Genomic DNA, 56360 nt, shown 5'->3' with positions numbered 1-56360 from the left:
TGACATTTGGAGGTGTTAAGCTTCAAGGGGAGGAAGTCACTCCATCTACCCAGGGTTATGGAGCTCCGCGAAGGGTAAGATTGCAGATTTCACCCCTAGCTGCACGTTTGAAAAGAAAGCACTTTACATACTCAGCAAAGTGTATTGAACTCCTTTGCAGTAACCGGAAAAGGTCTGCTAGGCCTTGGGCCTACTTCCAGACAACAGGCACCAATGTTACTGATATCTGTGACATTTGGTGGTGTTAAGCTTCAAGGGGAGGAAGTCACACCTTCTACACAGGGTTATGGAGCTCAGTGCAGGGTAAGTTTTCAGGTTTCACCCCTGGCTGAAGGTGTTAAAGAAAAACACTTCACATGCCCAATAAAGTGTTTTTCACCCCTTGACAGTATTGGGGTAGTCCTGCAAGGCCTTGGGCCTACTTCCAGCATCCAGGCACCAGTTTTACGGATACCTGTGACATTTGGTGGTTTTCAACTTCACGGGGATGAAGTCGCACCTTCTACCCAGGGTTATGGATCTCAGCGCAGGGTAAGATTTTAAGTTTCACCCCTAGCTGGATGTTTTAAAGCAAAACACTTCACAAGCCCAATATTGTGTATTTCACCACTTCACAGTATCAGAAAAAGGCCTGCAAGGCCTTGTGCCTGTTTCCAGCCTCCAGGCACCTGTTTTTGTGATACTTGAGACATTTGGAGTGTGTTCAGCTTCAAGGGGATGAAGTCCCACCTTCTACCCAGGGTTATGGAGCTCCGCGCAGGGTAAGATTTCAGGTTTAACCCCAAACTGGAGGTGTGAAAATAGAACACCAACCATACACGACAAAGTGTATTTCACTCCTTTACAGTATCATGACAAGGCCTGCATGGCCTTGTGCCTGTTTCCATCCTCCAGGCACCTGTTTTTGTGATACTTGAGACATTTGGAGGTGTTCAGCTTCAAGGGGATGAAGTTGTACCTTCTACCCAGGTTTATGGAGCTCTGCGCAGGGTAAGATTTCAGGTTGCACCCCAGGATGGAGATGTGAAAATAAAACACTTACCATACCCAACAAAGTGTATTTCACTCCTTTACAGTATCAGGACAAGGCCTGCATGACCTTGTGCCTGTTTCCAGCATCCAGGCACCTGTTGTTGTGATACTTGTGACATTTGGAGGTGTTCAGCTTCAAGGGGATGAAGTTGTACCTTCTACCCACCGTTATGGAGCTCCGCGCAGGGTGAGATTGCAGGTATCAACCCTGCCTAGATGTGTGAAACCCAACAAATAACATACACAACAGAGTGTATTTAACCCCTGTACAGTTACAGGGAAAGGTCTGCGAGGCCTTGGGCCTACCTCCAGCCTCCAGGCAGCAGTTTTCATGAATCTTGTGACACGTGGAGGTGTTAAGCTTCAAGGGGGATGAAGTTGTACCTTCTACCCAGGGTTATGGAGCTCCCCGCAGGGTAAGATTTCAGGAATCACCCCTGCCTGGATGTGTGAATAACCAACACATCTCAGACACCACAGAGTGTATTTAACCCTTTTACAGTTACAGGGAAAGGTCTGCAAGGCCTTGGGCCCACCTCCAGCCTCCAAGCAGCAATTTTAATGAATCTTGTGACATTTGGAGGTGTTAAGCTTCAAGGGGATGACGTTGTACCTTCTACCCAGGGTTATGGAGCTCCGCGCAGGGCAAGATTTCAGATTTCACCCCTAGATGGAGGTATGAAAACAAAGCACTTTACATAGTCAGCAAAGTGTATTTAACTCCTTTAGAGTAACAGGAAAAGGCCTGCAAGGCCCTGGGCCTACCTCCAGCATCCAGGCACCAGTTTTACAGATACTTGTGAAATTTGGAGGTGTTAAGCTTCAAGGGGATAAAGTTGTACCTTCTACCCAGGGTTATGGAGCTCCGGGCAGGGTAAGATTGCAGGTATCACCCCTGCCTAGATGTGTGAAAACCCAACAAATCACATACACAACAGAGTGTATTTACCCCTGTACAGTTACAGGGAAAGGTCTGCAAGGCCTTGGGCCTACCTCCAGCCTCCAGGCAGCAGTTTTAAAGAATCTTGTGACATTTGGAGGTGTAAAGCTTCAAGGGGATGAAGTTGTCCCTTCTACCCAGGGATTTGGAGCTCCACGCAGGGTAAGATTTCAGGTATCACCCCTGCCTGGATGTGTGAATAACCAACACATCTCAGACACCACAACGTGTATTTAACCCCTTTACAGTTACAGGGAAAGGTCTGCAAGGCCTTTGGCCTACCTCCAGCCTCCAGGCAGTAGTTTTCATGAATCTTGCGACATTTGGAGGTGTTAATCTTCAAGGGGGTGAAGTTGTACCTTCTGCCCAGGGTTATGGAGCTCCGCGCAGGGTAAGATTGCAGGTATCACCCCTGCCTAGATGTGTGAAAACCCAACTAGTCACATACACAACAGAGTGTATTTAACCCCTGTACAGTTACAGGGAAAGGTCTGCAAGGCCTTGGGCCTACCCCCAGCCTCCAGGCAGCAGTTTTAGTGAGTCCTGTGACATTTGGAGGTGTTAAGCTTCAAGGGGATGAAGTTGTACCTTCTACCCAGGGTTATGGAGCTCCGCGCAGGGTAAGATTTCAGATTTCACCCCTAGATGGAGGTTTGAAAACAAACGACTTCATATACTCAGCAAAGTGTAGTTAACTCCTTTGCAGTTACAGGAAAAGGCCTGCAAGGCCTTGGGCCTACTTCCAGCATCCAGGCACCAGTTTTACTGATACTTGTGACATTTTGAGGTGTTAACCTTCAAGGGGATGAAGTTGTACCTTCTACCCAGGGTTACGGAGCTCCCCGCAGGGTAAGATTTCAGGAATCACCCCTGCCTGGATGTGTGAATAACCAACACATCTCAGACACCACAGACTGTATTTAACCCTTTTACAGTTACAGGGAAAGGTCTGCAAGGCCTTGGGCCCACCTCCAGCCTCCAAGCAGCAATTTTAATGAATCTTGTGACATTTGGAGGTGTTAAGCTTCAAGGGGATGAAGTTGTACCTTCCACCCAGAGTTATGAAGCTCCGCACAGGGTAACATTCCAGAATTCACCCCTAGCTGCACGTTTGAAAACAAAGCATTTCACATACTCAGCAAAGTGTTTTTAACTCCTTTGCAGTAACAGGAAAAGGCCCGCAAGGCCTTGGGCCTACTTCCAGCATCCAGGCACCAGTTTTACTGATACTTGTGACATTTGGAGGTGTTAACCTTCAAGGGGATGAAGGTGTACCTTCTACCCAGGGGTATGGAGCTCCACGGAGGGTAAGATGTCAGGTATCACCCCTGCCTGGATGTGTGAATAACCAACACATCTCAGACACCACAAAGTGTATTTAACACCTTTACAGTTACAGGGAAAGGTCTGCAAGGCCTTGGGCCTACCTCCAGCCTCCAGGCAGCAGTTTTCATGAATCTTGCGACATTTGGAGGTGTTAATCTTCAAGGGGGTGAAGTTGTACCTTCTGCCCAGGGTTATGGAGCTCCGCGCAGGGTAAGATTGCAGGTATCACCCCTGCCTAGATGTGCGTAAACCCAACAAATCACATACACACCAGAGTGTGTTTAACCCCGGTACCATTACAGGAAAAGGCCTGCATGGCATTAGGCCTACTTCCAGCATCCAGGCACCAGTTTTACTGATACTTGTGACAATTGGAGGTGTTAAGCTCCAAGGGGATGAAGTTGTACCTTCTACCCAGGGTTATGGAGCTCCGCAGAGGGTAAGATTTCAGATTTTACCCCTAGATGGAGGTATGAAAACAAAGCACTTTACATACTCAGCAAAGTTTATTTAACTCCTTTAGAGTAACAGGAAAAGGCCTGCAAGGCCCTGGGCCTGCTTCCAGCATCCAGGCACCAGTTTTACTGATACTTGTGAAATTTGGAGGTGTTAAGCTTCAAGGGGATGAAGTTGTACATTCTACCCAGGGTTATGGAGCTCCGCGCAGGGTAAGATTTTAGGTGTCACCCCTGGCTGGAGGTGTTAAAGCAAAACACCTCACATGCCCAGTAAAGTGTATTCCACCCATTCACAGTATCAGGAAAGGCCTGCAAGGCCTTGGGCCTACTTCCAGCCTCCAGGCACAAGTTTTACTGATACCTGTGACATTTGGTGGTGTCAAGCTTTAAGGGGAAGAAGTCACATCTTCTACCCAGGGTTATGGAGCTCAGCGCAGGGTAAGTTTTCAGGTTTCACCCCTGGCTGGAGATGTGAAAGCAAAACACTTCACATGCCCAATAAAGTGTATTCCACCCCTTCACAGTATCAGGGTAGTCGTGCAAGGCCCTGGGCCTACTTCCAGCATCCAGGCACCGGTTTTACTGATACTTGTGACAATTGTAGGTGTTAAGCTTCCAGGGGATGAAGTTGTACCTTCTACCCAGGGTTATGGAGCTCCGCGCAGGGTAAGATTGCAGGTATCACCCCTGCCTAGATGTGTGAAAACCCAACAAATCACATACACAACAGAGTGTATTTAACCCCTGTACAGTTACAGGGAAAGGTCTGCAAGGCCTTGGGCCTACCTCCAGCCTCCAGGCAGCAGTTTTAAAGAATCTTGTGACATTTGGAGGTGTAAAGCTTCAAGGGGATGAAGTTGTACCTTCTACCCAGGGTTATGGAGCTCCGCGCAGGGTCAGATTTCAGGTATCCCCCCTGCCTGGATGTGTGAAAAACCATCACATCTCAGACACCACAAAGTGTATTTAACCCCTTTACAGTTACAGGGAAAGGCCTGCAAGGCCTTGGTCCTACCTCCAGCCTCCAAGCAGCAGTTATACTGATACTTGTGACATTGGGAGGTGTTAAGCTTCAAGGGGATGAAGTTGTACCTTCTACCCAGGGTTATGAAACTCCGCGCAGGGTAAGATTTCAGATTTTGCCCCTGGCTGGAGGTTTGAAATCAAAGCACTTCACAAACTCAGCAAAGTGTATTTAACTCCTTTGCAGTTCCAGGAAAAGGCCTGCAAGGCCTTGTCACTACTTACAGCCTCCAGGCAACAGTTTTACTGATTATTGTGCCACTTGGAGGTGTTAACCTTCAAGGGGATGAAGTTGTACCTTCTACCCAGGGTTATGGAGCTCCGCGCAGGGTAAGATTTCAGATGTCACCCCTAGCTGGATGTGTGAATAACCAACACATTACAGACACCACAAAGTGTATGTAACCCCTTTACAGTTACAGGGAAAGGTCTGCAAGGCCTTAGGCCTACCTCCAGCCTCCAGGCAGCAGTTTTAATGAATCTTGTGACATTTGGAGGTGTTAAGCTTCAAGGGGATGAAATTGTACCTTCTACCCAGGGTTATGGAGCTCCGCGCAGGGTAAGATTTTAGATGTCACCCCTAGCTGCACGTTTGAAAAGAAAGCACTTTACACACTCAGCAAAGTGTATTTATCTCCTTTGCAGTTCCAGGAAAAGGCCTGCAAGGCCCTGGGCCTACTTCCTGCATCCAGGCACCAGTTTTACTGATACTTGTGACATTTGGAGGTGTTAAGCTTCAAGGGGATGAAGTTGTACCTTCTACCCAGGGTTACGGAGCTCCGCGCAGGGCAAGATTTCAGGTATCACCCCTGCCTGGATGTGAGAATAACCAACACATTACAGACACCACAAAGTGTATTTAACCCCTTTACAGTTGCAGGGAAAGGTCTGCAAGGCCTTGTCACTACTTACAGCCTCCAGGCAACAGTTTTACTAATTATTGTGCCACTTGGAGGTGTTAACCTTCAAGGGGATGAAGGTGTCCCTTCTACCCAGGGTTACGGAGCTCCGCGCAGGGCAAGATTTCAGGTATCACCCCTGCCTGGATGTGAGAATAACCAACACATTACAGACACCACAAAGTGTATTTAACCCCTTTACAGTTGCAGGGAAAGGTCTGCAAGGCCTTGTCACTACTTACAGCCTCCAGGCAACAGTTTTACTAATTATTGTGCCACTTGGAGGTGTTAACCTTCAAGGGGATGAAGGTGTCCCTTCTACCCAGGGTTATGGTGCTCCGCGCAGGGTAAGATTTCAGATGTCACCCCTGGCTGGAGGTGTTAAAGCAAAACATCTCACAAGCCCAGTAAAGTGTATTCCACCCATTTGCAGTATCAGGAAAGGCCTGCAAGGCCTTGGGCCTACTTCCAGCCTCCAGGCACAAGTTTTACTGATACCTGTGACATTTGGTGGTGTCAAGCTTTAAGGGGAAGAAGTCACATCTTCTGCCCGGGGTTATGGAGCTCAGCGCAGGGTAGGTTTTCAGGTTTCACCCCTGGCTGGAGATGTGAAAGCAAAACACTTCACATGCCCAATAAAGTGTATTCCACCCCTTCACAGTATCAGGGTAGTCGTGCAAGGCCTTGGGCCTACTTCCAGCATCCAGGCACCGGTTTTACTGATACTTGTGACAATTGTAGGTGTTAAGCTTCCAGGGGATGAAGTTGTACCTTCTACCCAGGGTTATGGAGCTCCGCGCAGGGTAAGATTGCAGGTATCACCCCTAGCTGGATGTGTGAATAACCAACACATTACAGACACCACAAAGTGTACGTAACCCCTTTACAGTTACAGGGAAAGGTCTGCAAGGCCTTGGGCCTGCCTCCAGGCAGCAGTTTTAATAAATCTTGTGACATTTGGAGGTGTTAAGCTTCAAGGGGATGAAGTTGTACCTTCTACCCAGGGTTATGGAGCTCCGCGCAGGGTAAGATTTCAGATGTCACCCCTAGCTGCACGTTTGAAAAGAAAGCACTTTACATACTCAGCAAAGTGTATTTATCTCCTTTGCAGTTCCAGGAAAAGGCCTGCAAGGCCCTGGGCCTACTCCCTGCATCCAGGCACCAGTTTTACTGATACTTGTGACATTTGGAGGTGTTAAGCTTCAAGGGGATGAAGTTGTACCTTCTACCCAGGGTTACGGAGCTCCGCGCAGGGTAAGATTTCAGGTATCACCCCTGCCTGGATGTGAGAATAACCAACACATTACAGAAACCACAAAGTGTATTTAACCCCTTTACAGTTACAGGGAAAGGTCTGCAAGGCCGTGTCACTACTTACAGCCTCCAGGCAACAGTTTTACTGATTATTGTGCCACTTGGAGGTGTTAACCTTCAAGGGGATGAAGTTGTCCCTTCTACCCAGGGTTATGGAGCTCCGCGCAGGGTAAGATTTCAGATGTCACCCCTGGCTGGAGGTGTTAAAGCAAAACATCTCACAAGCCCGGTAAAGTGTATTCCACCCATTTGCAGTATCAGGAAAGGCCTGCAAGGCCTTGGGCCTACTTCCAGCCTCCAGGCACAAGTTTTACTGATACCTGTGACATTTGGTGGTGTCAAGCTTTAAGGGGAAGAAGTCACATTGTCTGCCCAGGGTTATGGAGCTCAGCGCAGGGTAGGTTTTCAGGTTTCACCCCTGGCTGGAGATGTGAAAGCAAAACACTTCACATGCCCAATAAAGTGTATTCCACCCCTTCACAGTATCAGGGTAGTCGTGCAAGGCCTTGGGCCTACTTCCAGCATCCAGGCACCGGTTTTACTGATACTTGTGACAATTGTAGGTGTTAAGCTTCCAGGGGATGAAGTTGTACCTTCTACCCAGGGTTATGGAGCTCCGCGCAGGGTAAGATTGCAGGTATCACCCCTGCCTAGATGTGTGAAAACCCAACAAATCACATACACAACAGAGTGTATTTAACCCCTGTACAGTTACAGGGAAAGGTCTGCAAGGCCTTGGGCCTACCTCCAGCCTCCAGGCAGCAGTTTTAAAGAATCTTGTGACATTTGGAGGTGTAAAGCTTCAAGGGGATGAAGTTGTCCCTTCTACCCAGGGATATGGAGCTCCACGCAGGGTAAGATTTCAGGTATCACCCCTGCCTGGATGTGTGAATAACCAACACATCTCAGACACCACAACGTGTATTTAACCCCTTTACAGTTACAGGGAAAGGTCTGCAAGGCCTTTGGCCTACCTCCAGCCAGTAGTTTTCATGAATCTTGCGACATTTGGAGGTGTTAATCTTCAAGGGGGTGAAGTTGTACCTTCTGCCCAGGGTTATGGAGCTCCGCGCAGGGTAAGATTGCAGGTATCACCCCTGCCTAGATGTGCGAAAACCCAACAAATCACATACACAACAGAGTGTGTTTAACCCCTGTACAGTTACAGTAAAAGGCCTGCATGGCATTAGGCCTACTTCCAGCATCCAGGCACCAGTTTTACTGATACTTGTGACATTTGGAGGTGTTAAGCTTCAAGGGGATGAAGTTGTACATTCTACCCAGGGTTATGGAGCTCCGCGCACGGTAAGATTTTAGGTGTCACCCCTGGCTGGAGGTGTTAAAGCAAAACACCTCACATGCCCAGTAAAGTGTATTCCACCCATTCACAGTATCAGGAAAGGCCTGCAAGGCCTTGGGCCTACTTCCAGCCTCCAGTCACAAGTTTTACTGATACCTGTGACATTTGGTGGTGTCAAGCTTTAAGGGGAAGAAGTCACATCTTCTACCCAGGGTTATGGAGCTCAGCGCAGGGTACGTTTTCAGGTTTCACCCCTGGCTGGAGATGTGAAAGCAAAACACTTCACATGCCCAATAAAGTGTATTCCACCCCTTCACAGTATCAGGGTAGTCGTGCAAGGCCTTGGGCCTACTTCCAGCATCCAGGCACCGGTTTTACTGATACTTGTGACAATTGTAGGTGTTAAGCTTCCAGGGGATGAAGTTGTACCTTCTACCCATGGTTATGGAGCTCCGCGCAGGGTAAGATTGCAGGTATCACCCCTGCCTAGATGTGTGAAAACCCAACAAATCACATACACAACAGAGTGTATTTAACCCCTGTACAGTTACAGGGAAAGGTCTGCAAGGCCTTGGGCCTACCTCCAGCCTCCAGGCAGCAGTTTTAAAGAATCTTGTGACATTTGGAGGTGTAAAGCTTCAAGGGGATGAAGTTGTCCCTTCTACCCAGGGATATGGAGCTCCACGCAGGGTAAGATTTCAGGTATCATCCCTGCCTGGTTGTGTGAATAACCAACACATTACAGACACCACAACGTGTATTTAACCCCTTTACAGTTACAGGGAAAGGTCTGCAAGGCCTTGTCACTACTTACAGCCTCCAGGCAACAGTTTTACTGATTATTGTGCCACTTGGAGGTGTTAACCTTCAAGGGGATGAAGTTGTCCCTTCTACCCAGGGTTATGGAGCTCCGCGCAGGGTAAGATTTCAGATGTCACCCCTGGCTGGAGGTGTTAAAGCAAAACATCTCACAAGCCCGGTAAAGTGTATTCCACCCATTTGCAGTATCAGGAAAGGCCTGCAAGGCCTTGGGCCTACTTCCAGCCTCCAGGCACAAGTTTTACTGATACCTGTGACATTTGGTGGTGTCAAGCTTTAAGGGGAAGAAGTCACATCGTCTGCCCAGGGTTATGGAGCTCAGCGCAAGGTAGGTTTTCAGGTTTCACCCCTGGCTGGAGATGTGAAAGCAAAACACTTCACATGCCGAATAAAGTGTATTCCACCCCTTCACAGTATCAGGGTAGTTGTGCAAGGCCTTGGGCCTACTTCCAGCATCCAGGCACCGGTTTTACTGATACTTGTGACAATTGTAGGTGTTAAGCTTCCAGGGGATGAAGTTGTACCTTCTACCCAGGGTTATGGAGCTCCGCGCAGGGTAAGATTGCAGGTATCACCCCTGCCTAGATGTGTGAAAACCCAACAAATCACATACACAACAGAGTGTATTTAACCCCTGTACAGTTACAGGGAAAGGTCTGCAAGGCCTTGGGCCTACCTCCAGCCTCCAGGCAGCAGTTTTAAAGAATCTTGTGACATTTGGAGGTGTAAAGCTTCAAGGGGATGAAGTTGTCCCTTCTACCCAGGGATATGGATCTCCACGCAGGGTAAGATTTCAGGTATCACCCCTGCCTGGATGTGTGAATAACCAACACATCTCAGACACCACAACGTGTATTTAACCCCTTTACAGTTACAGGGAAAGGTCTGCAAGGCCTTTGGCCTACCTCCAGCCTCCAGGCAGTAGTTTTCATGAATCTTGCGACATTTGGAGGTGTTAATCTTCAAGGGGGTGAAGTTGTACCTTCTGCCCAGGGTTATGGCGCTCCGCGCAGGGTAAGATTGCAGGTATCACCCCTGCCTAGATGTGCGAAAACCCAACAAATCACATACACAACAGAGTGTGTTTAACCCCTGTACAGTTACAGGAAAAGGCCTGCATGGCATTAGGCCTACTTCCAGCATCCAGGCACCAGTTTTACTGATACTTGTGACATTTGGAGGTGTTAAGCTTCAAGGGGATGAAGTTTTACCTTCTACCCAGGGTTATGGAGCTCCGCAGAGGGTGAGATTTCAGATGTTACCCCTAGATGGAGGTATGAAAACAAAGCACTTTACATACTCAGCAAAGTTTATTTAACTCCTTTAGAGTAACAGGAAAAGGCCTGCAAGGCCCGGGGCCTGCTTCCAGCATCCAGGCACCAGTTTTACTGATACTTGTGACATTTGGAGGTGTTAAGCTTCAAGGGGATGAAGTTGTACCTTCTACCCAGGGTTACGGAGCTCAGCGCAGGGTAAGATTTCAGGTATCACCCCTGCCTGGATGTGAGAATAACCAACACATTACAGAAACCACAAAGTGTATTTAACCCCTTTACAGTTACAGGGAAAGGTCTGCAAGGCCTTGTCACTACTTACAGCCTCCAGGCAACAGTTTTACTGATTATTGTGCCACTTGGAGGTGTTAACCTTCAAGGGGATGAAGTTGTCCCTTCTACCCAGGGTTATGGAGCTCCGCGCAGGGTAAGATTTCAGATGTCACCCCTGGCTGGAGGTGTTAAAGCAAAACATCTCACAAGCCCGGTAAAGTGTATTCCACCCATTTGCAGTATCAGGAAAGGCCTGCAAGGCCTTGGGCCTACTTCCAGCCTCCAGGCACAAGTTTTACTGATACCTGTGACATTTGGTGGTGTCAAGCTTTAAGGGGAAGAAGTCACATTGTCTGCCCAGGGTTATGGAGCTCAGCGCAGGGTAGGTTTTCAGGTTTCACCCCTGGCTGGAGATGTGAAAGCAAAACACTTCACATGCCCAATAAAGTGTGTTCCACCCCTTCACAGTATCAGGGTAGTCGTGCAAGGCCTTGGGCCTACTTCCAGCATCCAGGCACCGGTTTTACTGATACTTGTGACAATTGTAGGTGTTAAGCTTCCAGGGGATGAAGTTGTACCTTCTACCCAGGGTTATGGAGCTCCGCGCAGGGTAAGATTGCAGGTATCACCCCTGCCTAGATGTGTGAAAACCCAACAAATCACATACACAACAGAGTGTATTTAACCCCTGTACAGTTACAGGGAAAGGTCTGCAAGGCCTTGGGCCTACCTCCATACTCCAGGCAGCAGTTTTAAAGAATCTTGTGACATTTGAAGGTGTAAAGCTTCAAGGGGATGAAGTTGTCCCTTCTACCCAGGGATATGGAGCTCCACGCAGGGTAAGATTTCAGGTATCACCCCTGCCTGGATGTGTGAATAACCAACACATCTCAGACACCACAATGTGTATTTAACCCCTTTACAGTTACAGGGAAAGGTCTGCAAGGCCTTTGGCCTACCTCCAGCCTCCAGGCAACAGTTTTAATGAATCTTGTGACATTTGGAGGTGTTAAGCTTCAAGGGGATGAAGTTGTACCTTCTACCCAGGGTTATGGAGCTCCGCTGAGGGTAAGATTTCAGATTTTACCCCTAGATGGAGGTATGAAAACAAAGCACTTTACATACTCAGCAAAGTTTATTTAACTCCTTTAGAGTAACAGGAAAAGGCCTGCAAGGCCCTGGGCCTGCTTCCAGCATCCAGGCACCAGTTTTACTGATACTTGTGTGAAATTTGGAGGTGTTAAGCTTCAAGGGGATGAAGTTGTACATTCTACCCAGGGTTATGGAGCTCCGGGCAGGGTAAGATTTTAGGTGTCACCCCTGGCTGGAGGTGTTAAAGCAAAACACCTCACATGCCCAGTAAAGTGTATTCCACCCATTCACAGTATCAGGAAAGGCCTGCAAGGCCTTGGGCCTACTTCCAGCCTCCAGGCACAAGTTTTACTGATACCTGTGACATTTGGTGGTGTCAAGCTTTAAGGGGAAGAAGTCACATCTTCTAACCAGGGTTATGGAGCTCAGCGCAGGGTAAGTTTTCAGGTTTCACCCCTGGCTGGAGATGTGAAAGCAAAACACTTCACATGCCCAATAAAGTGTATTCCACCCCTTCACAGTATCAGGGTAGTCATGCAAGGCCTTGGGCCTACTTCCAGCACCCAGGCACCGGTTTTACTGATACTTGTGACAATTGTAGGTGTTAAGCTTCCAGGGGATGAAGTTGTACCTTCTACCCAGGGTTATGGAGCTCCGCGCAGGGTAAGATTGCAGGTATCACCCCTGCCTAGATGTGTGAAAACCCAACAAATCACATACACAACAGAGTGTATTTAACCCCTGTACAGTTACAGGGAAAGGTCTGCAAGGCCTTGGACCTACCTCCATCCTCTAGGCAGCAGTTTTAAAGAATCTTGTGACATTTGGAGGTGTTAACCTTCAAGGGGATGAAGTTGTACCTTCTACCCAGGGTTACGGAGCTCCGCGCAGGGTAAGATTTCAGGTATCACCCCTGCCTGGATGTGTGAATAACCATCACATCTCAGACACCACAAAGTGTATTTAACCCCTTTACAGTTACAGGGAAAGGCCTGCAAGGCCTTGGTCCTACCTCCAGCCTCCAAGCAGCAGTTTTACTGATACTTGTGACATTGGGAGGTGTTAAGCTTCAAGGGGATGAATTTGTACCTTCTACCCAGGGTTATGGAACTCCGCGCAGGGTAAGATTTCAGATTTTGCCCCTGGCTGGAGGTTTGAAATCAAAGCACTTCACAAACTCAGCAAAGTGTGTTTAACTACTTTGCAGTTACAGGAAAAGGCCTGCAAGGCCTTGTCACTACTTACAGCCTCCAGGCAACAGTTTTACTGATTATTGTGCCACTTGGAGGTGTTAACCTTCAAGGGGATGAAGTTGTACCTTCTACCCAGGGTTATGGAGCTCCGCGCAGGGTAAGATTTCAGATGTCACCCCTAGCTGGATGTGTGAATAACCAACACATTACAGACACCACAAAGTGTACGTAACCCATTTACAGTTACAGGGAAAGGTCTGCAAGGCCTTGGGCCTACCTCCAGCCTCCAGGCAGCAGTTGTAATGAATCTTGTGACATTTGGAGGTGTTAAGCTTCAAGGGGATGAAGTTGTACCTTCTACCCAGGGTTATGGAGCTCCGCGCAGGGTAAGATTTCAGATGTCACCCCTGGCTGGAGGTGTTAAAGCAACACACCTCACATGCCCAGTAAAGTGTATTCCACCCATTCGCAGTATCAGGAAAGGCCTGCAAGGCCTTGGGCCTACTTCCAGCCTCCAGGCACAAGTTTTACTGATACCTGTGACATTTGGTGGTGTCAAGCTTTAAGGGGAAGAAGTCACACCTTCTGCCCAGGGTTAAGGAGCCCAGCGCAGGGTAAGATTTCAGGTTATCCCCCTGGCTGGAGATGTGAAAGCAAAACACTTCACATGCCCAATAAAGTGTTTTCAACCTCTTCACAGTATCAGGGTAGTCGTGCAAGGCCTTGGGCCTACCTCCAGCCTCCAGGCAGCAGTTTTTATGAATCTTGTGACATTTGGAGGTGTTAAGCTTCAAGGGGAGGAAGTCACTCCATCTACCCAGGGTTATGGAGCTCCGCGAAGGGTAAGATTGCAGATTTCACCCCTAGCTGCACGTTTGAAAAGAAAGCACTTTACATACTCAGCAAAGTGTATTGAACTCCTTTGCAGTAACCGGAAAAGGTCTGCTAGGCCTTGGGCCTACTTCCAGACAACAGGCACCAATGTTACTGATATCTGTGACATTTGGTGGTGTTAAGCTTCAAGGGGAGGAAGTCACACCTTCTACACAGGGTTATGGAGCTCAGTGCAGGGTAAGTTTTCAGGTTTCACCCCTGGCTGAAGGTGTTAAAGAAAAACACTTCACATGCCCAATAAAGTGTTTTTCACCCCTTGACAGTATTGGGGTAGTCCTGCAAGGCCTTGGGCCTACTTCCAGCATCCAGGCACCAGTTTTACGGATACCTGTGACATTTGGTGGTTTTCAACTTCACGGGGATGAAGTCGCACCTTCTACCCAGGGTTATGGATCTCAGCGCAGGGTAAGATTTTAAGTTTCACCCCTAGCTGGATGTTTTAAAGCAAAACACTTCACAAGCCCAATATTGTGTATTTCACCACTTCACAGTATCAGAAAAAGGCCTGCAAGGCCTTGTGCCTGTTTCCAGCCTCCAGGCACCTGTTTTTGTGATACTTGAGACATTTGGAGTGTGTTCAGCTTCAAGGGGATGAAGTCCCACCTTCTACCCAGGGTTATGGAGCTCCGCGCAGGGTAAGATTTCAGGTTTAACCCCAAACTGGAGGTGTGAAAATAGAACACCAACCATACACGACAAAGTGTATTTCACTCCTTTACAGTATCATGACAAGGCCTGCATGGCCTTGTGCCTGTTTCCATCCTCCAGGCACCTGTTTTTGTGATACTTGAGACATTTGGAGGTGTTCAGCTTCAAGGGGATGAAGTTGTACCTTCTACCCAGGTTTATGGAGCTCTGCGCAGGGTAAGATTTCAGGTTGCACCCCAGGATGGAGATGTGAAAATAAAACACTTACCATACCCAACAAAGTGTATTTCACTCCTTTACAGTATCAGGACAAGGCCTGCATGACCTTGTGCCTGTTTCCAGCATCCAGGCACCTGTTGTTGTGATACTTGTGACATTTGGAGGTGTTCAGCTTCAAGGGGATGAAGTTGTACCTTCTACCCACCGTTATGGAGCTCCGCGCAGGGTGAGATTGCAGGTATCAACCCTGCCTAGATGTGTGAAACCCAACAAATAACATACACAACAGAGTGTATTTAACCCCTGTACAGTTACAGGGAAAGGTCTGCGAGGCCTTGGGCCTACCTCCAGCCTCCAGGCAGCAGTTTTCATGAATCTTGTGACACGTGGAGGTGTTAAGCTTCAAGGGGGATGAAGTTGTACCTTCTACCCAGGGTTATGGAGCTCCCCGCAGGGTAAGATTTCAGGAATCACCCCTGCCTGGATGTGTGAATAACCAACACATCTCAGACACCACAGAGTGTATTTAACCCTTTTACAGTTACAGGGAAAGGTCTGCAAGGCCTTGGGCCCACCTCCAGCCTCCAAGCAGCAATTTTAATGAATCTTGTGACATTTGGAGGTGTTAAGCTTCAAGGGGATGACGTTGTACCTTCTACCCAGGGTTATGGAGCTCCGCGCAGGGCAAGATTTCAGATTTCACCCCTAGATGGAGGTATGAAAACAAAGCACTTTACATAGTCAGCAAAGTGTATTTAACTCCTTTAGAGTAACAGGAAAAGGCCTGCAAGGCCCTGGGCCTACCTCCAGCATCCAGGCACCAGTTTTACAGATACTTGTGAAATTTGGAGGTGTTAAGCTTCAAGGGGATAAAGTTGTACCTTCTACCCAGGGTTATGGAGCTCCGGGCAGGGTAAGATTGCAGGTATCACCCCTGCCTAGATGTGTGAAAACCCAACAAATCACATACACAACAGAGTGTATTTACCCCTGTACAGTTACAGGGAAAGGTCTGCAAGGCCTTGGGCCCACCTCCAGCCTCCAGGCAGCAGTTTTAAAGAATCTTGTGACATTTGGAGGTGTAAAGCTTCAAGGGGATGAAGTTGTCCCTTCTACCCAGGGATTTGGAGCTCCACGCAGGGTAAGATTTCAGGTATCACCCCTGCCTGGATGTGTGAATAACCAACACATCTCAGACACCACAACGTGTATTTAACCCCTTTACAGTTACAGGGAAAGGTCTGCAAGGCCTTTGGCCTACCTCCAGCCTCCAGGCAGTAGTTTTCATGAATCTTGCGACATTTGGAGGTGTTAATCTTCAAGGGGGTGAAGTTGTACCTTCTGCCCAGGGTTATGGAGCTCCGCGCAGGGTAAGATTGCAGGTATCACCCCTGCCTAGATGTGCGAAAACCCAACAAATCACATACACAACAGAGTGTGTTTAACCCCTGTACAGTTACAGTAAAAGGCCTGCATGGCATTAGGCCTACTTCCAGCATCCAGGCACCAGTTTTAAAGAATCTTGTGACATTTGGAGGTGTAAAGCTTCAAGGGGATGAAGTTGTCCCTTCTACCCAGGGATTTGGAGCTCCACGCAGGGTAAGATTTCAGGTATCACCCCTGCCTGGATGTGTGAATAACCAACACATCTCAGACACCACAACGTGTATTTAACCCCTTTACAGTTACAGGGAAAGGTCTGCAAGGCCTTTGGCCTACCTCCAGCCTCCAGGCAGTAGTTTTCATGAATCTTGCGACATTTGGAGGTGTTAAGCTTCAAGGGGATAAAGTTGTACCTTCTACCCAGGGTTATGGAGCTCCGGGCAGGGTAAGATTGCAGGTATCACCCCTTCCTAGATGTGTAAAAACCCAACACATCACATACACAACAAAGTGTTTTTAACCCCTTTACAGTTACAGGGAAAAGCATGCAAGGCCTTGGGCCAACTCCCGGCATCCAGGCACCAGTTTTACTGATACTTTTGACATTTGGAGGCGTTAAGCTTCAAGGGGATGAAGTTGTCCGTTCTACCCAGGGTTATAGAGCTCCGCGCAGGGTAAGATTGCAGGTATCACCCCTGCCTAGATGTGTGAAAACCCAACAAATCACATACACAACAGAGTGTATTTACCCCTGTACAGTTACAGGGAAAGGTCTGCAAGGCCTTGGGCCTACCTCCAGCCTCCAGGCAGTAGTTTTAATGAATCTTGTGACATTTGGAGGTGTTTAGCTGCAAGGGGAAGAAGTTGTCCCTTCTACCCAGGGTTATGGAGCTCCGCGCAGGGTAAGATTCCAGATTACACCCCTAGCTGGAGGTTTGAAAACAAAGCACTTCATATACTCAGCAAAGTGTATTTAACTCCTTTGCAGTTCCAGGAAAAGGCCTGCAAGGCCTTGGGCCTACTTCCAGCCTCCAGGCACAAGTTTTACTGATACCTGTGACATTTGGTGGTGTCAAGCTTTAAGGGGAAGAAGTCACATCTTCTAACCAGGGTTATGGAGCTCAGCGCAGGGTAAGTTTTCAGGTTTCACCCCTGGCTGGAGATGTGAAAGCAAAACACTTCACATGCCCAATAAAGTGTATTCCACCCCTTCACAGTATCAGGGTAGTCATGCAAGGCCTTGGGCCTACTTCCAGCACCCAGGCACCGGTTTTACTGATACTTGTGACAATTGTAGGTGTTAAGCTTCCAGGGGATGAAGTTGTACCTTCTACCCAGGGTTATGGAGCTCCGCGCAGGGTAAGATTGCAGGTATCACCCCTGCCTAGATGTGTGAAAACCCAACAAATCACATACACAACAGAGTGTATTTAACCCCTGTACAGTTACAGGGAAAGGTCTGCAAGGCCTTGGACCTACCTCCATCCTCTAGGCAGCAGTTTTAAAGAATCTTGTGACATTTGGAGGTGTTAACCTTCAAGGGGATGAAGTTGTACCTTCTACCCAGGGTTACGGAGCTCCGCGCAGGGTAAGATTTCAGGTATCACCCCTGCCTGGATGTGTGAATAACCATCACATCTCAGACACCACAAAGTGTATTTAACCCCTTTACAGTTACAGGGAAAGGCCTGCAAGGCCTTGGTCCTACCTCCAGCCTCCAAGCAGCAGTTATACTGATACTTGTGACATTGGGAGGTGTTAAGCTTCAAGGGGATGAAGTTGTACCTTCTACCCAGGGTTATGAAACTCCGCGCAGGGTAAGATTTCAGATTTTGCCCCTGGCTGGAGGTTTGAAATCAAAGCACTTCACAAACTCAGCAAAGTGTATTTAACTCCTTTGCAGTTCCAGGAAAAGGCCTGCAAGGCCTTGTCACTACTTACAGCCTCCAGGCAACAGTTTTACTGATTATTGTGCCACTTGGAGGTGTTAACCTTCAAGGGGATGAAGTTGTACCTTCTACCCAGGGTTATGGAGCTCCGCGCAGGGTAAGATTTCAGATGTCACCCCTAGCTGGATGTGTGAATAACCAACACATTACAGACACCACAAAGTGTATGTAACCCCTTTACAGTTACAGGGAAAGGTCTGCAAGGCCTTAGGCCTACCTCCAGCCTCCAGGCAGCAGTTTTAATGAATCTTGTGACATTTGGAGGTGTTAAGCTTCAAGGGGATGAAATTGTACCTTCTACCCAGGGTTATGGAGCTCCGCGCAGGGTAAGATTTTAGATGTCACCCCTAGCTGCACGTTTGAAAAGAAAGCACTTTACACACTCAGCAAAGTGTATTTATCTCCTTTGCAGTTCCAGGAAAAGGCCTGCAAGGCCCTGGGCCTACTTCCTGCATCCAGGCACCAGTTTTAATGATACTTGTGACATTTGGAGGTGTTAAGCTTCAAGGGGATGAAGTTGTTCCTTCTACCCAGGGTTACGGAGCTCCGCGCAGGGCAAGATTTCAGGTATCACCCCTGCCTGGATGTGAGAATAACCAACACATTACAGACACCACAAAGTGTATTTAACCCCTTTACAGTTGCAGGGAAAGGTCTGCAAGGCCTTGTCACTACTTACAGCCTCCAGGCAACAGTTTTACTAATTATTGTGCCACTTGGAGGTGTTAACCTTCAAGGGGATGAAGGTGTCCCTTCTACCCAGGGTTACGGAGCTCCGCGCAGGGCAAGATTTCAGGTATCACCCCTGCCTGGATGTGAGAATAACCAACACATTACAGACACCACAAAGTGTATTTAACCCCTTTACAGTTGCAGGGAAAGGTCTGCAAGGCCTTGTCACTACTTACAGCCTCCAGGCAACAGTTTTACTAATTATTGTGCCACTTGGAGGTGTTAACCTTCAAGGGGATGAAGGTGTCCCTTCTACCCAGGGTTATGGTGCTCCGCGCAGGGTAAGATTTCAGATGTCACCCCTGGCTGGAGGTGTTAAAGCAAAACATCTCACAAGCCCAGTAAAGTGTATTCCACCCATTTGCAGTATCAGGAAAGGCCTGCAAGGCCTTGGGCCTACTTCCAGCCTCCAGGCACAAGTTTTACTGATACCTGTGACATTTGGTGGTGTCAAGCTTTAAGGGGAAGAAGTCACATCTTCTGCCCGGGGTTATGGAGCTCAGCGCAGGGTAGGTTTTCAGGTTTCACCCCTGGCTGGAGATGTGAAAGCAAAACACTTCACATGCCCAATAAAGTGTATTCCACCCCTTCACAGTATCAGGGTAGTCGTGCAAGGCCTTGGGCCTACTTCCAGCATCCAGGCACCGGTTTTACTGATACTTGTGACAATTGTAGGTGTTAAGCTTCCAGGGGATGAAGTTGTACCTTCTACCCAGGGTTATGGAGCTCCGCGCAGGGTAAGATTGCAGGTATCACCCCTAGCTGGATGTGTGAATAACCAACACATTACAGACACCACAAAGTGTACGTAACCCCTTTACAGTTACAGGGAAAGGTCTGCAAGGCCTTGGGCCTGCCTCCAGGCAGCAGTTTTAATAAATCTTGTGACATTTGGAGGTGTTAAGCTTCAAGGGGATGAAGTTGTACCTTCTACCCAGGGTTATGGAGCTCCGCGCAGGGTAAGATTTCAGATGTCACCCCTAGCTGCACGTTTGAAAAGAAAGCACTTTACATACTCAGCAAAGTGTATTTATCTCCTTTGCAGTTCCAGGAAAAGGCCTGCAAGGCCCTGGGCCTACTCCCTGCATCCAGGCACCAGTTTTACTGATACTTGTGACATTTGGAGGTGTTAAGCTTCAAGGGGATGAAGTTGTACCTTCTACCCAGGGTTACAGAGCTCCGCGCAGGGTAAGATTTCAGGTATCACCCCTGCCTGGATGTGAGAATAACCAACACATTACTGAAACCACAAAGTGTATTTAACCCCTTTACAGTTACAGGGAAAGGTCTGCAAGGCCGTGTCACTACTTACAGCCTCCAGGCAACAGTTTTACTGATTATTGTGCCACTTGGAGGTGTTAACCTTCAAGGGGATGAAGTTGTCCCTTCTACCCAGGGTTATGGAGCTCCGCGCAGGGTAAGATTTCAGATGTCACCCCTGGCTGGAGGTGTTAAAGCAAAACATCTCACAAGCCCGGTAAAGTGTATTCCACCCATTTGCAGTATCAGGAAAGGCCTGCAAGGCCTTGGGCCTACTTCCAGCCTCCAGGCACAAGTTTTACTGATACCTGTGACATTTGGTGGTGTCAAGCTTTAAGGGGAAGAAGTCACATTGTCTGCCCAGGGTTATGGAGCTCAGCGCAGGGTAGGTTTTCAGGTTTCACCCCTGGCTGGAGATGTGAAAGCAAAACACTTCACATGCCCAATAAAGTGTGTTCCACCCCTTCACAGTATCAGGGTAGTCGTGCAAGGCCTTGGGCCTACTTCCAGCATCCAGGCACCGGTTTTACTGATACTTGTGACAATTGTAGGTGTTAAGCTTCCAGGGGATGAAGTTGTACCTTCTACCCAGGGTTATGGAGCTCCGCGCAGGGTAAGATTGCAGGTATCACCCCTGCCTAGATATGTGAAAACCCAACAAATCACATACACAACAGAGTGTATTTAACCCCTGTACAGTTACAGGGAAAGGTCTGCAAGGCCTTGGGCCTACCTCCAGCCTCCAGGCAGCAGTTTTAAAGAATCTTGTGACATTTGGAGGTGTAAAGCTTCAAGGGGATGAAGTTGTCCCTTCTACCCAGGGATTTGGAGCTCCACGCAGGGTAAGATTTCAGGTATCACCCCTGCCTGGATGTGTGAATAACCAACACATCTCAGACACCACAACGTGTATTTAACCCCTTTACAGTTACAGGGAAAGGTCTGCAAGGCCTTTGGCCTACCTCCAGCCTCCAGGCAGTAGTTTTCATGAATCTTGCGACATTTGGAGGTGTTAATCTTCAAGGGGGTGAAGTTGTACCCTCTGCCCAGGGTTATGGAGCTCCGCGCAGGGTAAGATTGCAGGTATCACCCCTGCCTAGATGTGCGAAAACCCAACAAATCACATACACAACAGAGTGTGTTTAACCCCTGTACAGTTACAGTAAAAGGCCTGCATGGCATTAGGCCTACTTCCAGCATCCAGGCACCAGTTTTACTGATACTTGTGACATTTGGAGGTGTTAAGCTTCAAGGGGATGAAGTTGTACATTCTACCCAGGGTTATGGAGCTCCGCGCACGGTAAGATTTTAGGTGTCACCCCTGGCTGGAGGTGTTAAAGCAAAACACCTCACATGCCCAGTAAAGTGTATTCCACCCATTCACAGTATCAGGAAAGGCCTGCAAGGCCTTGGGCCTACTTCCAGCCTCCAGTCACAAGTTTTACTGATACCTGTGACATTTGGTGGTGTCAAGCTTTAAGGGGAAGAAGTCACATCTTCTACCCAGGGTTATGGAGCTCAGCGCAGGGTACGTTTTCAGGTTTCACCCCTGGCTGGAGATGTGAAAGCAAAACACTTCACATGCCCAATAAAGTGTATTCCACCCCTTCACAGTATCAGGGTAGTCGTGCAAGGCCTTGGGCCTACTTCCAGCATCCAGGCACCGCTTTTACTGATACTTGTGACAATTGTAGGTGTTAAGCTTCCAGGGGATGAAGTTGTACCTTCTACCCAGGGTTATGGAGCTCCGCGCAGGGTAAGATTGCAGGTATCACCCCTGCCTAGATGTGTGAAAACCCAACAAATCACATACACAACAGAGTGTATTTAACCCCTGTACAATTACAGGGAAAGGTCTGCAAGGCCTTGGGCCTACCTCCAGCCTCCAGGCAGCAGTTTTAAAGAATCTTGTGACATTTGGAGGTGTTAAGCTTCAAGGGGATGAAGTTGTCCCTTCTACGCAGGGATATGGAGCTCCACGCAGGGTAAGATTTCAGGTATCACCCCTGCCTGGATGTGTGAATAACCAACACATTACAGACACCACAACGTGTATTTAACCCCTTTACAGTTACAGGGAAAGGTCTGCAAGGCCTTTGGCCTACCTCCAGCCTCCAGGCAGCAGTTTTAATGAATCTTGTGACATTTGGAGGTGTTAAGCTTCAAGGGGATGAAAATGTACCTTCCACCCAGAGTTATGAAGCTCCGCACAGGGTAAGATTCCGGACTTCACCCCTAGCTGCACGTTTGAAAACAAAGCACTTCACATACTCAGCAAAGTGTTTTTAACTCCTTTGCAGTAACAGGAAAAGGCCCGCAAGGCCTTGGGCCTACTTCCAGCATCCAGGCACCAGTTTTACTGATACTTGTGACATTTGGAGGTTTTAATCTTCAAGGGGATGAAGTCGCACCTTCTACCCAGGGTTATGGAGCTCAGCGCAGGGTAAGATTTAAAGTTTCACCCCTAGCTGGATGTTTTAAAGCAAAACACTTCACAAGCCCAATATAGTGTATTTCACCCCTTCACAGTATCAGGAAAGGCCTGCAAGGCCTTGTGCCTTTTTCCAGCCTCCAGGCACCTGTTTTTGTGATACTTGAGACATTTGGAGTGTGTTCAGCTTCAAGGGGATGAAGTCGCACCTTCTACCCAGGGTTATGGAGCTCCGTGCAGGGTAAGATTTCAGGTTTAACCCCAAGCTGGAGGTGTGAAAATAGAACACTAACCATACACGACAAAGTGTATTTCACTCCTTTACAGTATCAGGACAAGGCCTGCATGACCTTGTGCCTGTTTCCAGCCTCCAGGCACCTGTTTTTGTGATACTTGTGACATTTGGAGGTGTTCAGCTTCAAGGGGATAAAGTCGCACCTTCTACCCAGGGTTATGGAGCTCCGCGCAGGGTAATATTCCAGATTACACCCCTAGCTGGAGGTTCGAAAACAAAACACTTCATATACTCAGCAAAGTGTATTTAACTCCTTTTCAGTTACAGGAAAGGCCTGCAAGGCCTTGGGCCTACTTCCAGCATCCAGGCACCAGTTTGACTGATACTTGTGACATTTGGAGGTTTTAATCTTCAAGGGGATGAAGTTGTACCTTCTACCCAGGGTTAGGCAGCGTCGCGCAGGGTAAGATTTCAGATGTCACCCCTAGCTGGATGTGTGAATAACCAACACATTACAGACACCACAAAGTGTATGTAACCCCTTTATAGTTACAGGGAAAGGTCTGCAAGGCCTTGGGCCTACCTCCAGCCTCCAGGCAGCAGTTTTAATGAATCTTGTGACATTTGGAGGTGTTAATCTTCAAGGGGGTGAAGTTGTACCTTCTGCCCTGGGTTATGGAGCTCCGCGCAGGGTAAGATTTCAGGTATCACCCCTGCCTGGATGTGTGAATAACCAACACATCTCAGACACCACAAAGTGTATTTAACCCCTTTACAGTTACAGGGAAAGGTCTGCAAGGCCTTGGGCCTACCTCCAGCCTCCAGGCAGCAGTTTTCATGAATCTTGCGACATTTGGAGGTGTTAATCTTCAAGGGGGTGAAGTTGTACCTTCTGCCCAGGGTTATGGAGCTCCGCGCAGGGTAAGATTGCAGGTATCACCCCTGCCTAGATGTGCGAAAACCCAACAAATCACATACACAACAGAGTGTGTTTAACCCCTGTACAGTTACAGGAAAAGGCCTGCATGGCATTAGGCCTACTTCCAGCATCCGAGCACCAGTTTTACTGATACTTGTGACATTTGGAGGTGTTAAGCTCCAAGGGGATGAAGTTGTACCTTCTACCCAGGGTTATGGAGCTCCGCAGAGGGTAAGATTTCAGATTTTACCCCTAGATGGAGGTATGAAAACAAAGCACTTTACATACTCAGCAAAGTTTATTTAACTCCTTTAGAGTAACAGGAAAAGGCCTGCAAGGTCCTGGGCCTGCTTCCAGAATCCAGGCACCAGTTTTACTGATACTTGTGAAATTTGGAGGTGTTAAGCTTCAAGGGGATGAAGTTGTACATTCTACCCAGGGTTATGGAGCTCCGCGCAGGGTAAGATTTTAGGTGTCACCCCTGGCTGGAGGTGTTAAAGCAAAACACCTCACATGCCCAGTAAAGTGTATTCCACCCATTCACAGTATCAGGAAAGGCCTGCAAGGCCTTGGGCCTACTTCCAGCCTCCAGGCACAAGTTTTACTGATACCTGTGACATTTGGTGGTGTCAAGCTTTAAGGGGAAGAAGTCACATCGTCTGCCCAGGGTTATGGAGCTCAGCGCAGGGTAGGTTTTCAGGTTTCACCCCTGGCTGGAGATGTGAAAGCAAAACACTTCACATGCCCAATAAAGTGTATTCCACCCCTTCACAGTATCAGGGTAGTCGTGCAAGGCCTTGGGCCTACTTCCAGCATCCAGGCACCGGTTTTACTGATACTTGTGACAATTGTAGGTGTTAAGCTTCCAGGGGATGAAGTTGTACCTTCTACCCAGGGTTATGGAGCTCAGCGCAGGGTAAGATTGCAGGTATCACCCCTGCCTAGATGTGTGAAAACCCAACAAATCACATACACAACAGAGTGTATTTAACCCCTGTACAGTTACAGGGAAAGGTCTGCAAGGCCTTGGGCCTACCTCCAGCCTCCAGGCAGCAGTTTTAAAGAATCTTGTGACATTTGGAGGTGTTAAGCTTCAAGGGGATGAAGTTGTCCCTTCTACCCAGGGATATGGAGCTCCACGCAGGGTAAGATTTCAGGTATCATCCCTGCCTGGTTGTGTGAATAACCAACACATTACAGACACCACAACGTGTATTTAACCCCTTTACAGTTACAGGGAAAGGTCTGCAAGGCCTTTGGCCTACCTCCAGCCGCCAGGCAGCAGTTTTAATGAATCTTGTGACATTTGGAGGTGTTAAGCTTCAAGGGGATGAAGTTGTACCTTCCACCCAGAGTTATGAAGCTCCGCACAGGGTAAGATTCCAGACTTTACCCCTAGTTGCACGTTTGAAAACAAAGCATTTCACATACTCAGCAAAGTGTTTTTAACTCCTTTGCAGTAACAGGAAAAGGCCCGCAAGGCCTTGGGCCTACTTCCAGCATCCAGGCACCAGTTTTACTGATACTTGTGACATTTGGAGGTGTTAACCTTCAAGGGGATGAAGGTGTACCTTCTACCCAGGGTTATGGAGCTCCGCGCAGGGTAAGATTTCAGGTATCACCCCTGCCTGGATGTGTAAATAACCAACACATCTCAGACACCACAAAGTGTATTTAACCCCTTTACAGTTACAGGGAAAGGTCTGCAAGGCCTTGGGCCTACCTCCAGCCAGCAGTTTTCATGAACCTTGCGACATTTGGAGGTTTTAATCTGCAAGGGGGTGAAGTTGTACCTTCTGCCCAGGGTTATGGAGCTCCGAGCAGGGTAAGATTGCAGGTATCACCCCTGCCTAGATGTGCGTAAACCCAACAAATCACATACACACCAGAGTGTGTTTAACCCCTGTACCGTTACAGGAAAAGGCCTGAATGGCATTAGGCCTACTTCCAGCATCCAGGCACCAGTTTTACTGATACTTGTGACATTTGGAGGTGTTCAGCTTCAAGGGGATGAAGTCGCACCTTCTACCCAGGGTTATGGAGCTCCGCGCAGGGTAATATTCCAGATTACACCCCTAGCTGGAGGTTCGAAAACAAAGCACTTCATATACTCAGCAAAGTGTATTTAACTCCTTTTCAGTTACAGGAAAAGGCCTGCAAGGCCTTGGGCCTACTTCCAGCATCCAGGCACCAGTTTGACTGATACTTGTGACATTTGGAGGTTTTAATCTTCAAGGGGATGAAGTTGTACCTTCTACCCAGGGTTAAGCAGCGTCGCGCAGGGTAAGATTTCAGATGTCACCCCTAGCTGGATGTGTGAATAACCAACACATTACAGACACCACAAAGTGTATGTAACCCCTTTATAGTTACAGGGAAAGGTCTACAAGGCCTTGGGCCTACCTCCAGCCTCCAGGCAGCAGTTTTAATGAATCTTGTGACATTTGGAGGTGTTAAGCTTCAAGGGGATGAAGTTGTACCTTCGACCCAGGGTTATGGAGCTCCGCGCAGGGTAAGATTCCAGATTTCACCCCTAGCTGGATGTTAGAAATCAAAGCACTTCACATGCTCAGCAACGTGTATTTAACCCCTTTGCAGTTACAGGAAAAGGCCTGCAAGGCATTGGGACTACTTCCAGCATCCAGGCACCAGTTTTGATAAATCTTGTGACATTTGGAGGTGTTTAGCTTCAAGGGGATGAAGTTGTCCCTTCTACCCAGGGTTATGGAGCTCCGCGCAGGGTAAGATTTCAGATGTCACCCCTGGCTGGAGGTGTTAAAGCAAAACACCTCACATGCCCAGTAAAGTGTATTCCACCCATTCGCAGTATCAGGAAAGGCCTGCAAGGCCTTGGGCCTACTTTCAGCCTCCAGGCACAAGTTTTACTGATACCTGTGACATTTGGTGGTGTCAAGCTTTAAGGGGATGAAGTTGTACCTTCTTCCCAGGGTTATGGAGCTCCGCGCAGGGTAAGATTTCAGATTTCACCCCTAGGTGGAGGTATACAAACAAAGCACTTTACATACTCAGCAAAGTGTATTTAACTCCTTTGCAGTAACAGGAAAAGGCCTGCAAGGCCATGGGCCTACTTCCAGCATCCAGGCACCATTTGTACTGATACTTGTGACATTTGGAGGTGTTAAGCTTCAAGGGGATGAAGTTGGACCTTCTACCCAGGGTTATGGAGCTCCGCGCAGGGTCAAATTTCAGGTATCCCCCCTGCCTGGATGTGTGAATAACCACCACATCTCAGACACCACAAAGTGTATTTAACCCCTTTACAGTTGCAGGGAAAGGTCTGCAAGGCCTTGGGCCCACCTCCAGCATCCAAGCAGCAGTTTTAATGAATCTTGTGACATTTGGAGGTGTAAAGCTTCAAGGGGATGAAGTTGTACCTTCTAGCCAGGGTTAAGGAGCTCCGTGCAGGTTCAGATTTCAGGTATCCCCCCTGCCTGGATGCGTGAATAACCATCACATATCAGACACCACAAAGTGTATTTAACCCCTTTACAGTTGCAGGGAAAGGTCTGCAAGGCCTTGGGCCCACCTCCAGCCTCCAAGCAGCAGTTTTAAAGAATCTTGTGACATTTGGAGGTGTTAAGCTTCAAGGGGATGAAGTTGTACCTTCTACCCACGGTTATGGAACTCCGCGCAGGGTACGATTTCAGAGTTTGCCCCTGGCTGGAGGTTTGAAATCAAAGCACTTCACAAACTCAGCAAAGTGTATTTAACTACTTTGCAGTTACAGGAAAAGGCCTGCAAGGACTTGGGCCTTACTTACAGCTTCCAGGCACCAGTTTAACCAATTATTGTGACATTTGGAGGTGTAAAGCTTCAAGGGGATGAAGTTGTACCTTCTAACCAGGGTTATGGAGCTTCGCGCAGGGTCAGATTTCAGGTATCCCCCCTGCCTGGATGTGTGAATAACCATCACATCTCAGACACCGCAAAGTGTATTTAACCCCTTTACAGTTACCGGGAAAGGTCTGCAAGGCCTTTTCCTACCTCCAGCCTCCAAGCAGCAGTTTTACTGATACTTGTGACATTAGGAGGTGTTAAGCTTCAAGAGGATGAAGTTGTACCTTCTACCCATGGTTATGGAACTCCGCGCAGGGTAAGATTTCAGATTTTGCCCCTGGCTGGAGGTTTGAAATCAAAGCACTTCACATACTCAGCAAAGTGTATCTAACTACTTTGCACTTACAGGAAAAGGCCTGCAGGGCCTTGGGCCTTCTTCCAGCCTCCAGGCACCAGTTTTACTCATACTTGTGACAATTGGAGGTGTTGAGCTTCAAGGGGATGATAACCCTGGGTAGAAGACCCAGGGTTATGGAGCTTCGCGCAGGGTAAGATTGCGGGTATCACCCCTGCCTAGATGTGTGAAAACCCAACAAATCACATACACAACAGAGTGTATTTAACCCCTGTACAGTTACAGGGAAAGGTCTGCAAGGCCTTGGGCCTACTTCCAGCCTGCAGGCAGCAGCAAGGGGAGGAAGTCACACCTTCTACCCAGGGTTAAGGAGCTCTGCGCAGGGTAAGATTTCAGGTTATTCCTCTGGCTTGAGGTGTGAAAAGAAAACACTTCACATGGTCAATAAAGTGAATTGCACCCCTTTACAGTGTCAGGACAAGGCCTGCAAGGCCTTGTGCTTGTTTCCAGGCTCCGGGCACCAGTTTTACTGATGCTTGTGACATATGCAGGTTTTCAACTTCAAGGGGATAAAGTTGCACCTTCTACCCAGGGTTATGGAGCTCAGCACAGGGTAAGATTTCAGGTTTCACCACTGGCTGGTGGTGTGACAACAAAACACTTCACATGCCCAATGAAGTGTATTTCACCCCTTTGCATTATCAGGAAAGGCCTGCAATGCCTTTGGCCTATTTCTAACCTCCAGGCACCATTTTTTGTGATACATGTAACATTTGGAGATGTTAATCTTCAAAGGGATACAGTTGCTCCCTCTACCAAGGAGTATGGAAGTACGCACAGGGGGAGATCGCAGGTTTTCCCCTTGGAAGGAGGCGGAGAAGTAAAACACTTCCCTCAATTCCAAGGGGAAAGGCTGAAATCTTACCCTATGCCGAGCTCCGTAGTTCTGGGTAGAAGGAGTGCCATTGTCCCCTTGCAGAGGAGCACATCATAATTTCACAATTATCACTAAAACGTGTGTTTGGTGGATAGAAATGTGCCCATGTCTCTGCAGGCCAAGGCCTGATATTTTAAATGGGTGCATGTACCTTTTAGGCTAGGTGAAGTGTTTTCATTTCTTCACCTCCACCCGTGAGGGAAATCTTGAATCTTACCCTGCGTGGAGCTCCAAATCCCTGGGTAGAAAGAGTGACTTAGCGCCCTTGAATCTGAAAACCTCATAATGTCACAAATATCACTAAAGCGGGTCCGTGGAGGCTAGAAATGCCCCAGTGCCCTGAAGGCTCTATTCTGATATGGTGACTGAATTTTCTGTGCAGTTTTGGGCCATGTGAAGAATTGTATTCTTACACCTCCATCCCAGGGAAAGACGTGAAATCTTTCCCTGTGCGGAGCTCCATATCTCTGGGTAGAAGGACTGACTTTGTCCCCTTTATTCTGGAAACCTCATAGTGTCAGGTATATTACTTAAACAGGTTCCTGGAAGCTAGGGATGGGCCAGGGTACCTGAAGGCTAAGATCTGAAACTGTGAATGGTGTTCATGTTCGTTTTGGACTATGTGAAGTGTTTTCTTTTTGTTTCCCTCTACCTACATATAAGGCGAAAACCTGTAATTAGCAGTAGACCTCAATCAGGCTGCCAGGCGCAGAATCTGATTTGTGGGCACAGGTCGCACTCTTGACATACCATTTGATTCAGGAGTAGTCCCCAGCCATCGAGCTCAATACAACAGTGATAGTCAAAGGCCTCACTCTGTACTGTGGGATGTACGATGTAACAATTAGATTGCGGTACATTACATTGCTGTTTTAGGGGCTTTCCACGACTTGCACGGGAGGGCGCTCTACACTTAGGAATGGTATGATTTACTATTCCAACTCCAGCCTAAGTAAGGTAGGGAAGGTGTTGGAATAGTAAATCGCACTATTCCTTAGTCTAGAGCGCCCTCCCGTGCAAGTCGTGGAAAAGACTTGCGTTGTAAATGCAGCGATCGAAATGTACTGCGGTGTTTTGACCGCGTTGTCATGGTCGGGTCCCGTCCAAAGATGTCACCTGAGATGTAAACCTAAGTCCAGCTGTGAAAATCAGCTCAGCAGAGTGCCTCCATGCAGGTACTGGCGTCACCATTTCAGGTGCATTCATACCCTCTGTTCTCACTCTGTGTGCCATTAAACATGTAGGTCTAACTCGGCCGCCTGCCTCTATTGAGTCACTGTGTGTTTATTATGTTAAGTGTGCCCCCGTCTCCTCCAGCTCGGTGCTTGGCAGTGAATGCCCTCTGCCTGCATGTGAAGCTACCAGCGCGCAGCCGCCTTGTGATGCCCGTGAGTCTTGATGCCGGACCGTGCCCCGCTGCTTGTAAAAGTCCCCCGACCCGAGCCCCCCCCCCTCCAGCCTTGGATGCCACAGCCGAGGGTGCAGGCGCTCGGCGAGGGCCCCCCCTGGCCCCCGGGCCGGGTCTCCCTGGCGTTATCTCTGCTCCCCGCGCTCGGCCGGCTGAGCCCTGTGTTACTTTGGCCCGGTGCAGGACGCGCTCCCCGCAGACCCTGGAGCCCCATTGTGACGCCACAGGGCCCGCTCCCTGCAGGAGGCCCCTCCCGCCCGTGGGCCGCCGCTCCCGGCCTCAGAGCGCGAGGGTGCACCGGGGAAAAGGGGCCCGGAGACCGGGAATCCAGGCACGGAGGCGTCAGCCATCGGGGGAGGGCAGAGATTCACGGCGGATGGCAAGCCTCTGAGGACGGGGTGGGCTGAAACGGGGGCGGGCACGGGAAGGGGCTGAAGCTGGGCTTCTTTTCATGTGTGCATGTTAGCATATGTTTAACTGATTGTGTTTTAAAACTTAGATACTCCGATGGTAGGAAACACAAAAGTCAGCTCGGAGCAGAGAGCCGAGGGCGCCTCGCACAGCCCTCTCTGCTCTGGACCAATCAGGGGCTGGCTCCTCCCTATATATGCATGGGGCCCGGGCTGGGAGGTACATTTCTGTTCTGTGACAGCGTCAGCGTCGAGACTTGTATTGCAATGGCAGAAACCGCTCCAGCCGCCGCGGCTCCTCCCGCTGAGGTCGCCCCCAAGAAGAAGCAGAAGAAAGCAGCGGGGGCCTCTAAGGCCAAGAAGCCTTCCGGTCCCAGCGTGTCCGATCTGATTTTGAAGTGCGTGACCGCCTCGGCCGAGAGGAAGGGAGTCTCCCTGGTGGCCCTGAAGAAGGCGCTGACCGCCGCCGGCTACGATGCGGACAAGAACAAGAGCCGCGTTAAGGTCTCCCTCAAGAGCCTGGTCAGCAAAGGCGCCCTAGCCCAGCTGAAGGGCACCGGGGCCTCAGGATCCTTCAAGGTGAATAAGAAGCAGCTGGAGGGCAAGAAGGCGGCCAAGAAGTCAGCCGCCAAGACCAAGAAGCCAGCGGCCAAGAAGGCAGCCTCTGCCGCCAAGAAGCCCAAAAAGGCTCCCGCGGGGGTCAAGAAGAGCCCGAAGAAGGTCAAGAAGCCAGCGGCAGCCAAGAGCCCCAAGAAGCCCAAGGCTGCCCCCGCCAAGAAGGCTGCCAAGAGCCCAGCGAAAGCCAAGGCGGCGAAGCCCAAAGTAGCCAAGAAAAGCCCTGCCAAGGTAGTCAAACCCAAGGCAGCCAAGCCCAAAGCAGCGAAGCCCAAAAAGGCAGCGCCCAAGAAGAAGTAAGGGCTTGCACCGAGACACTGCAAACACAACGGCTCTTTTAAGGGCCACCACCCTGTCTAGAAAAGAGCGTGTTCATGCCCACCTTTGCACCCACCCAATGCCCCACTCCTCAAAAATAAACAGCACAATACATCCCTAGCGCACCTTTCCACACGCGAGTGCCGCGTGTGATCTTGGCCATATAAACGGCTCTTTCGGTGCTGTGTGGATTGAAATCGGTATAACATAATAAATAAGGGGGTCTGGGAGTTATAAGACCTCCGTTTATAATACATGTGCAATAACGTGTGTGTCTCTGTGCTTTCACTGTACCCGGCCAGACTCGAAATAGTGTCTGCATAAAGCAGACGATTGTGAACTTTCAATCGAGCGCAGGTAACGGGGGAGTGTTCCAGGGTGAGCAGGGGCGGCTAAAAAGGGGGACTGGGGGTTATAAGACCTTGGCTTGTTATAAACGTGTGTGTGTTGGTGTTGGTGTTTTCACTGTACCCGGGCAGACTCGATATAGTGTCTGCATAAAGCAGACGACTGTGAACTTTCAATCGAGCGCAGGTAACGGGGGAGTGTTCCAGGGTGACCAAGGGCAGTGTGCTTATGACATCGCGGGCTCCTCTCCGGGTTGACCGGGGTCGAGTCGTCCGCCTGACTACAAGTGGATGGACGGACACGGAGACAAAGGCTGGCCGAGACGCGGGCTCCGGCTCCGGCTCCAACGTACATCATCCAACCGGAGGGTTCTCTTTGATCCGGAGCTCATTGGACAGCTAGGCTGCAGCCTCCAGTTCAGTAACCAATCGTTGCACACCGCGGGCTATTTTCGAACGTGGGGCGGTCTCTTCAGCCAATCAGAGCAGCCCTCCGTCTGTGAGGCAATAAATAGGGCTCTTTCCCCGGTAGACGCCATTCTTCCTCGCTAGTCGCTGAGAGAGACCGCTCCCGCCATGGCACGCACCAAGCAGACAGCCCGCAAGTCCACCGGCGGCAAAGCGCCCCGCAAGCAGCTGGCCACCAAGGCAGCCCGCAAGAGCGCGCCTGCCACCGGCGGAGTCAAGAAGCCTCACCGCTACCGGCCCGGCACCGTGGCTCTCCGCGAGATCCGCCGCTACCAGAAGTCCACCGAGCTCCTCATCCGCAAGCTGCCCTTCCAGCGCTTGGTGAGGGAGATCGCCCAGGACTTCAAGACCGACCTGCGCTTCCAGAGCTCCGCCGTCATGGCCCTGCAGGAGGCCAGCGAGGCCTACCTGGTCGGGCTCTTCGAGGACACCAACCTGTGCGCCATCCATGCCAAGAGGGTGACCATCATGCCCAAGGACATCCAGCTGGCACGTCGCATCCGAGGCGAGAGGGCCTAAGGCGACCGACCCGAACCACCACCACAACGGCTCTTTTAAGGGCCACCACCCTGTCACCTACGAGCTTATCTTCTCTGCCATGGCATGTTCTACAGGTTAAGGAGGGTGGGCTGTGAGTACCACGAGCACCGAGCAACTTGTACCGGCTCTGGGGAGACCAGAGCACTTTGTGTTCACAGTGCACAAACACCTCTTCAATATGTCCATTTAATGAAAACGCTTTTTTTTTTGGGGGGGGGGGGGGAAGAGGGTTTTGTAGGGTTCCGCTGGCCACAAGCCAGCGCTATGGCACCGGTACATCGGGTTCATGTGTTTGATTTCGCGAGCGTTTTATAGCCGTTCCCCTCGGTCTTAAAGTACAACCCGCACACATTACAGCATTTCGCCCGTGGCACGGGAAACAATAAGCCTGCGGGCAGCTGTGTGAAATCCGAGTGGATTTCTTTAACGTCATCGTTACATTGCTTATGTGACACTTTGTCCCAACGAGGGCTCATTCAGATAGACATTTATTTAAAGAGGCTAAACGGGTTGCCTGCTCCGGCGTCCCTCGGTCTGCAGCAAGCCCCGTGAGAGCGGGCCTTTCTGCTGCTCAACATTACCATTATAAAACACACATTCTTCTGTCATATTAGAAGCACATTAGCTCTTAGGGGAGGAGGTGGTTGGCCCTTAAAAGAGCCGTTGTGTTCGTTGGGGTGCGCCTGGAGGCCTTACTTGGCGCTGGTGTACTTGGTGACGGCCTTGGTGCCCTCCGACACGGCGTGCTTGGCCAGCTCTCCGGGCAGCAGAAGGCGGACTGCGGTCTGGATCTCCCGGGAGGTGATGGTGCGCCGCGAGTTGTAGTGGGCCAGCCTGGAAGACTCTACAGCGATGCGCTCGAAGATGTCGTTCACGAAGGAGTTCATGATGCCCATGGCCTTGGAGGAGATGCCGGTGTCCGGGTGCACCTGCTTCATCACTTTGTAAATGTAGATGGCGTAGCTTTCCTTCCTGCTCCTCTTGCGCTTCTTCCCGTCCTTCTTGGGCGGCTTGGAGAGCGCTTTCTTGGAGCCCTTCTTGGGAGCCGGCGCGGACTTGGCTGGTTCAGGCATGGTCGACAATCTTTCACTGCGAGACTGAGACCCTAGATCGATCGCCATGTCTGGACGCGGAAAGCAGGGAGGAAAGGCCCGCGCCAAGGCCAAGACACGCTCTTCCAGGGCCGGGCTCCAGTTCCCCGTGGGCCGTGTGCACAGGCTGCTCCGGAAGGGAAGCTACGCCGAGAGGGTGGGCGCTGGTGCCCCCGTCTACTTGGCTGCAGTGCTGGAGTACCTCACCGCTGAGATCCTGGAGTTGGCTGGCAACGCCGCTCGGGACAACAAGAAGACCCGCATCATCCCCAGACACCTCCAGCTGGCCATCCGCAACGACGAGGAGCTGAACAAGCTGCTGGGCCGAGTCACCATCGCCCAGGGAGGAGTCCTGCCCAACATCCAGGCCGTGCTGCTGCCCAAGAAAACCGAGAGCCACAAGGCACAGGGCAAAGCAAGCAAGTAAAGGCCCGCAGACCCCCGTGGAAACACACCCTAAACACAAAGGCTCTTTTCAGGGCCATCCACAGACTCCATCAAAGAGCGTATCCGTGCCATGGTGTTACTCTGGCGGCTTCATAGATGCGGCAGCGCCCGCAACCGTAGCTTCGTAGGGGAGGGCATGCCCAAGCTCTCGGCCTTACACATAAATGTTGCCACGTCCCATAGCCTAGCATGAGGCCGACCATATTAATGTTTTTTTTGTATACGAATATCATTTTAATTTTATGGGACACATTTTTCAGACTTGCCCCTGCCGAGCGGGCACCGAACGCGAGGGTTAGGCGGGCCGCGGTAACAAGTGGGGGCCTGGAAGGGAGGAGTGTGTGTGTGTTTTTGACTGTTCAGTGCACCGGCGGCAGCTGCTGAGTCCGATCGGGAGCCCCTGACAAAGAGGCGGGCTGGGAGCGCGCTCTTTTTCAAACCATATATATTTTTTAAATTTGGGGGGGAGGGACACATTTTGCAGGCTTGCCCCAGCCGGGCGTGAGATGTGGGCAATATTACGAGGTCGCAGGCGTCCAAACGCAGTGGGGTGAGGCCGTGAACGTGTTGTCTCCATTAAAAAAAAATCAGAGCCTTCTGCTCAGAATTGGGAGGGGGCACCGAACGAGGGGGTTAGGTGAGCCGCGGTCACAAGTGGGGTGTGGGGTGGCGGGAAGGGAGGTGCCTTAAGCGCGAGACGTGGACAGTGTTAGGGGGGTGCGGGCGGCCACACACAGCGGGGAGAGGCCGTTAACGGGTGTTATCTCCATTAAAACATCTCCGGGGCTTCTGAAAGGAGGGGGCACGGAACGAGAGGGTTAGGCGGGCTGCGGTCACAAGTGGGGGCCGGGAGGCGTGTGCGTGAGGGGGCGCGGTACGAGAGGGTTAGGCGGGCTGCGGTCACAAGTGGGGGCCGGGAAGGGAGGCGTGTGCGTGAGGGGCCACGGAACGAGAGGGTTAGGCGGGCTACGGTCACAAGTGGGGGCCGGGAAGGGAGGCGTGTGCTTGACTGAGGTCTGTGCACCGGCGGCAGCTGCTGAGCCAGGTACCTTAAGCGCGAGACGTGGACAGTGTTACGGGGGTGCGGGCGGCCACACACAGCGGGGGAGGCCGTTAACGGGTGTTATCTCCATTAAAACATCTCCATGGGCTTCTGTTCACATGAAAGGAGGGGGCACGGAACGAGAGGGTTAGGCGGGCTGCGGTCACAAGTGGGGGCCGGGAAGGGAGGCGTGTGCTTGACTGTGGTCTGTGCACCGGCGGCAGCTGCTGAGCCAGGTACCTTAAGCGCGAGACGTGGACAGTGTTACGGGGGTGCGGGCGGCCACACACAGCGGGGGAGGCCGTTAACGGGTGTTATCTCCATTAAAACATGTCCGGGGCTTCTGTTCATATGAAAGGAGGGGGGCACGGAACGAGAGGGTTAGGCGGGCTGCGGTCACAAGTGGGGGTCGGGAAGGGAGGCGTGTGCGTGTGTTTGACTGTGGTCTGTGCACCGGCGGCAGCTGCTGAGCCAGCCCATGACAAAGGCGGGCTGGGAGCCCGCTCTTTTTCAAACGGCAACGGCCTCTCGAGCCCCCCGCTCCCTGCAGAGGGCAGGCCGGGCTCTCTCCCGCCTCCGAGTGCGTCACATGGCTTGGAGCCTCCGCGCCGGTCCGCAGCTCCTCTATTTATGCATCCGGTGCTAGCCTCGCCTCCATTTCTGCTCACAGCACCGAGAAGAGAACATGTCTGGACGCGGCAAAGGAGGGAAGGGGCTCGGTAAAGGCGGCGCCAAGAGGCACCGCAAGGTGCTCCGGGACAACATCCAGGGCATCACCAAGCCGGCCATTCGCCGCCTGGCGCGCCGTGGCGGAGTCAAGCGCATCTCCGGCCTCATCTACGAGGAGACCCGCGGAGTGCTGAAGGTTTTCTTGGAGAACGTGATCCGGGACGCCGTCACCTACACCGAGCACGCCAAGAGGAAGACCGTCACCGCCATGGATGTGGTCTATGCTCTGAAGCGCCAGGGCCGCACTCTCTACGGATTCGGCGGTTAAACACTCGACTTGCCCACGGAAAAAAAGGAAAAAACAACCCAAAGGCTCTTTTAAGGGCCGACCACCATGTCTTATGAGAGCTGTGTCTATGAACTAATATTCCCGCAGCGCAGGGCTGCTATCTAGGCTCACACTCGGCCGGGAGGGGAGGAGGGGGAACCCGGGGATTTGCTCCGCAGCCACTCTGCTATGGAAGGCGTGTTCAGCCCCCGCCACCATGGAGCCCTGGACTGGGTACCTAAGGCGTGTTTAGCCCGCCCCAGGGGCCGAAACTGGGGAGATAAGGCAAGGTTAGCCCGGCCCAGGGGCCCGCCATCATGGAGCCCTTGCCCCGGGACCTACGGTGGGTTTAGCCCGGCCCTGGGCCCTATGGGCCTGCCGTTTCCCGACTATTAAGCCCCCCAGCATAACATGGAGGGACAAAGTTGGCGTTAACGCGGCCGTTCCGCCGCCCGGCCATCTGGTCGCCACGCTCAGTGGGCCATCTGGTCGCCAAGCTCAGTGGGCCATCTGGTCGCCAAGCTCAGTGGGCCATCTGGTCGCCAAGCTCAGTGGGCCATCTGGTCGCACAGCTCAGTGGGCCATCTGGTCGCACCATCGTGCGGTGACCAGATGGCCCAGTGTGCCGAGCGACCAGATGGCCGGGCGGCGGAACAGCCGCGCTTACTCCAACGTTGTCTCCCGTCCGGGTGCTGTAAGCCCCCCACTCCGTGGGGGCTTAATACTCCATAAAGTAGTGTTCCCATGCCGGCCCATAGGAAGTGGGTGTGGGATCCTAATTTTTGTGGCGAACCATCATGACCGTTTACGGGTCCCTATGGGTCTTTAAGCACCCGTTTCCGGTTTTTTTTTCCTCCTTTGTGGGCAGTTTGGTTCAAGGGGACCATGGCACTACTTGTACCCAGGGCTGGGCAGCTCCGATTCGGGTAACATTTCTGGCTTTCCCCCTTAGCTGGAGGTAAGCCAAAAAAAAAAAAAAAAATCTACATATACACATTTTTTTTTTTTAAATTTATGTTATACTAACTCTTTAGGTTCAAGGGGACAAAGTCACTTTTCCTACCCAGGGCTGGTGAGCTCCGATTCGGGTAGCATTTCCGGTTTTCCCCCTTAGCTGGAGGTCGGCCCAAAAAAAAAAAAAACGATATATACACATTTTTATCGTATTGCTTTTTTTTTAAAACTATATATAATAAACAATTTTTTTTTTAAATTTTTATTTTTTTTACTAACTCTCTAGGTTCAAGGGGACAAAGTCACTGTTTCTACCCGAGGCTATGGAGCTCCTTTCCGGGTAAAATTTCCGGATTTCCCCCTAAGCTGAAGGTGGTCTAAAAAATAAAAAATAAAAAACCTAAATATACACATTTTTTTTATTTATTTAAATAAATCTTTAGGTTCAAGGGGACGAATTCACTTTTTCTACCCGGCCTATGGAGTTCCGATCCAGGTACAATTTACCCATTTAAGACTGTTAATTTTAAAAATATATATTTTGCTAAATGTTTAGGTTCTAGGGGACTAAGTCACTTTTTCTACACAGGGCTATGGAGCTCCGATTAGGGTAATATTTCAGGATTTACCCCTTGGCTGGAGGTGGAGAAAAAAACACATAACTTAATTTAAAAGGTATACAGAGCCCTTTACATTATCAGATCCTAGCCTTCAGTGTCCCAAGCCCATTTCTAGCCTGCAGGCACAAAGTGGTTATTTCTACACAGGGCTATGGAGCTCCGCGCAGGGTGAGATTCACCCCTGTTACAGTATCAGCACAAGGCTGTGGGCCTGTTTAGTGATAATTGTAACATTCGGTTGAGTTAATCTTTAAAGGGATACAGTTGGTCCTACTAACCTTGGCTATGGAGCTCCGCGCAGGGTAAGATTTGAGGTTCCACCCCTGGCTGGAGGTGGGGAAACGAAAGACTTCTTTATTCCAACAATGTATCTAACCCCTTCACAGTATCAGACCTAGGTCTGCAAGACCGTAGGCACATTTCCATCCCCCAGGCACCTGTTTTAGTGATACTTGTGACCTCATGAAGCCTCCAGCTTCAAGGGGACAAAGTCACTCCCTCTACCCAGGGTTAAGGAACTTCGCGCAGGGTAAGATTTTGGGTTATACTCTTGGCTGGGGGGGGGGGTGAAAACAACACACTTCACAAGTCCAATGAAGTGTGTGTCACCCCTTCACAGTATCAGGAAAGGCCAACATGGCCTTGGGCCTACTTCCAGCCACCAGTTTTCCTGATACTTGTGACATTTGGAGGTGTTAAGCTTCAAGGGGATGATGTTGTACCTTCTACCCACCGTCATGGAGCTCCGCGCAGGGTAAGATTGCAGGTATCACCCCTGCCTAGATGCGTGAAACCCAACAAATCACATAGACAACAGAGTGTATTTAACCCCTGTACAGTTACAGGGAAAGGTCTGCAAGGCCTTGGGCCTACCTCCAGCCTCCAGGCAGCAGTTTTCATGAATTCTGTGACATTTGGAGGTGTTAAGCTTCAAGGGGATGAAGTCGCACCTTCTACCCAGGGTTATGGAGCTCAGCGCAGGGTAAGATTTGAGGTTTCATCCCAGGCTGGAGGTGTGAAAATAGAACACTTACCATACACGAAAAAATGTATTTAACTCCTTTACAGTGTCAGAGCAAGGCCTGCAAGGCCCTGGGTGTGTTTCCAGCCTCCTGGCACCAGTTTTACAGAAACCAGTGACATTTGGTGGTGTTAAGCTACAAGGGATGAAGTCACACTGTCTACCCAGGGTCATGGAGCTCAGCGCAGGGTAAGATTTAAAGTTTCACCCCTAGCTGGATGTTTTAAAGCAAAACACTTCACAAGCCCAATATAGTGTGTTTCACCCCTTCACAGTATCAGGAAAGGCCTGCAAGGCCTTGTGCCTGTTTCCAGCCTCCAGGCACCTGTTTTTGTGATACTTGTGACATTTGGAGGTGTTAAGCTTCAAGGGGATGAAGTCGCACCTTCTACCCAGGGTTATGGAGCTCAGCGCAGGGTAAGATTTGAGGTTTCATCCCAGGCTGGAGGTGTGAACATAGAACACTTACCATACACGAAAAAGTGTATTTAACTCCTTTACAGTGTCAGAGCAAGGCCTGCAAGGCCCTGGGTGTGTTTCCAGCCTCCTGGCACCAGTTTTACAGAAACCAGTGACATTTGGTGGTGTTAAGCTACAAGGGATGAAGTCACACTGTCTACCCAGGGTCATGAAGCTCAGCTCAGGGTAAGATTTTAGGTTTCACCCCTGGCTGGAGGTGTTAAAGCAAAACACTTCACATGCCCAATAAAGTGTATTTCACCCCTTCACAGTATCAGGAAAGGCCTGCAAGGTCTTGGGCCTACTTCCAGCCTCCAAACACCAGTTTTACTGATACCAGTTACATTTGGTGGTTTTCAACTTCAAGGGGATGAAGTCGCACTTTCTACCCAGGGTTATAGAGCTCCGCGCAGGGTAAGATTGCAGGTATCACCCCTGCCTAGATGTGTGAACACCCAACTAGTCACATACACAACAGAGCGTATTAAACCCCTGTACAGTTACAGGGAAAGGCCTGCAAGGCCTTGGGCCTACCTCCAGACTCAAGGCAGCAGTTATAATGAATCTTGTGACATTTGGAGGTGTTAAGCTTCAAGGGTGATGAAGTTGTACCTTCTACCCAGGGTTATGGAGCTCCGCGCAGGGTAAGATTCCAGATTTCGCCCCTAGCTGGATGTTTGAAAACAAAGCACTTCACATACTCAGCAAAGTGTATTTAACTACTTTGCAGTTACAGGAAAAGTCCTGCAAGGCATTGGGACTACTTCCAGCATCCAGGCACCAGTTTTGATGAATCTTGTGACATTTGGAGGTGTTTAGCTTCAAGGGAATGAAGTTGTCCCTTCTACCCAGGGTTACGGAGCTCCGCGCAGGGTGAGATTTCAGATGTCACCCCTAGATGGAGGTTTAAAAACAAACCACTTCATATACTCAGCAAAGTGTAGTTAACTCCTTTGCAGTTACAGGAAAAGGCCTGCAAGGCCTTGGGCCTACTTCCAGCATCCAGGCACCAGTTTTACTTATACTTGTGACATTTTGAGGTGTTAACCTTCAAGGGGATGAAGTTGTACCTTCTACCCAGGGTTACGGAGCTCCGCGCAGGGTAAGATTTCAGGTATCACCCCTGCCTGGATGTGTGAATAACCAACACATCTCAGACACCACAAATTGTATTTAACCCCTGTACAGTTACAGGGAAAGGTCTGCAAGGCTTTGGGCCTACTTCCAGCATCCAGGCACCGGTTTTACTGATACTTGTGACATTTGGAGGTGTTAAGCTTCAAGGGGATGAAGTTGTACCTTCTACCCAGGGTTATGGAGCTCCGCGCAGGGTAAGATTTCAGATGTCACCCCTAGATGGAGGTTTGAAAACAAACCACTTCATATACTCTGAAAAGTGTAGTTAACTCCTTTGCAGTGCCAGGAAAAGGCCTGCAAGGCCTTGGGCCTACTTCCAGCATCCAGGCACCAGTTTTATTGATACTTGTGACATTTGGAGGTGTTAAGCTTCAAGCGGATGAAGTTGTACCTTCTACCCAGGGTTATGGAGCTCCTCGCAGGGTAAGATTTCAGATTTCACCCCTAGATGGAGGTATGAAAACAAAGCACTTGACATACTCAGCAAAGTGTATGTAACTCCTTTGCAGTTACAGGAAAAGGCCTGCAAGGCCTTGGGCCTACTTCCAGCATCCAGGCACCAGTTTTACTGATACTTGTGACATTTGGAGGTGTTAAGCTTCAAGGGGATGAAGTTGTACCTTCTACCCAGGGTTATTGAGCTCCGCGCAGGGTAAGATTTCAGGTATCACCCCCGCCTAGATGTGTGAATAACCAACACAACTCAGACACCACAAAGTGTATTTAACCCCTGTACAGTTACAGGGAAAGGTCTGCAAGGCCTTGGGCCTACCTCCAGCCTCCAGGCACCATTTCTAATGAATCTTGTGACATTTGGAGGTGTTAAGCTTCAAGGGGATGAAGTTGTACCTTCTACCCAGGGTTATGGAGCTCCGCGCAGGGTAAGATTCCAGATTTCGCCCCTAGCTGGATGTTTGAAAACAAAGCACTTCACATACTCAGCAAAGTGTATTTAACTACTTTGCAGTTCCAGGAAAAGTCCTGCAAGGCATTGGGACTACTTCCAGCATCCAGGCACCAGTTTTGATGAATCTTGTGACATTTGGAGGTGATTAGCTTCAAGGGAATGAAGTTGTCCCTTCTACCCAGGGTTACGGAGCTCCGCGCAGGGTAAGATTTCAGATGTCACCCCTAGATGGAGGTTTGAAAACAAGCCACTTCATATACTCAGCAAAGTGTTGTTAACTCCTTTGCAGTTACAGGAAAAGGCCTGCAAGGCCTTGGGCCTACTTCCAGCATCCAGGCACCAGTTTTACTTATACTTGTGACATTTTGAGGTGTTAACCTTCAAGGGGATGAAGTTGTACCTTCTACCCAGGGTTACGGAGCTCCGCGCAGGGTAAGATTTCAGGTATCACCCCTGCCTGGATGTGTGAATAACCAACACATCTCAGACACCACAAATTGTATTTAACCCCTGTACAGTTACAGGGAAAGGTCTGCAAGGCTTTGGGCCTACTTCCAGCATCCAGGCACCGGTTTTACTGATACTTGTGACATTTGGAGGTGTTAAGCTTCAAGGGGATGAAGTTGTACCTTCTACCCAGGGTTATGGAGCTCCGCGCAGGGTAAGATTTCAGATGTCACCCCTAGATGGAGGTTTGAAAACAAACCACTTCATATACTCTGAAAAGTGTAGTTAACTCCTTTGCAGTGCCAGGAAAAGGCCTGCAAGGCCTTGGGCCTACTTCCAGCATCCAGGCACCAGTTTTATTGATACTTGTGACATCTGGAGGTGTTAAGCTTCAAGCGGATGAAGTTGTACCTTCTACCCAGGGTTATGGAGCTCCTCGCAGGGTAAGATTTCAGATGTCACCCCTAGATGGAGGTTTGAAAACAAACCACTTCATATACTCTGAAAAGTGTAGTTAACTCCTTTGCAGTGCCAGGAAAAGGCCTGCAAGGCCTTGGGCCTACTTCCAGCATCCAGGCACCAGTTTTATTGATACTTGTGACATTTGGAGGTGTTAAGCTTCAAGCGGATGAAGTTGTACCTTCTACCCAGGGTTATGGAGCTCCGCGCAGGGTAAGATTCCAGATTTCGCCCCTAGCTGGATGTTTGAAAACAAAGCACTTCACATACTCAGCAAAGTGTATTTAACTACTTTGCAGTTCCAGGAAAAGTCCTGCAAGGCATTGGGACTACTTCCAGCATCCAGGCACCAGTTTTGATGAATCTTGTGACATTTGGAGGTGTTAAGCTTCAAGGGGATGAAGGTGTACCTTCTACCCAGGGTTATGGAGCTCCGTGCAGGGTAAGATTTCAGGTATCACCCCTGCCTGGAGGTGTGAATAACCAACACATCTCAGACACCACAAAGTGTATTTAACCCCTTTACAGTTACAGGGAAAGGTCTGCAAGGCCTTGGGCCTACCTCCAGCCTCCAGGCAGCAGTTTTAATGAATCTTGTGACATTGTGAGGTGTTAAGGTTCAAGGGGATGAAGTCGCACCTTCTACCCAGGGTTATGGAGCTCAGCGCAGGGTAATATTTGAGGTTTCATCCCAGGCTGGAGGTGTGAAAGTAGAACACTTACCATAAACGACAAAGTGTATTTAACTCCTTTACAGTGTCAGAGCAAGGCCTGCAAGGCCCTGGGTGTGTTTCCAGCCTCCTGGCACCAGCTTTACAGAAACCAGTGACATTTGGTGGTGTTAAGCTACAAGGTATGAAGTTACACTGTCTACCCAGGGTCATGAAGCTCAGCGCAGGGTATGATTAAAGGTTTCACCCCTGGCTGGAGGTGTGAAAACCCAACAAATCACATACACAACAGAATGTGTTTAACCCCTGTACAGTTACAGGAAAGGGCCTGCATGGCATAGGGCCTACTTCCAGCATCCAGGCACCAGTTGTACTGATACTTGTGACATTTGGAGGTGTTAAGCTTCAAGGGGGTGAAGTGGTACCTTCTACCCAGGGTTATGGAGCTCTGCGCAGGGTAAGATTGCAGGTATCGCCCCTGCCTAGATGTGTGAAAACCCACCAAATCACATACACGACAGAGTGTATTTAACCCCTTTACGGTATCAGGAACGGTCTGCAAGGCCATGGGCCTACTTCCAGCCTCCAGGCACCAATTGTACTGATACCTGTGACATTTAGTGGTGTTAAGCTTCAAGGGGAAGAAGTCACACCTTCTACCCAGGGTTAAGGAGCTCAGCGCAGGGTAAGATTTCAGGTTATTCCGCTGGCTGGAGCTGTATTCCGCTGGCTGGAGCTGATAAAGCACAACACTTCACATGCTCAATAAAGTGTACTTCACTCCTTTACAGTTTCAGGAAAAGGCCTGCATGGCCTTGTGCCTGTTTCCAGCCTCCAGGCACCTGTTGTTGTAAAACTTGTGACATTTGGAGGTGTTCAGCTTCAAGGGGATGTAGTTGCACCGTCTACCCAGTGTTATGGAGCTCCTCGCAAGGTAAGATTTCAGGTTTCACCCCAGGCTGGAGGTGTGAAAATAGAATACATACCAAACACCAAACAAGTGTATTTAACTCCTTTACAGTGTCAGAGCAAGGCCTGCAAGGCACTGGGTCTGTTTCCAGCCTCCTGGCACCAGTTATACTGATTCCTGGGACATTTGGTGGTGTTGAGCTACAAGGGGATGAAGTCACACTGTCTACCCAGGGTCATGGAGCTCAGCGCAGGGTAAGTTTTCAGGTTTCACCCCTGTTTTGAGGTGTTAAAGCAAAGCACTTCACATGCCCAATAAAGTGTATTTCACCCCTTCACAGTGTCAGGAATGGCCTGCAAGGCCTTGGGCCTACTTCCAGCCTCCAGGCACCAGTTTTACTGATACTTGTGACATTTGGAGGTGTTCAACTTCAAGGGGATGAAGTCGCACCTTCTACCCAGGGTTATGGAGCTCAGCGCAGGGTTAGATTTCAGGTTTCACCCCTGGCTGGAGGTGTTAAAGCAAAACACTTCACATGCCCAATAAAGTGTATTTCACCCCTTCACAGTATCAGGAAAGGCCTGCAAGGCATTGGGACTACTTCCAGCCCCCAGGCACCAGTTTTTCTGATACCTGTAACATTTGGAGATGTTAATCTTCAAAGGGATACAGTTGCTCCGTCTACCCAGGGCTATGGAACTACGCACAGGGGGAGATCGCAGGTTGTCCCCTTGGAAGGAGGCGGAGAAGTAAAACACTTCTCTCAAATCCAAGGGTAAAGGCGGAAATCTTACCCTATGCCGAGCTCCGTAGTTCTGGGTAGAAGGTGTGCCATTGTCCCCTTGCAGAGGGGCACATCATAATTTCACAATTATCATTAAAACGTGTGTTTGGTGGATACAAATGTGCCCATGTCTCTGCAGGCCAAGGCCTGATATTTCAAATGGGTGCATGTACCTTTTAGGCTAGGTGAAGTGTTTTCATTTCTTCACCTCCACCCGTGAGGGAAATCTTGAATCTTACCCTGCGTGGAGCTCCAAATCCCTGGGTAGAAAGAGTGACTTAGCGCCCTTGAATCTGAAAACCTCATAATGTCACAAATATCACTAAAGCGGGTCCCTGGAGGCTAGAAATGCCCCAGTGCCCTGAAGGCTCTATTCTGATATGGTGACTGGGGTTTTTGTGCAGTTTTGGGCTATGTGAAGAATTTTATTCTTACACCTCCATCCCAGGGAAAGACGTGAAATCTTTCCATGTGCGGAGCTCCATATCTCTGGGTAGAAGGACTGACGTTGTCCCCTTTATTCTGGAAACCTCATAGTGTCAGACATATTACTTAAACAGGTTCCTGGAAGCTAGGGATGGGCCAGGGTACCTGAAGGCTAAGATCTGAAACTGTGAATGGTGTTCATGTACGTTTTGGACTATGTGAAGTGTTTTCTTTTTTTTTTTTCCCCCTCTACCTACATATAAGGCGAAAACCTGTAATTAACAGTAGACCTCAATCAGGCTGCCAGGCGCAGAATCTGATTTGTGGGCACAGGTCGCACTCTTGACATACCATTTGATTCAGGAGTGGTCCCCACCCCAGCCATCGAGCTCAATACAACAGTGATAGTCAAAGGCCTCACTCTGTACTGTGGGATGTAGGATGTAACAATTAGATTGCGGTACATTACATTGCTGTTTTAGGGGTTTCCACGACTTGCACGGGAGGGCGCTCTACACTTAGGAATGGTATGATTTACTATTCCAACTCCAGCCTAAGTAAGGTAGGGAAGGTGTTGGAATAGTAAATCGCCCTATTCCTTAGTCTAGAGCGCCCTCCCGTGCAAGTCGTGGAAAAGACTTGCGTTGTAAATGCAGCAATCGAAATGTACTGCGGTGTTTTGACCGCGTTGCTATGGTCGGGTCCCGTCCAAAGATGTCACCTGAGATGTAAACCTAAGTCCAGCTGTAAAAATCAGCTCACCAGAGGGCCTCCATGCAGGTACTGGGGTCACCATTTCAGGTGCATTCATACCCTCTGCTCTCACTCTGGGTGCCATTAAACATGAAGGTCTAACTCGGCCGCCTGCCTCTATTGAGTCACTGTGTGTTTATTGTGTTTAGTGCGCCCCCGTCTCCTCCAGCTCGGTGCTTGGCAGTGAATGCCCTCTGCCTGCATGCGAAGCTACCAGCGCGCAGCCGCCTTGTGATGCCCGTGAGTCTTGATGCCGGACCGTGCCCCGCTGCTTGTAAAAGTCCCCCGACTGCCCCCCCCTCCAGACTTGGATGCAACAGCCGAGGGTGCAGGCGCTCGGCGAGTCCCCTGGCCCCCCCCCCCCCCCCTGGCCCCCGGGCCGGGTCTCCCTGGCGTTGTCTCCGCTCCCCGCGCACGGCCGCCGGGGCCCTGTGTTACTTCGGCCCGGTGCAGAACGCGCTCCAGGCGGACCCTGGAGCCCCATTGTGACGGCACAGGGCCCGCTCCCTGCAGGAGGCCCCTCCCGCCCGCGGGCCGCCGCTCCCGGCCTCAGAGCGCGAGGGTGCACCGGGAAAAAGGGGCCCGGAGCACAGGAATCCAGGCACGGAGGCGTCAGCCATCGGGGGAGGGCAGAGATTCACGGCGGATGGCAAGCTTCTGAGGACGGGGTGGGCTGAAACGGGGGCGGGCACGGGAAGGGGCTGAAGCTGGGCTTCTTTACATGTGTTCATGTTAGCATATGTTTAACTGATTGTGCTTTAAAACTTAGATACTCCGGTGGTAGGAAACACAAAAGTCAGCTCGGAGCAGAGAGCCGAGGGCGCCTCGCACAGCCCTCTCTCCTCGGGACCAATCAGGGGCTGGCTCCTCCCTATATATGCATGGGGCTCGGGCTGGGAGGTACATTTCTTTTCTGTGACAGCGTCGAGACTTGTATTGCAATGGCAGAAACCGCTCCAGCCGCCGCGGCGCCTCCCGCTGAGGTCGCCCCCAAGAAGAAGCAGAAGAAAGCAGCGGGGGCCTCTAAGGCCAAGAAGCCTTCCGGTCCCAGCGTGTCCGATCTGATTTTGAAGTGCGTGACCGCCTCGGCCGAGAGGAAGGGAGTCTCCCTGGTGGCCCTGAAGAAAGCGCTGACCGCCGCCGGCTACGATGCGGACAAGAACAAGAGCCGCGTTAAGGTCTCCCTCAAGAGCCTGGTCAGCAAAGGCGCCCTAGCCCAGCTGAAGGGCACCGGGGCCTCAGGATCCTTCAAGGTCAATAAGAAGCAGCTGGAGGGCAAGAAGGCGGCCAAGAAGTCAGCCTCCAAGACCAAGAAGCCAGCGGCCAAGAAAGCAGCCCCTGCCGCCAAGAAGCCCAAAAAGGCTCCCGCGGGGGTCAAGAAGAGCCCGAAGAAGGTCAAGAAGCCAGCAGCAGCCAAGAGCCCCAAGAAGCCCAAGGCTGCCCCCGCCAAAAAGGCTGCCAAGAGCCCAGCGAAAGCCAAGGCGGCGAAGCCCAAAGTAGCCAAGAAAAGCCCTGCCAAGGTAGTCAAACCCAAGGCAGCCAAGCCCAAAGCAGCGAAGCCCAAAAAGGCAGCGCCCAAGAAGAAGTAAGGGCTTGCACCGAGACACTGCAAACACAACGGCTCTTTTAAGGGCCACCACCCTGTCTAGAAGAGAGCGTGTTCATCCCCACCTTTGCACCCACCCAATGCCCCACTCCTCAAAAATAAACAGCACAATACATCCCTAGCGCACCTTTCCACACGCGAGTGCCGCGTGTGATCTTGGCCATATAAACGGCTCTTTCGGTGCTGCGTGGATTGAAATCGGTATAGCATAGAAAATAAGGGGGTCTGGGAGTTATAAGACCTCCGTTTATAATACATGTGCAATAACGTGTGTGTCTCTGTGCTTTCACTGTACCCGGCCAGACTCGAAATAGTGTCTGCATAAAGCAGACGACTGTGAACTTTCAATCGAGCGCTGGTAACGGGGGAGTTTTCCAGGGTGAGCAGGGGCGGGTAAAAAGGGGGTCGAGGGGGTTATAAGACCTCCGTTTATAATACATGTGCAATAACGTGTGTGTGTTGGTGCTTTCACTGTACCCGGCTAGACTCGAAATAGTGTCTGCATAAAGCAGACGACTGTGAACTTTCAATCGAGCGCTGGTAACGGGGGAGTGTTCCAGGGTGAGCAGGGGCGGGTAAAAAGGGGGTCTGGGGGTTATAAGACCTCCGTTTATAATACATGTGCAATAACGTGTGTGTGTTGGTGCTTTCACTGTACCCGGGCAGACTCGATATGGTGTCTGCATAAAGCAGACGACTGTGAACTTTCAATCGAGCGCTGGTAACGGGGGAGTGTTCCAGGGTGACCAAGGGCAGTGTGCTTATGACATCGGGGGCTCCTCTCCGGGTTGACCGGGGTCGAGTCGTCCGCCTGACTACAAGTGGATGGACGGAGACAAAGGCTGGCCGAGGCGCGGGCTCCGGCCGGCTCCATCGTGCAATCATCCAACCGGAGGGTTCTCTTTGATCCAGAGCTCATTGGACAGTTAGACTGCAGCCTTCAGTTCAGTAACCAATCGGTGCGCACCGCGGGCTATTTTCGAACGTGGGGCGGTCTCTTCAGCCAACCAGAGCAGCCCTCCGTCTGTGAGGCAATAAATAGGGCTCTTTCCCCGGTAGACGCCATTCTTCCTCGCTGACTGAGAGAGACCGCTCCCGCCATGGCCCGCACCAAGCAGACAGCCCGCAAGTCCACCGGCGGCAAAGCGCCCCGCAAGCAGCTGGCCACCAAGGCAGCCCGCAAGAGCGCGCCTGCCACCGGCGGAGTCAAGAAGCCTCACCGTTACCGGCCCGGCACCGTGGCTCTCCGCGAGATCCGCCGCTACCAGAAGTCCACCGAGCTCCTCATCCGCAAGCTGCCCTTCCAGCGCTTGGTGAGGGAGATCGCCCAGGACTTCAAGACCGACCTGCGCTTCCAGAGCTCCGCCGTCATGGCCCTGCAGGAGGCCAGCGAGGCCTACCTGGTCGGGCTCTTCGAGGACACCAACCTGTGCGCCATCCACGCCAAGAGGGTGACCATCATGCCCAAGGACATCCAGCTGGCCCGTCGCATCCGAGGCGAGAGGGCCTAAGGTGACAGACCGACACGAACCACCACCACCACAACGGCTCTTTTAAGGGCCACCACCCTGTCATCTACGAGCTACTCTTATCTGCCATGGCATGGTCTACAGGTTAGGGAGGGTGGGCTGTGAGTACCACGAGCACCGGGCAACTGATACCGGCTCTGCGGAAACCAGAGAACTCTGTGTTCACAGTGCACAAACACCTCTTCAACGTGCCCTTCATTTGAAGCGTTGTTTGGGTAGAGGGTTGTGGTAGGGATCCGAGGGTCATAAGCCACCGCTATTGGGCATCTGTGCGCGGGTCATAAGCCACCGCGATTGGGCATCTGTGCTCCCGGTACATCGGGTTCTTAGAGTACCACGAGTACTGGGCAACTTTTACAGGCTCTGGGGGTGACCAGAGAATTCCGTGTTCACAGTGCACAAAAAGCTCGTCAATGTACCCTTCATTTAATAGAGAGCTTTGTTTGGGGGAGGGGTAGGGTAGAGGGTTTTGCAGGGATCCGCTGGTCACAAGCCAGCGCTATGAGGCATCTCTGCCCCCGGTACATCGGGTTCATGTGTGTGATTTCGGGAGCGTTTGCCCCGCGGCGGATTGTAGCCGTTCCCCTGGGTTTGGAAATGCAAACACAACGTTAAACCCGCACACAATAAAGCTGTTCGCCCATAACATGGAAAGCAAATTGCCCGGGAGTAGCTGTGTGACTTGCTAGCAGGTTTATTTAACGTGATCGCTACATTACAGTGCTTAGGTGGCACGTGGTCCCAAAGAGGGCTCATTCATATAGACATGTTTATTTACAGAGGCAAAACGTGGTCCCAAAGAGGGCTCATTCATATAGACTTGTTAATTTACAGAGGCAAAACGGGTTGCCTGCTCCGTCGTCCCTCGGTCTGCAGCAAACCCCGGGAGAGCGGCCCTTTCTGCGCTCAACATTACCCTTGTAAAACACATTCTTTTGTCATATTAGAAGCACATTAGCTCTTAGGGGAGGAGGTGGTTGGCCCTTAAAAGAGCCGTTGTGTTCGTTGGGGTGCGCCTGGAAGCCTTACTTGGCGCTGGTGTACTTGGTGACGGCCTTGGTGCCCTCCGACACGGCGTGCTTGGCCAGCTCTCCGGGCAGCAGAAGGCGGACTGCGGTCTGGATCTCCCGTGAGGTGATGGTGCGCCGCGAGTTGTAGTGGGCCAGCTTGGAAGCCTCTGCAGCGATGCGCTCGAAGATGTCGTTCACGAAGGAGTTCATGATGCCCATGGCCTTGGAGGAGATGCCGGTGTCCGGGTGCACCTGCTTCATCACTTTGTAAATGTAGATGGCATAGCTTTCCTTCCTGCTCCTCTTGCGCTTCTTCCCGTCCTTCTTGGGCGGCTTGGAGAGCGCTTTCTTGGAGCCCTTCTTGGGAGCCGGCGCGGACTTGGCTGGTTCAGGCATGGTCGAGAATCTTTCACCGCGTGCTGTGGAGCCGAGAGAAATAAATGCGGGGCGCCCGTCACTTGTATTTATAGGCTGGGCGTGCAAAGCAGCTTCCTCCCGGCTCTCTCTTCTCATTGGCAGTCATAGGCAGGGCCCCCAGTTCCTAGAGTGATGCGGTTCTGGGACTCTGATTGGCTAAACAGAAGCTCGCCTCCCTCCAATGAGAAGTACTATCAGCGACTAGCTGTCAACCAATCAGACGCTCCCGAAGTCTTTATATTACCGGAGGCCAGCAGGAAGAGCAGTATCATTCTCGCTGTTGTGTGACTGAGACCCTAGATCGATCGCTATGTCTGGACGCGGAAAGCAGGGAGGAAAGGCCCGCGCCAAGGCCAAGACACGCTCTTCCAGGGCCGGGCTCCAGTTCCCCGTGGGCCGTGTGCACAGGCTGCTCCGGAAGGGAAGCTACGCCGAGAGGGTGGGCGCTGGTGCCCCCGTCTACTTGGCTGCAGTGCTGGAGTACCTCACCGCTGAGATCCTGGAGTTGGCTGGCAACGCCGCTCGGGACAACAAGAAGACCCGCATCATCCCCAGACACCTCCAGCTGGCCATCCGCAACGACGAGGAGCTGAACAAGCTGCTGGGCCGAGTCACCATCGCCCAGGGAGGAGTCCTGCCCAACATCCAGGCCGTGCTGCTGCCCAAGAAAACCGAGAGCCACAAGGCACAGGGCAAAGCAAGCAAGTAAGGGCCCGCAGACCACCGTGGAAACACACCCTAAACACAAAGGCTCTTTTCAGGGCCATCCACAGACTCCATCAAAGAGCGTATCCGTGCCATGGTGTTACTCTGGCGGCCTCTTAGATGCGGCAGCGCCCGCAACCGTAGCTTCATAGGGGAGGGCATGCCCAAGCTCTCGGCCATACACATAAATGTTGCCACGTCCCAAAGCCTAGCATGAGGCCGACCATATTATTGTTTTTTCTTTATATACGTATATCATTTTAATTATATGGGACACTTTTTGCAGACTTGCCCCAGCCGAGCGGGCACCGAACGCGAGGGTTAGGCGGGCCGCGGTAACAAGTGGGGGCCTGGAAGGGAGGAGTGTCTGTGTTTGGCTGTGATCGGCTGCAGCTGCTGAGTCCGATCGGGAGCCCCTGACAAAGAGGCGGGCTGGGAGCGCGCTCTTTTTCATACCATATAAATTGGGGGGGGGGAGACGACGACACATTTTGCAGGCTTGCCCCAGCCGGGCGTGAGATGTGGGCAGTGTTACGAGGTCGCAGGCGTCCAAACGCAGCGGGGTGAGGCCGTGAACGTGTTGCCTCCATTAAAAAATTTCAGAGCCTTCTGCTCAGAATTGGGAGGGGGCACCGAACGAGGGGGTTAGGTGAGCCGCGGTCACAAGTGGGGTGTGGGCGGGAAGGGAGGTGCCTTAAGCGCGAGACGTGGACAGTGTTACGGGGGTGCGGGCGGCCACACACAGCGGGGAGAGGCCGTTAACGGGTGTTATCTCCATTAAAACATCTCCGGGGCTTCTGTTCACATGAAAGGAGGGGGCATGGAACGAGAGGGTTAGGCGGGCTGCGGTCACAAGTGGGGGCCGGGAGGCGTGTGCGTGAGGGGGCGCGGTACGAGAGGGTTAGGCGGGCTGCGGTCACAAGTGGGGGCCGGGAAGGGAGGCGTGTGCGTGAGGGGGCACGGAACGAGAGGGTTAGGCGGGCTGCGGTCACAAGTGGGGGCCGGGAAGGGAGCCGTGGGCTTGACTGTGGTCTGTGCACCGGCGGCAGCTGCTGAGCCAGGTACCTTAAGCGCGAGGTGTGGACAGTGTTACGGGGGTGCGGGCGGCCAGACACAGCGGGAGAGGCCGTTAACGGGTGTTATCTCCATTAAAACATCTCCATGGGCTTCTGTTCACATGAAAGGAGGGGGCACGGAACGAGAGGGTTAGGCGGGCTGCGGTCACACGTGGGGGCCGGGAAGGGAGGCGTGTGCGTGTGTTTGACTGTGGTCTGTGCATCGGCGGCAGCTGCTGAGCCAGGTACCTTAAGCGCGAGACGTGGACAGTGTTACGGGGGTGCGGGCGGCCACACACAGCGGGGAGAGGCCGTTAACGGGTGTTATCTCCATTAAAACATCTCCATGGGCTTCTGTTCATATGAAAGGAGGGGGCACGGAACGAGAGGGTTAGGCGGGCTGCGGTCACAAGTGGGGGGCGGGGAGGGAGGCGTGTGCGTGTGTTTGACTGTGGTCTGTGCACCGGCGGCAGCTGCTGAGCCAGCCCATGACAAAGGCGGGCTGGGAGCCCGCTCTTTTTCAAACGGCAACGGCCTCTCGAGCCCCCCGCTCCCTGCAGAGGGCAGGCCGGGCTCTCTCCCGCCTCCGAGTGCGTCACATGGCTTGGAGCCTCCGCGCCGGTCCGCAGCTCCTCTATTTATGCATCCGGTGCTAGCCTCGCCTCCATTTCTGCTCACAGCACCGAGAAGAGAACATGTCTGGACGCGGCAAAGGAGGGAAGGGGCTCGGTAAAGGCGGCGCCAAGAGGCACCGCAAGGTGCTCCGGGACAACATCCAGGGCATCACCAAGCCGGCCATTCGCCGCCTGGCGCGCCGTGGCGGAGTCAAGCGCATCTCCGGCCTCATCTACGAGGAGACCCGCGGAGTGCTGAAGGTTTTCTTGGAGAACGTGATCCGGGACGCCGTCACCTACACCGAGCACGCCAAGAGGAAGACCGTCACCGCCATGGATGTGGTCTATGCTCTGAAGCGCCAGGGCCGCACCCTCTACGGATTCGGCGGTTAAACACTCGACTTGCCCACGGATAAAAAAAGAGAAAAAAAAAACAACTCAAAGGCTCTTTTAAGAGCCGACCACCATGTCTTGTGAGAGCTGTGTCTATGAACTATTATTTCCGCAGCGCAGGGCTGCTATCTAGGCCCACACTCGCCCGGGAGGGGAGATGGGGGGAGCCCGGGGATTTGCTCCGCAGCCACTCTGCTATGGAAGGCACGGCAGGGAAGGCGGGTTCAGCCTAGCCCAGGGGCCCGCCACCATGGAGCCTTGGACTGGGTACCTAAGGCGTGTTTGGCCCGTTATCCTGGGGCCCGAAACCGGGGAGATGAGGCAGGTTAAGCCCGGCCCAGGGGCCCGCCATCATGGAGCCCTTGCCCGGGGACCTACGGTGGGTTTAGCCCGGCCCTGGGCCCTACGGGCCTGCCGTTTCCCCGACTATTAAGCCCCCCGGGGGCTTGCAGCATAACACGGAAGAGGGACAAAGTTGGAGTTAGCGCGGCCGTTTCGCCGCCCGGCCATCTGGTCGCAGAGCTCAGTGGGCCATCTGGTCGCAGAGCTCAGTGGGCCATCTGGTCGCACAGCTCAGTGGGCCATCTGGTCGCACTATCGTGCGGTGACCAGATGGCCCAGTGTGCAGTGCGACCAGATGGCCGAGCGGCGGAACGGCCGCGCTAACTCCAACTTTGTCTCCCGTCCAGGCGCTGTAAGCCCCCACTGCGTGGGGGCTTAATAGTCCATAAAGTAGTGTTCCCATGCCGGCCCATAGGAAGTGGGTGTGGGATCCTAATGTTTGTGGCGAACCATCATGACCGTTTACGGGTCCCTGTGGGTCTTTAAGCACCCGTTTCCTTTCTCTCCCCCCCCCCCCCCTCCTGTGTGGACAGTTTGGTTCAAGGGGACAATGGCACTACTTGTACCCAGGGCTGGGGAGCTCCGATTCGGGTACAATTTCCGGTTTCCCCCCTTAGCTGGAGGTAAGCAAAAAAAAAAAAATCTACATATACACATTTTTTTTTTTTAATTAATGTTATACTAACTCTTTAGGTTCAAGTGGACAAAGTCACTTTTCCTACCCAGGGCTGGTGAGCTCCGATTCGGGTAGCATTTCCGGTTTTCCCCCTTAGCTGGAGGTCGGCCCAAAAAAAAAAAGAAAAACGATATATACACATTTTTATCGTATTGCTTTTTTTTAAAACTATATATAATAAACATTATAATTTTTTTTAATGTTTTTTTTTTTTTTTTACTAACTCTCTAGGTTCAAGGGGACAAAGTCACTGTTTCTACCCGAGGCTATGGAGCTCCTTTCCGTGTAAAATTTCCGGTTTTCCCCCTTAGCTGGAGGTCGGCCCCCCGAAAAAAAAAAAAAAAAAGTATATATACACATTTTTATTGTATTGCTTTTTTTTAAAACTATATATAAACATTTTTTTTTTTTTTTAAATAACTCTAGGTTCAAGGGGACAAAGTCACTGTTTCTACCCGAGGCTATGGAGCTCCGATTCGGGCAAAATTTCCGGTTTTTCCCCTTAGCTGAAGGTAAGCAAAAAAATATATATATACATTTTTTTTTATTATTTTTATTAATTTTATACTAACTCTTTAGGTTCAAGGGGACAAAGTCACTTTTCCTGCCCAGGGCTGGTGAGCTCCGATTCGGGTAACATTTCCGGTTTTCCCCCTTAGCTGGAGGTCTGCAAAAAAACAAACAACTATATATAAACATTTTTTTTTTTTTTTTTACTAACTCTCTTGGTTCAAGGGGACAAAGTCACTGTTTCTACCTGAGGCTATGGAGCTCCGATCCGGTTAAAACTTCAGGTTTTCCCCCTAAGCTGAAGGTGGTCTAAAAAATAAAAAAACTATATATACACATTTTTTTTTATTTATTTAAATAAATCTTTAGGTTCAAGGGTACGAATTCACTTTTTCTACCCGGCCTATGGAGTTCCGATCCGGGTACAATTTACCCCTTTAAGACTGTTAATTTTAAAAATATATATATTGCTAAATGTTTAGGTTCTAGGGGACTAAGTCACTTTTTCTACACAGGGCTATGGAGCTCCGATTAGGGTAATATTTCAGGATTTACCTCTTGGCTGGAGGTGGAGAAAAAAACACATAACTTAATTTAAAAGGTATACAAAGCCCTTTACATTATCAGATCCTAGCCTTCAGTGTCCCAAACCCATTTCTAGCCTGCAGGCACAAAGTGGCTATTTCTACACAGGGCTATGGAGCTCCGCGCAGGATGAGATGCACCCCTGTTACAGTATCAGCACAAGGCTGTGGGCCTGTTTAGTGATAATTGTAACATTCGGTTGAGTTAATCTTCAAAGGGATACAGTTGCTCCTACTAACCTTGGCTATGGAGCTCCGCGCAGGGTAAGATTTGAGGTTCCACCCCTGGCTGGAGGTGGGGAAACGAAAGACTTCTTTATTCCAACAATGTATCTAACCCCCTCACAGTATCAGACCTAGGTCTGCAAGACCGTAGGCACATTTCCAGCCCCCAGGCACCTGTTTTAGTGATACTTGTGACCTCATGAAGCCTCCAGCTTCAAGGGGACAAAGTCACTCCCTTTACCCAGGGTTAAGGAACTTCGCGCAGGGTAAGATTTTGGGTTATACTCTTGGCTGGGGGTGTGAAAACAACACACTTCACAAGTCCAATGAAGTGTGTGTCACCCCTTCACAGTATCAGGAAAGGCCAACATGGCCTTGGGCCTACTTCCAGCCTCCAGGCACCAGTTTTCCTGATACTTGTGACATTTAAAGGTGTTAAGCTTCAAGGGGATGATGTTGTACCTTCTACCCACCGTCATGGAGCTCCGCGCAGGGTAAGATTGCAGGTATCACCCCTGCCTAGATGCGTGAAACCCAACAAATCACATAGACAACAGAGTGTATTTAACCCCTGTACAGTTACAGGGAAAGGTCTGCAAGGCCTTGGGCCTACCTCCAGCCTCCAGGCAGCAGTTTTCATGAATTCTGTGACATTTGGAGGTGTTAAGCTTCAAGGGGATGAAGTCGCACCTTCTACCCAGGGTTACGGAGCTCAGCGCAGGGTAAGATTTGAGGTTTCATCCCAGGCTGGAGGTGTGAA

The 56360-nt window shown here is 50.8% G+C and overlaps 10 protein-coding genes across 10 annotated transcripts; 8 read left to right on the top strand and 2 right to left on the bottom strand.

Annotated features, from left to right (window-relative positions):
• The first annotated feature begins 30763 nt into the window (after positions 1–30763).
• Positions 30764–31486, top strand: LOC147665891 (histone H1.01-like). The gene has a single exon (XM_086949410.1). The coding sequence runs from the start codon at positions 30789–30791 to the stop codon at positions 31434–31436; it is 648 nt and encodes a 215-aa protein (XP_086805536.1). The 5' UTR covers positions 30764–30788; the 3' UTR covers positions 31437–31486.
• An 876-nt stretch (positions 31487–32362) lies between these two features.
• LOC147665890 (histone H3) lies at positions 32363–32788 on the top strand. The gene has a single exon (XM_086949409.1). It carries the CDS (start codon positions 32378–32380, stop codon positions 32786–32788), a length of 411 nt encoding a protein of 136 aa, XP_086805535.1. The 5' UTR covers positions 32363–32377.
• Positions 32789–33327: 539 nt separating this feature from the next.
• Positions 33328–33897, bottom strand: LOC147665889 (histone H2B 1.2-like). The gene has a single exon (XM_086949425.1). The coding sequence runs from the start codon at positions 33880–33882 to the stop codon at positions 33502–33504; it is 381 nt and encodes a 126-aa protein (XP_086805551.1). The 5' UTR covers positions 33883–33897; the 3' UTR covers positions 33328–33501.
• Positions 33898–33910: 13 nt separating this feature from the next.
• LOC147665888 (histone H2A type 2-C-like) lies at positions 33911–36448 on the top strand. The gene is made up of 2 exons (XM_086949424.1): positions 33911–35365; positions 35578–36448. Exon 1 carries the CDS (start codon positions 33929–33931, stop codon positions 34325–34327), a length of 399 nt encoding a protein of 132 aa, XP_086805550.1. The 5' UTR covers positions 33911–33928; the 3' UTR covers positions 34328–35365; positions 35578–36448.
• LOC147665887 (histone H4) lies at positions 36075–36448 on the top strand. The gene has a single exon (XM_086949423.1). It carries the CDS (start codon positions 36075–36077, stop codon positions 36384–36386), a length of 312 nt encoding a protein of 103 aa, XP_086805549.1. The 3' UTR covers positions 36387–36448.
• Positions 36449–46875: 10427 nt separating this feature from the next.
• On the top strand, positions 46876–47671 carry LOC147665886 (histone H1.01-like). Its single transcript, XM_086949408.1, has one exon. The coding sequence runs from the start codon at positions 46876–46878 to the stop codon at positions 47521–47523; it is 648 nt and encodes a 215-aa protein (XP_086805534.1). The 3' UTR covers positions 47524–47671.
• A 945-nt stretch (positions 47672–48616) lies between these two features.
• On the top strand, positions 48617–49166 carry LOC147665885 (histone H3). Its single transcript, XM_086949407.1, has one exon. It carries the CDS (start codon positions 48641–48643, stop codon positions 49049–49051), a length of 411 nt encoding a protein of 136 aa, XP_086805533.1. The 5' UTR covers positions 48617–48640; the 3' UTR covers positions 49052–49166.
• Positions 49167–50046: 880 nt separating this feature from the next.
• On the bottom strand, positions 50047–50595 carry LOC147665884 (histone H2B 1.2-like). Its single transcript, XM_086949406.1, has one exon. It carries the CDS (start codon positions 50590–50592, stop codon positions 50095–50097), a length of 498 nt encoding a protein of 165 aa, XP_086805532.1. The 5' UTR covers positions 50593–50595; the 3' UTR covers positions 50047–50094.
• A 211-nt stretch (positions 50596–50806) lies between these two features.
• Positions 50807–51205, top strand: LOC147665883 (histone H2A type 2-C-like). Its single transcript, XM_086949405.1, has one exon. It carries the CDS (start codon positions 50807–50809, stop codon positions 51203–51205), a length of 399 nt encoding a protein of 132 aa, XP_086805531.1.
• Positions 51206–52917: 1712 nt separating this feature from the next.
• On the top strand, positions 52918–53310 carry LOC147665882 (histone H4). Its single transcript, XM_086949404.1, has one exon. It carries the CDS (start codon positions 52952–52954, stop codon positions 53261–53263), a length of 312 nt encoding a protein of 103 aa, XP_086805530.1. The 5' UTR covers positions 52918–52951; the 3' UTR covers positions 53264–53310.
• Positions 53311–56360: the final 3050 nt, after the last annotated feature.

The sequence above is a fragment of the Lissotriton vulgaris genome, unplaced genomic scaffold (genome assembly GCF_964263255.1).
Source record: "Lissotriton vulgaris unplaced genomic scaffold, aLisVul1.2 SCAFFOLD_1798, whole genome shotgun sequence".
NCBI classification, from domain to species: Eukaryota; Metazoa; Chordata; class Amphibia; order Caudata; family Salamandridae; genus Lissotriton; species Lissotriton vulgaris.
Note: the sequence above shows the minus strand (reverse complement) of the source record. Positions and strands in the feature narration are given on the sequence as shown.

Coding starts and splice junctions, on each gene's coding strand:
- LOC147665882 (XM_086949404.1), top strand. CDS start 52,952: ATGTCTGGACGCGGCAAAGGAGGGAAGGGGCTCGGTAAAGGCGGCGCC.
- LOC147665885 (XM_086949407.1), top strand. CDS start 48,641: ATGGCCCGCACCAAGCAGACAGCCCGCAAGTCCACCGGCGGCAAAGCG.
- LOC147665887 (XM_086949423.1), top strand. CDS start 36,075: ATGTCTGGACGCGGCAAAGGAGGGAAGGGGCTCGGTAAAGGCGGCGCC.
- LOC147665890 (XM_086949409.1), top strand. CDS start 32,378: ATGGCACGCACCAAGCAGACAGCCCGCAAGTCCACCGGCGGCAAAGCG.
- LOC147665888 (XM_086949424.1), top strand. CDS start 33,929: ATGTCTGGACGCGGAAAGCAGGGAGGAAAGGCCCGCGCCAAGGCCAAG.
- LOC147665889 (XM_086949425.1), bottom strand. CDS start 33,882: ATGCCTGAACCAGCCAAGTCCGCGCCGGCTCCCAAGAAGGGCTCCAAG.
- LOC147665891 (XM_086949410.1), top strand. CDS start 30,789: ATGGCAGAAACCGCTCCAGCCGCCGCGGCTCCTCCCGCTGAGGTCGCC.
- LOC147665886 (XM_086949408.1), top strand. CDS start 46,876: ATGGCAGAAACCGCTCCAGCCGCCGCGGCGCCTCCCGCTGAGGTCGCC.
- LOC147665883 (XM_086949405.1), top strand. CDS start 50,807: ATGTCTGGACGCGGAAAGCAGGGAGGAAAGGCCCGCGCCAAGGCCAAG.
- LOC147665884 (XM_086949406.1), bottom strand. CDS start 50,592: ATGAGAAGAGAGAGCCGGGAGGAAGCTGCTTTGCACGCCCAGCCTATA.